Here is a 72,089-nt window from a genome sequence, read left to right on the forward strand (position 1 = left end):
CTCTACTTCCCTTTCCTTGTTCTCTGGAGACAGGGACAGTCTGGCCCCTGCCCACATCAAATGCTGTCTGGGGCTGGGAACAAGCCTCAAAACACACTTGATTTAAAGTGTGTTTTCTCTCCATCTTCTTTCTCTCCATCTTTCCCAAGTGTGCCCACCATACACAACCTTGACCTGTACACCAGTTCAAGGATCAACAATCAACAGCAATCAACTGTGAGTGACAGTGACCTTCCTGAAGGTAGTTGACTCCTCTACGGGCCAAGGCATCACACTAGTGTCTGATTAGACTGTGCTACCCCGTGGAAGCACATGGTGCATGAAAGCAGCTTTCTCCTGTGCTCTTATAGGTACACTTCCTGGAACTGTTATTGCAGGGCTAGACTTTGCTCCTGCTGATCTCCTGCCTGGAGTATTTTCCGCTCCCTCTTTACCACTGACTCAGTGTAAATCTTGTCTTACAGGGGAGACTGACAACCAGGGAGGTGGGGTCATCTGGGCTTTATTTCCTTGAAGAGCCTAACTTAAAAGGCTGTCTTCTTTGTCAACTACTTGGGCTGCCAGAACAAAATACCACACAGTGGATGGCTTAAACCACAGACATCTATTTTCTCAGAGTTCCAAGGGTGCCAATGATACTGGCTTCTTCTGTGGGCTCTCTCTTTGGCTATCAGATGCCACCTTCTTGCTGTGTCTTCACAGAGCATTTTCTGGGGTTGGGGAGGGAGAGACAGGAAGAGTGAGAGAGGGAGGAGGAGGAAGAGAGAGGGAGAGAGTTTCCTTTCTCTTAAGTCTGCAAATCCTGTTGGGTTAGGGTCTACTTTACCGCCTCACTTAACCTTAATTACCTCTTTAAAGGTGTCATCTCTAACTACAGTTACATCAGGGGTTAGAACTTCTGCATATAGATCTTGAAAAAAGTAAAAGTTAGTTGCTCAGTCATATTCAACTCTACGATCCCATGGGCTGTAGCCAGCCAGGCTCCTCTGTCCGTGGAATTCTCCAGGCAAGAATACTGGAGTGGGTTGTCATTCCCTTCTCCAGGGGATCTTCCCCACCCAGGGGTTGACCCTAGGTCTCCCACAATGCAGGCAGATGCTTTATCTTCTGAGCCACCAAGTAAAGGTATGTAAACCTTGGGGGAACACAATCCAGTTCATAACATTCTCTCTTTAACACATTCTATTTTTCTGCATTTTCTCCAGTGCTTGGGTATTGCATTAGTTTCCTAGGACTGCTTTAACAAATTACTACAAACTTGGTGGCTTAAACCAACACTAGTTTATTCTCTAACAGATCAAGAGGTCAGAAGTCCAAAATCAGTATCACTGAGTCGAAATCAAGCTGTCAGCGGGGCCTCACTCCCTGTGGAAGTTCAAAGGGGGACTCTGTTCCTTGTCTCTTCCAGTTTTTGGTGCTTAATAGCATTCCTTGAATTGAGGCCACATCATACCAGTCTCTGCCCCTGCAGTGCTCACTTTCTTTCCTCCTCTTCTGTGTATCAAATTTTCCTTTACTACTCTCTCATGAGGACAATTGAGATTGCATTTAGGGACCCCCTGAATAAACCAAGAAAACAACCTATCTCAAGATCCTTAACTTACCCATATCTGTAAAGATCTGTATTCCAAATGTTACATTTTCAGGTTCCAGGGACTTGGACCTGCTACTTTTGGTGGGGGCCTTTATTCGGTGTACTATAGGTATATAATTCACATACTATTATTTGGGGGTTTTCCTGGTGGTGCAGAGGTAAAGAATCCTCCTTCCAATGCAGGAGAAGTGGGTTCAATCCCTGGGTTGGGAAGACCCCCTGGAGGAGGAGGAAATGGCAACCCACTCCAGTATTCTTGCCAGGAAACTTTCATGGACTGGAGGAGCCTGGTGGGCTACAGTCCATGGGGTTGCAGAGTTGGACACGACTGAACACACACACGCACTATCGTTTAGTGTTTTAGTAATGCAGTCAACCTATGAAAGACTTAAAGATGTCTTTCTTGGGTATGTGCAGGCAGGATCACACCCCTCCAAACCATCCTGCTGGACAGGTTTGTCCATCCAAAGGACAGCTGGCCCTGTGCTTCGCTGTGGTCTACTCCTAAGACCTGAAGGGTGGTCTGGAGGCTGGAAAGCTGAGAAGTCTCTGGAGAGGGAAAGTCTCTGGAGAAGTCTCTGGAGGGGGAATGCTTGGATGATCAAGGATGAGAAGAAAGGAGAGCATCTTCCATGGATTCCTATTTCACGGCTGATTAGAGGGGTGGGTATATCACTCCTATAAGCCATTTCACTTGCAGTAATTTTACTTCTACTTAGAGCAATCTCCAGGCTGAGTCTCGGGCAGTAAGGCTCTGCTTTCCCCCTCTTACATAACAGAGTCTGTCCCTAATCTGTGTTCTGTGTCATGATGCTTTTTTTCCCCTTTCTGGATTACTTAAAGCACCTGATCAATTTTCAATTCACTTATGAAGTCCAAGGGCTTCCCTGATAGCTCAGTTGGTAAAATATCTGCCTGCAATGCAGGAGACCCTGGTTCAATTCCTGGGTCAGGAAGATCCTCTGGAGAAGGGATAGGCTACCGACTCCAGTATTCTTGGGCTTCCCTTGTGGCTCAGCTGGTAAAGAATTTGCCTGCAAAGGAGACCTAGGTTCAATCCCTGGGTTGGGAAGATACCCTGGAGAAGGGAAAGGCTACCCACTCTAGTATCCTGGCCTGGAGAATTCCATGGACTGTATGTATAGTCTCTGGGGTCATATGAAGTCCAAAGAGGCAACTGTGTTGAAAATTAGCAATTTTAATCAATGGTGAAAGCACCTCTTTTTTTTGTTGTTTTAACAAAGAGGGTTACTGCAGAATGAATCTTCACAAACAGTGCTTTATTTGGTCACAGGATCCATGATCCACTATGAGGATGGGAGAACTTTATTGGATGCTAATCTAACATCTAAAATTATATTTGTCTGCTCTTCTTTCTTGCCATTTATGGTGAAAAATCTGAAGCCAGAGCACCGTAAATGTTTTGCTTCTCATTTCTAGTCCCATCCCAATTTCATTTTCTTGCAATGAGAGGAAGGGTTGGAAGATAATTAGCAATGTCCTTCTCCCACATTTAACATCTCTACTTACTGTGCTGTATGTTACCACTTACTCTGAAAAATTCAGTATGTAGCTTGAATGTTGTTTTAGGCTTTTCTAAGTTTTGTGTGTTTCTGGGGCATTACTAATGGTTTACCTTAAAATGCAGAAAAACTATTATGAAGGAGACTTTAGGATAAAAGCATAATCCCCTCTAGGAAACAAACCACTTCACTAAAATGCCGTTGTTAAGGGATGGGGTGGAATAAGCAGAAGGAAGGTTAGACAGTGACTTAGAAATAAATATCAACATTTGATGTCAAGGCATTAATCCCTTTATACCTGGTGATCTGTAGGGTGAATGGAACCATGTTAATCACTGGGAGCTTTATATTAATGTTCTCTTGTACTATCTAATTTGCATCAGTTTAGTGCGTACATGCGTGCTTAGTCACTTCAGTTGTGTCTGACTCTCTGCAACCCCATGGACAATGGCCCACCAGGTTCCTTCGTCCATGGGATTCTCCAGGCAAGAATATTGGAGTTTCCATTTCCTTCTCCAGTGATAAAGTATGAAGCCAGTGAAGTGAGTGAAATGAAGACGCTCAGTCGTGTCCGACTCTTTGTGACCCCATGGATTGCAGCCCACCAGGCTCCTCCGTCCATGGGATTTTCCAAGCAAGAGTACTGGAGTGGAGTGCCATCTCCTTCGCCACATCAATTCAGTATTAGATTTAATTGCATTGTTTGCATCTATTCCTCTGACACCAGGGACATGAGTCAACTATAACCTTTATTATCTCTTCTGGTGAAGTTAGCCCCATTGGTAATGGGTAAATCTTTCGGAAAAGACTGTCTCCCACTCCCTCTTTTTTGGGGTGCCAGGCAAAATATTGCATTACATGAACTCACTCTTCATGTTCTTCCTGTTCTTACTTATTCTCTGTGTTTCCCTTGACCCAGTCCAGTTGCTAGAGGCTTATACCCCTAGAATAGACACCTGATTAGTGAGTTCACATCCTGCTGTTGGTGGCTTTGCTGCTGCTGCTGCTGCTGCTAAGTCACTTTAGTGATGTCCGATTCTGTGCGACCCCAGAGACGGCAGCCCACCAGGCTCCCCCGTCCCTGGGATTCTCCAGGCAAGAACACTGGAGTGGGTTGCCATTTCCTTCTCCAATGCATGAAAGTGAAAAGTGAAAGTGAAGTTGCTCAGTCGTGTCCAACTCGTAGCGACCCCATGGACTGCAGCCTACCAGGCTCCTCCGTCCCTGGGGTTTTCCAGGCAAGAGTACTGGGGTGGGGTGCCGTTACCTTCTCTTGTTGGTGGCTTTAAGATGCCTATATTCCTGGGAGTGTTTTAAGGAGACTCCATGCTTGGCATAACACCTTATCTAAAGGAAGCAATCTCCAATGGTAGATTTTCTGGCCCTAGGGCAGTTACTCAGAGGAGAAAATTTTTGAGCAGTTTTGTCTTTATAGGGTCCCTCAAGTTCTGCAAATTTCACTTACAAATAAGACTGCTCATGGATATGGGGACAACATCCTTTGGGGATTTTAATACATACTTCTTGTGACTCCTATTAAAGATGGAATTTTCCATGGAAGCAGTACCTCAAGGGTCTCTTTGTTTAAGACCCAAATGTAATGAAAGGATCTTTCCACTTCTCACTGTGGATATTTGTGGTGTAAATGTCGGGGACTTCCTGCTGTGCTGAGATGACCCTTTTCCTGATGTATCTCCTGGGTAAGGGCTCATGCTAGGAGAGAATCTGGACTTTGCTGAGGGGTGCACGGCTCGCAGGTCATCCCTGGGAAGATGCAGGTCCTGAGGCAGGAAACCAGAGTCTGCAAGCCTGGCCTTTGGTCTCTCTGGGCCTCAGTTCTGTGAGCCTGGGCTTGAAGGAGCTGGAGAGCACCTCAGGCAGGGGCTGTTTGCCTCTTCTCCATTTAGTTGGTTTTTGTACTCAGCTTAGATTCTGCTGATATTTAGACTTTCCTTCCTGTTTTCTGAGGCGCTTTCTTCTTTAACCCTGGGCTGCTCAATCAGAAGTTGCAACTAAGACCTGGGAAAATGAGCTGAAAAGGGGGCTAGAGGAAACTCCGGTGCTGCTGGTGGGACAGCTGCCCGTGAGTGTTCCGTCCAGGTGCCAGGACGTGGACTTGTCTCACATGGTGCTGTTTCAGGAGAAACGCAGCCCCTCTCACTGCTTTCATCACGAGTGACTTTCCTTGACACCCGGTAGTCTGTCTGCCTCCAGGTTACAGCACAGGCCGACTGGCAGGAATTTGCACAAGAGGGTGGCTTATTATACACAGATTCCTAAGCCTGGGAACCACCTGTTCAGCACTCTCAGATTCCAGAGTCTTTTCTTAGTCCACAGGGGAAGACTTCCCAGGCTTGGACCCAATCCTTTCGGGCCTGGAACTCAACATTTTTTAATTTTTAAAAATATGTATATTTTTGACTGTGCCGCACAGCATGTGGGATCTTAGTTTCTTGATCAAGAATTGAACCCTCACCCCTTGCATTGAAAGTGCCGTTTTTAACCACTGGCCTGCCAGAAAAGTCCCTGGAACTGAGCATTTTCTACATCAATCCCTTTTCTGATCCATTTTGAGTAGAAACTCTGCTAGGATATAGTGGATCCTTTTATTTGCTCAAAATCTTCCTCCTTGAGTATGTCCCTCCCCCTAAAAAAAAAAAATCTTACCAGTCCCTTGAGGCCCCATTTGGCTTCCATGGAGCCATCCCAGGTCTTTCCCTCCCCAGAACTCAAAGCGCTGTTTTCCCAATGATTTGGCAACGAATCACACACATGCCCGATGACTTTCTCCAATAATCGCTTAATGGTGAGCATGATACCCATTTTACACTTTCAGCATCACTAATTTTGATGTACAGCTAACATCTCTGTCTTCGTGATGAGTCTCTGAAATATTAACTCTATTCTGCATAGTGGTCTTGATTTGGGCAGATTTTTAAAACCTATCACTCGCTTCAATCTGCTTCGCACAAAGGAAATTTGGCTAACCTTCAAAGGATGAAAATTATTGACCTCCCTTAAAAGCCAATGGAAGTAAATTCTCTATCAGAGTATCTGAAGTAAAGATGGAAGATAATTAAATGCAGCACATTAGCTGTAAAACAGATCTCACTGTGTTGTACATCACTTCATAAAATAAGCATACTTCTCATTCTGCCACACAATTTCCTTTACAGCACTTTACCACAGAATAATGCCTCCTGACAAGTAAGAAATGCTTAGGCCTCCTTTTTGATAAGCACTTGCTCTAAGAATAAGATGAAAATTAAACATTCTCAGGAAGGGAAGGCTAGCTGGCTAAGATGGTATGCCATCAGAATAAAGCATGTGACATTCCAGGTATTGTCAGATGAAACAGACGTGTCTTAAAAACCGACAAGGGAAACCCTCTTCTTTGGAGAATAAATATGTTGCTTTCTCAGAACCAACACGCTGAAAATGTACAAGTATAGTTTTGAGTTGCATGATGTTATTGAGTCCCATACAGTCAAATGAACCAGAAGGCTACCCATCTGGGTCAGTAGTAGCTTTTCACTTGGTATCTGCAAACAAAAAACTTTATTTTGCTGAATCTGATGCAAAAATACGGGTGGAGACACAGGGCAACACCCAGTAACCCCATTTATATGACTGACTGACTTGTGTAAGAAAAAACAAGTTCAGTCACTGATATTTATCTGATAGACTCATTCTAAAGTCTGAGAATCCTCTTTATTAAGACCTGCTAAATTTTGGACTAGGTTGGGAATGTACTTTCCAAGGGAGAAGCTCTTATTGGAGAGAAACCATCATGTTAACTTGTTCTGCTGTATTGATATATTTTGCAGTAAAATTGAGTCTCAAGTGCCACATTAAGAGGATCAGAACCATCATCTAAAGTACAATTGTCTTTTCTGTTTCAAAATATTTATCAAGTTAACTCAGGGACTCATGAAATTCCTCCTTGCCAGGATTTCAAGTGTTTTCATGGGGAGACTTGAGAAAAAATGATAACTTTCAGTGACATAAAAAATGAATAGACCATGACTCTGAAAACCCTTTTTTATGTTCAACCAGTTTAGTCTTTTGTTTGTGACTCTGACTCACTGAAATGTGATACTTAATGACATTACATTTGTGAAGACCTAAGTACCTTGATATTTTATCTTTTTCAGCAGGTAATTTTAGGTACAAACAATCTCTCTTGTTCTTTGTTAGACCTACTCAAAGGGAAGAACCTTGACTGCTACAACACCAAGGGTCTCTAACCTGTACAAATTGCATGGTATTTTTTTCTGGTTGTTGGGTCACCGGGGGCTCACAGTCTGGATCTTCAAATAAAGTGTATCTTGGTAAATTAGGGTAAAAGTGGCAGAATGGTCACTGGCTGAGAACATCAATTCAGCTCTCAGCAGGTGCATGTAGCAAGAGCCTTTTTGCAGGAGAAAACTTCCACCAGCCCTGCACCTGCTCCCTAGAGATGGAACCGAGTATTAGAAGGGCTGCCACAGAGGCGAAATGACTCAACAATATGGTTCAAAAGCCGGATGTGGCTGTTTCCTTTGTTACAGGGGTATGTTTGTTGCCATCTCAATGGTATCTAACCTCATGGGAGGGACCATATGTGAAAGGGCTCAGAGAAAGTCTAGCGGGTGCATTATTGCTTAGATTCTGTACAGAAACCCAACTCCGGCAGAGTTGTCCTCTCCACCTGAAACAGAGGGAGCAGAGGAAATGCAAAGACATTCCTTGCCATTTCACCTAACAGTTTAATCTGCAGATGAAGAGTAAAATGAGAATATGATCAGTAAAAAAATTAAGATGTGTTGAGTCTGCTTAAAAATGATGAGATATATTGGACTCTTGCTCATGCATAAGATTTAGAAGAGGCTGGGAAGTCTCTGTGTGGAACTTGAACCATGAGTGCGTGTGGTCTAGCAGAAAAAGAACACTGGAAAATTGTGAGGTAGAAACACAGCAGGGAAATTAAGGCAAGAACTCAGTGCACTGGGGGGGCTTGTTGCCTCTTCTACTGTGTTTCAGCTCTAACTCAAAGATTATTTCAGCTAACCAGATGACAGAATTGCAACAATTTCAGACGTGGTGAGAGAATCGCTGAAGGGTTTGGAAGCAGTAGTTATTTCAGGGATACATTTCAAGGAGAAATGAAAGTTTTTGTGTGTGAGCATTTGTCTTGGAGGGGGAACGGGTGGTTGACAAGGACAGGAATCGATGTGTACATTTCCTGTTCCTGTTTCCTTAATCAACATTCTCAGAGCATCTCTGTCTCTTTCGGGGCCAAGTGCTTTCTACTGCCCTCTTTTTGGCCTCCTTAATCTTGTCTGTATGGCACCCACAGAAAGGAGACATCCATCTGATAGGGACAGGGTTAGGCCTGCATGAGTTTACTGTGTTAAATTTAGGTTGGAGATTCATGGAAATGAGCTTTTTGAGAGGTTGGCGTCAGTGTTGTCTTAAAAAAAAAAAAAATCATCTCACATGTTCAGTTTTCCTAAAATTGAAGAGCATTGTTTCTGGATAATAATCAAAATAATCAAAATTACTGAGTGAGTGGAATACACCTCTTACCTCATTTAAAGCCTTGTGTACACTTTACAGAAGCAATTTTTTCTAGCCCTGGATGTCAAGAAAATATAACTCTTGTCTTATGTTTTTGTTTAGTACTATAACCAAGCAAGCTGATTTTAACATTTACTCTTTATTGTGTTGTATGAAGTACCTATGTAATGCAAGTATGTACTGCACTAAAATACCCATATTTCCAAAGAACATTAGGTGGTATAGCCCACAGTCTCTGCAGAAGCATTGTGAGTAACCTGTGCCTTTACACTTTACAATCCACTGTTGGCTGCTGTGAAAAGTATAATAGATGAAGAAAAAATAATAATAAAGCTAAGTATGAGTACACTTTTCCAAACATACACATACACAGCTTACAATGGAACCCAGTGGAAAAAGTCAAATGACCACATTTGATGTATTATCTATAAAATGTAGACTTTGCAATAAAAAGCCAAAGGCACATAAAAATATATTTTAACTTTAAAAATAACTTAGTTACAGTAATACTTCGCTTGTGTCTTACCAACATGTAGCTGACAGTCAAGATTTCGCAATATAGATATAACATATAGGGATATATAAGAGCTACAAGCAAATCCCCAAAACCCATAATGTTGTTCAAATGTGGAAATGAGAAAAGTTTTAACACTTAAGAATTTGTTTGCTATGGTGAGCCCAAACCATGTAATATAGAAAAGAGTCTAGAAAAAAAAGGCGTGGGTGTTAAATAAATTTGACTTCCTTTTGCTCAGAAAATGCCAGAGTTCTGTAAAGGTCCTTAATGTGACTGGCACAGCCCTTCATAGCTAAGTAATGCCAGTCCTGGCCAAGCCAGATTTCTCACGTGTCTGGAAACAAAAAATGTGAGCTATACATCAGCATGGCCCACTGAAAATGGGTTCTGACTCACTTCCTCTCTTTTGCCAGGACAAGTTTTTTTTTTTTTCCCCCTTTATATTGTTTTTGCAAACAGGGTATACCAGGTAAAAAAATATTTTGTAGGAAGGTTATTTTAGAAAACGCATCACATGACAGCAAGTATAGCCAGTGAGGCTCTCCTCTTTGTGGTTCGTTTTCTTCCATTCTGTCTGTTGGTATCTTTTACACCAAAGGAAAAGGGCCTGGCCGTGTCCTGTTACTTATTTTTATCCATGACATTCAGCACCTCATCCAGAAAGGAGGGCCCGAGATCAAGCTGCAGGGACAGGAGGGAACCCGTGAGGTCAGAGAGGGACTCCTCTGATTTAGTCTTTTCCTTGACGAGCTCGCAAGGGGCGGGATGGTCAAACATGTCCTCCGCGGCCCAGTCGGGGTACTGTTCGGACAGGCTGGAGGAGTGGCTGTCCCGCCCCTGGCTGGACTGCGATGCAGACCCGCTCGACCCCCATGAGACGTCCGCCTGGTGGACCGTCCCGTTCTCCAACACACTGCTTTTCTCTGGAACCTTCTCCTCCACGACCGGCTCACAGCTAAGCCGGGGCAGCTTTCCCGGCCCAAAGGACTCCTGCTTGGAACTGAATGTCACCGGGGACAACAAGGGCAACATGAGGGCTTGGGACCCTCCGATGGTCGGGAGAGAGATGGCGTTTTTGAGCACCGGCGAGGGCGTTTCTGTGAACATGGAGTCGGAGGTGCTGTTGGCCCGGAAGAACTCATTATGCCCAGGGAACTGGCCCATGTGTGCTTTCTCCTGGTTTCCGGGTAGAAGCTCATAGTTGCCTTGGAGAAAGGAAATGTCTCCGAAGACGTCGTGCTGGCCCTCCTTGCCGATGTGAATGGTGTGGCGGAAGTCTCCGAGGGGCGGACTTATCATATCGGGAGACAAGATGTCCCTCAGTTTAAATTTCTTTCCTTTCTTGTTATTGGCAGCTTTCAGGTAAATCGGGGTTTTGGCTGGCATTTTGGAGTTTGAGAATGTCGATTTTGCAAAAGGGAAAGAGGGCCACTTTCTTCACCGATGTTACAAGTTTCCCAATATCCTTTTGGATAGGTACTGTCACATTATTTTTCTCAAATAGCTCCAGAAGTGGCTCTGAAACAAGAAAGCTAAGAGGCCTTCCTGGACGCAAGCAGGCCTTTCTGGAGAGCCACTCACATCCTCAACCTCTTCCACAGCAGGGAGAAACCTGGAAGAGAAACCAAAGCAGGTTAAAACTGGCTGCCCCTTCAGGGGTCCCTTGGGCTTCCCTGGTGGCTCAGATAGTAAAGAATCTGCCAGCAATGCAGGAGACCTAGGTCTGATCCCTGGGTTGGGAAGATCCTCTGGAGAAGGGACAGCTACCAACTCCAGTATTGTTGCCTCAAGAATTCCATGGACAGAGGAGCCTGGTGGGCTACAGTCCATGGAGATCACAGAGTTGGATACAACTTAGTGACTAACGGGTCACATGGGCCTGACTTTTTCACAAGAGCCTGTAAATAATGGAGGACTTCAGTTCCCATTTGAAGTCAAGCGTTATTGTTCAAGTAGGATTAAAAACTTTAATCCTAACAAGGGTCTACTCATCTTAGTCTTACTTCAGGGCAAGAGAAAGAGATTAAAAAACCCAAACATATGAAATTAGCACTTTTTAAACATGGTAATGGACACAAATTTTCTGGATTTTTTTAAGCTTTAGGTCCTTTTCCTCTAAGCTGTCAGCACATGACCAGAGTGACTGCAGCTCCTTAGACACAACTGAATTTAAGATATATTTTCTCTTGTGCTTTGATGTTCATACCAGCAAGGCTATTTTGTTGTTGATTGACTTTTACATATAAATAAAATTAATGCAATGCAATGAAGTCCATAAGGAGCTGGAACTATCATTTACTAAGTGACAGTGATGCTAGTGTCCAAAAAAATCTCAGTGAAAATGCACTCTTACAGATGAGAAAACTGAGATTGGGAGTCAAAACAAAACAAAACAAAACAGGCTTGCTCAGTAACATACAGTCATTATGGAAGTTGGAGCTGGAATCAACTTGGGGTAGAGAGAATAGGGCTAGCAAAAATTTTAGGATTTGGAGGCATTCTGAAACAGAAGGAAAAGAACAAAACTGCTTCTTTTCAAAGAAAAAAGTGGGATCCTATATCACTCACAAGTGGTCTTCATTTGTGAGTACTTTTGAAACATTTGCTGATAAGCTTGTATCCTTTCCCTATATTAGGCCAGGTTCCAAGTAACCGCAGTGAGTTGCTGCCTCGTGTTGATGCCTTTGTATTAATAGGTGGTACCTGTGACTTGATTCCAAGCAAGGTAATGAGATATCAAAACCCTGATTAGGTTACATTATAAAAGATACCATCTTAGCACACTGGAGGGAGACTCCCTTACTGGTTTTGAAAAAATAGGCCACTATACTGAGATGGCATATGGAAGTGAATTCTGCCATTAACCCGAGGGAACCTGGAAATGGATCTTTCCCCAGCTGAGCCTTGGATTAGACCACAACTCCAGCCCTTAGTTTATAGCCTGATGCGACTGTGCATCTAAGCTCTGTCTGCACTCCTGATCCGCAGACACTGGGAGATGATACGTGGGTAGGGCTGTAAGCCACCACGTCTATAATCTACCACCTCATATGGAGAAAACTAACACACCCTCCCTGCCCATGCTGTATGATACAGTTAGAAGTGATGGGCTGCAAGAAGGTTTGGGGGCTCTCATCTTACAGATGAGAACCTCGTCATCTCTTGAAAAGAATCCTTCAAATCTTCAGTCACATCAGCTGACCTGGAGAAGTTAAAACCCTCCCCACTGTGGGAATTCCTGAAATGGCTCTGCTGTGACTTCTTCCACTGGGCTCTCCCCTTATCCACAGAGCAAATAAATAATCCTCCAAGGGTTGGGTCAGATGGTGGCTTGAGGGGAGCTACATTTGCTTTGTAGCAGCTGGAGGCCGTCTGCATCTGTTCCATACCCCATATTTCTTTCCTTTCAGCACAAGTTTTAAATTCATCTGCCTGTGGCAGGTGGTGAGAACTGTGCTCCAGTACCCACTGGCAAGGTAACAACTGACTCTGGGAAGTGGCAGGCACACAGGCCTGAGAAGGCAGGGAAGGATGAGCTGGAGAGACCACCCCCGCCCCCCCCCGCCCCAGCCCTGGCTTTGGGAGTGGGGAGGAGGCCGAGGTGGTATGAGGGTTTGCACCAGAGCAGGCTATCCTGGAAGCTGCCAGAAAAGACCATGCACTCTCTGGAGGAGCCTGGCGGGTCTGCCTTCCCACTTCAGACTCAGAAGGCATGGAGATACTATGTTATGAAAAGAGATGCTTGATACCAAGCAAGTAAATGGGGAACCCCAGCACAGGAAGACATGCTTATGGGTCTGTCATTCTCATAGTTTCAACTCTAATTTGGGTCTTGTAAGTAGTAACTAAAGGGGAAGCCCTGGGTCTTTTTGCTAAAACATCAGAACACCCTTCCCCTCTAAGTGCACAACAGCCCAGAGCCCCTGCCATCCTGGGAGGCTGGCACTGCCTCCCTGCCCCTCTGGGCACAATGCAGTGACCACCTGCAGAAGCAGCAGGGGCACTGGGGCCGCAGAAGGTAGAGGGCAGCCCTGAACAACAGCTGCCCACCGGAGCTGTGTCCTCAGCAACATGGCCAGGAGAGCAGCTGCCATGGAAAGATACAGTGTGTCCAAAACTCCGGGGCAAGCGAGGGCGAGGGCTGGATGCGTGTGGTCAGCTGGTGGAGCCAGGATTATGCAAGGCCAGAACAGGCATGGCATTCATTCCAGATTCTTTAGAAAAATAAAAATATCACGAAGATGCAGTCAGCCTGCTTCTTGGTCACTCTGACTGGATCACTCACACTCACCCTTTACCTGTACAGCGACTGGGGATGTCGGGAGCAAACGTGAGAAAAAGTAAAGCGTACTCCTGCTATACCTGCAAGGCTCAGGGAGGAACGCCCAGTCCTCAGTCCCTGCTTGGCTATGGCCATGGCCCTTCAGCAGAGGCTTGCCTGGTCTGGTAGAAGCTGGATTTTATGTTAGTGGACTGCATGCAAAGATGGGAGAAAAGAACCAAAAAAAGAGAGAAAAAAGTAAGAGAAGAGTTGGTGAGTAGAGGCTAGATAAGCTGCAGGCAGTAGATTCTCCAGAGTGGGAAGAGAGGAGATACCTTAAAAGGCGCTTTTCTTTCTTTCTGCAAATATTTACAGTTTTACTGCATGACAAGGCTGGAGGCTTGTAGGACTTTGCGAAGAATAATTGGTATTGAATTTCTACTGTGTGCCAGGGTGAGGAGCTCCCCAGTTCACTGAAAGTTTGGGTAAAAAAAAGAAAGAAATTTGGTGCAAAAATGTCAGTTTTATAACTTTAGATGAGTTTATGTTTGTGATATGATGCTGGGGAAATATCTGAGCACTCAGACCCATCTGCCTGTTGTATCTGCTTTCTTTCCTCTTCCAGCGCAGGGGCAACCATGCTTGATCCCAGGAGAGACCATCCAATATCATGACTCTGTCCTGACTGCTTGCTCCCCTCCTTTCTCAATGTTTCTGTGCCCCTTGGCTTATCAGTCAATGGACAGCCATGCCTCAGGCCAACTGCTCAGCATCTTCTCTGCACTCACTAAAGCAGGAAACGACAAGGCAGTTTCTTCATAGGGAACAAAGTATCTGGTCCTGGAGCCGGTATGTGTGTGTCTCCTGGGAACCACCAACACTTCCTATGACAGGAAATGTTTGAGAGTGTCTCACTGTGCCAGGCACTGCTCCAGCCTTTGATGTGTTCTAGGTCACTGACAGGAACCCATGTTAACATCCCCATTTTACTGACAAAGTACTGAGGCACAGGTTGTGCCAGGTGGCATGGCTCCCAGGCACTAAGCCAAGTGGCTAGGCTTATTCCACTTAACTCCAGACACAGAGGTCTTGACATTTAAGAAGCACGCTCCCCGGGAATTCAGTCAGTGATTGATTGCCAAATGATAAAGGGGGTGCCTTCCAAAACCTGTTTAAGATATAATATGTGATAACACGCTGGGCTAATAAGAGTAGGAAGCACATACTGGTCCAACCCCAGCGGAAGATGGTTATCTATGAAAACTACGCAGCACATGCCTTTGACCCCAGAATTCCACTTACATAGGTTTATCCAATTTATGTATATGGGAAATAAGGAAATAATATTATACAAAACTGTCACTCCAGCATAGTTTATAGCAGCCAAGAGTTATAAACAACTGTGAATTTCCTGATGGTCCAGTGGTTGGGGCACAGAGCTTTCCCTGACAAAGGCCTGGGTTCAGTTGCTGGTTGGGAAATGAAGACCCCACCAGCCACACTGTATAGACAAAATTAAAAAAAAAAAAGGAAAAAAAGAGTTGGAAACAACTTGTTGTCCACCTTTAGCGGATTGATTCTACAAGTTAAGTTACATCCATACAAATGAGTATTACATGGTCTACAAAAGGACAAAGCAGTTCCTGATATGTTGATATAGAAAGAGCTTCAAAGATGTGTGTCTTCAAAGTAAAAAAAGATTGGTGCCAAAGTGCACAAATAACATCTGTCCCGGCTTGTATGTCAATAAACCTCTTCTGGAAGCAAACACAGGAAATAATGGTGAGTGCCCACAGGGAGAGAAAGTAGGTGGAGGGGGATAAGGGTAGAAGAGAAACTTTTCACTGTATATCCTTTCATGATTTTGGAGTTTTGAACCACACAAGTGAATGAGCTATTTAAAACAACAACAGCAAAAAATAAGTAGAGGGTTGTTTCAGGCTCAGACTGCACTTTCCTGCAGGGACAATTTTATACACAGGTCCTGAAAAGTCTACCCAACCTATAAGTTATTGATCGTAATGCAAACATGACTATGGGAAAGTGGGCTCAAAAGCCAAAGTCTGCAGGGGAAGTGCATGGATCTACAAAGACCTCACCAGAGGGTGAGCCTCACCTTGTCAATGGGACAGAGCACTCCTTTCTGCGTTAATTAGAGCTTCACTGAGGGGTACCCGCGGCCCACGTTTGCAGAATGGAAGAGGTCTTAGAAGAGAAGGGTTTTCATCAGAAGGAAACGAGAATAGGAAAGAGACCCAGGACACTGGGGTAAGGGTGGGTGCAGGGTATCTACGTGGAAGGCAGCACGGGAAGGTGGAGGTGCTGGGGCTCAGGGGTATAGCTCCTTGTCTTGAGAGGTGGTGGCCACACAGATGGACAGCTTCTTATGGTAGAATAACACAAAATCCTGTCCCTCCTCTCCATTTCTGAAAAGGAGACTTGGGCTCCAGGAGGATGCAGGTTGACCCATGTGGCAGCAGACAGAGCAAGGGATGAATCAGAAGGAGAGCCTCTGAGTCAGGGGGACACCCAAGAGAAGAAAGTGTGAGAAGAGGAGAGGAGAGGAAGAACTGAACCAGAAGGGCTCATAGGCCTGACTAGAGCTGGAAAGGGAGGCCTCCTGGGTGCTCCACGAGCCAAATGAAAAGCATCAGAACAATACCACCATCACTAACTCTCCACACTCGGGGCTCTCCTGCTGGCCAGCTTTTCTGCATTGCTATCATTCCTCCACTCCCACTGTCTTTGAAAGAGAGAAAGGAAGGGAGGAAGGGATGAAGGACTAGAGGGAGAAAGGAAGGAAAGAGAATGAGAGAGAAACCAACCATCCTATGTATAGCCCTTTCTCAAAACGCTCCCCTTGACCCTGAAATCTGAACCCTCCAGGACTGCTAATCGCTTTCTCTGGGAGTTTTTGGATCACTGTTTGCTCCTCTACCCTCTGTCCCAAGATGACACTCGACATAATATTCATCTGGGAAATTAGATTCCTCTGAAATCAAAGGTTCAAGCTCCGGGGCACTGGAGAGGATAGATAGGCCAACAAAAGGTTTCAACTCTTCAGTCAGTCGCCTGTCACCCTCTGTCAAGGTTAGAGAGGGTGTCTGGCAGATGGGTGGGGATGGGTGGGCGTGGAGTCCAGCTGCAAGGGCACAGGTCCTCACTCTCAGGAATTTGTGAGAAGCTTAAGGGTTCCAAGACAAAAGGACTCAAGAAGAATTTGAAGACACGGTTTTGATAGGAAAAGCAGAGTGTCAGGTGGTCATTCCAATACCAGGCTAGACAATTCGTTTCTCACATGTGACTGACTTAAGCATAGGTGACAGTGTTAATAAGAGAAATCATAGCAGTAATAATTCTATGAAGAAAGAAAACTGAAGTGGCCCCCTTTTGCTTCATGTCCTTATCATCTTTTTGGTAAAGAGAATGATGCTAAGAAGACTAAAACAGGAGGTGGGAGAAAAGCAAAGGGTTATGAAGAAGTTACACCCTGAAAAATCACTCCGTAGATGACCAGAGCTGGCAGTACTGGCAAGTCACAGGGCTCTGAAAAGAACAAAGGGGTTGAGATTTTTAAAAATTCCATTTATGTTAAGAATGGAATGTGTGGCTTGTCTGCTAATTGTTTTTAGATTAATTCTTAGGGGAGAGAGAGGGTAAAAAAAATCTTGCATCCTGAACAATAGGTTGTTAATCTAAAACACAAATGCATGAACCGGGGCAGGTGGGGGTGAGGGGTGTGTATGTGTGTCTCTCCTGAGGGACCTGTGGGCCTTTTCCTTTCTTCGACTTGCGGGAAGTGAGTCTGTGCTGGATTTCCCCTTTCTTGCTTGTTGTCACATCCGTGAACATCCAGCTTCTGCTCACTTTTCGCTTTGTCTCAGTGTAGAATCAGCAGGCCCTTCCTCCCAGCTCCTAGATGCTGCACCGCTGCAACATCTGGGCCCCAAACAAAAATGCCCAGTTATTATTCATTCGTGCCTGAATCCACAGTCCCAGGGAAGGATGTTAACTCAGCCAAGAACCCGCTACCCCTTCCCCACCCACCACTGTCTTTGGGGTATTTCTCTCCGCTGCCAACACAGGGAAACACAAGGGAGACAATGCCCTGGAAAAGTGTATTTCACCCTGGGCTCCACACTTGAAAGGGATAAAGGTGACTTGGAACATGTTCCCACATGTTCCCAGGAGTCCAATTGGGAGACGACAGGACTCAGGACACGTGAGAAGGTAAGAGCGGAGCAGCTTGAAGAAAACTCAAATACAGAGGGAAAAGGAATCCTTAGGGATCTGAAGGATTCATTTAACTGTAATGGAAAAGGGATTAACTTGTTAAGAGAGGCCCTAGGGATACAAAGGCAGAAGCTAAAGAGAAACAGATTTTGGATCCTCTAAGGGAGAACCCAGGGTTCTGGAAAAGATGGAATGGGTTGCCATGGTGGGAGGGGCGGTGTACTGAGCATGTGCCGAGGCTGTCACAGCAGCAGCCTTGACTTGGAGCCTCCGATGTGCCCAGCGGGTGGGGTCTCGTCCCTGTTCATTTTGAGTCTCCTACAAGGGAAAACCATCGCTGCTCACTTCCTTATGGCCCCACTTCACACTAACCTATAAAAAAAAGCACTCACAGACTTCCTGGAAGGCTTTCCATTTGAAGACGGCAATATAGGGATGACAATCTTCCGTATCAGAAACACTAAAGTATCACTACAATGAGGGCCTCTGTAGGCGCACTTCCCTGGACCAAAGAATTTTAAAATTGGAGGAGAAAAAAAAGGATACTATTAGAGATTCAACATTGAACTTACATGAAAACCTAAGACTGAAGTAAATGTAACCGGAGAATACCCTGGTAAATGGCATCCTGGAGGGATGCTTTCCATATTTTTTAGTCTGTTTTACTCCACCCACAAGAAGATAAGAAGATGCCTTTTTTATTTTTAGATTCTTTTCCTCTCCCCATATTATCTGAACCTGAGGACATGGCTATATGCTGCAAGGCTATAAGATGCCATTAGCTCAGTTCCCAGCTGCCTGGCTGTCATGCAAATGAACTTATAGCCAGACTGAGCAGACAGCATTTTATAGACCCACTCAGAAAGTCTATGCTACATCTCAACCCTCAATTATTTATAAATGGACTTCTCCTTTATGATTCAGCTACAGCTTGTATTTATTTTTCTTTTACAACTCCGATTATACAGAGACCCACAAATACCATATGGGAGACTCATCACTAATGTGCGTACACTCCTCACGTTTATAGGATCTAATTGTACTATTTGAAAGGGTTTTTAGAAGCAAAATTGGAAGACAGAACATCCACCTAAAAGTACTGACCCTGCACTTTAGAAGAGAGGCCATTACGCCCTTTCTCCCTATTAAAATGAGTTATTGGGGAGGACTTGAGGCAGACCTGGATCCCTGGCAGTTATGAGAGAGGGGAAGGGTCTGGCTCATTTATCATGACTAGTTTTACAGGGGACTCAGCCTCAGGGCTGGTCACAAGGACCAAGGCAGACGTTCTAGCTGGTGGATATGAACCAAATCCTTCCATGATACTAGAACAAATGGATCTGAGTTGGTTTGTGAAACTGCAAGGACAAAAATCAATACAGGTTGAGAACCTCACCCTTAAGTTGTCAGCAATGTTCATCCAGGAACTGGCTCGAATCTGTAGACTCAGCTCAAGTTAAGTAACTGGTAAAGCTGCTCACCAAAAAACAAACAAAACAAAACAAAACCCCAAACCACTAATATTAAAGTTACTTTATGAAATTCATAGAGCAATGACTCTATGAAAACTCCAGAAATAGGAATATCAAATGTTCCAAACAGTTTGACAAGTGTCCAGAAATTCAGACTGATCATTTCACTCATACTACATAAGTCATGGTCCTCTTCATGTGCTGTGTGTCTTCATAGCACATCCTCTAAGTTAGGTCCCTTGACTACCTTGACTATTTCCCTAATGGGGTGAGGGGACAGATAGGGATTTCCATGCTACCCTCCCATCCTGCTAGGGCCCTTGACAATCGTCCACAGTCACTAGATGGACTGAAACTTGGCTTCTCTGCATCACACCAGCAGTGGGTATATTTGGAGCCTGGCAGTGGCCAGTGCATGCTCTACCAACTTCCACTGCAAACTCCTCTGTTATTTGTACATAAATATCTGTACACAAATATTTGTTGAATGCATGAATGAATATCCCTTTTGAGTAGGCTGAGAGCTTTTCTGTGAGCGTGAGCTGGGTCTTAATTCATTTCTTTTTCTCTCCCACAACATGTGGCACACAAGTAAAATAATTAAGAAGTGTTATTTAAATCCCTAAGCCCTGCTAGGCCTTCCAAGATGAGAGATAGTTGCTTTGTGCTTAGGAACCATTCCCCCATCCAAGTCTGCAAGAAAGTATAACATGGGAAATGCTGAGTCCTCTGAAGATTGTACACATGTGAACAGCAATGGCTCAAGTGCATGCTGTGGGCCAGGCAGGTGAGTATCTGAACACACTTCTTAGGAACCAGGGTTAGATCAGACCTGTGTCTTAGGCCCATCACTCAAAATGCGGAGGAGCTAGGATTTCAGCCATGGTTGAACACTGCAGTCTGTGCTTCTAACCGCCGCTGACTCGAAAACTAATGTGAGGACCTCCAAGGAAATGGGTTGAGAATGGTAATGCTGTTCCAGCCCATCTGTCCTGCAGTCCAGCAGCACTAGGGGAAATGATACACTATGATCTCAACATCAAGAGTCCGAGATAAAAATCTGACCTAGTCATTAACTAAGAATGAGTAAAATGGTCCCAGACACCAGCCTCCCCAACTCACTAGGAATCTTCACTCTTTTTGTCCTTGTCAAAGAGAATCTCAAATGGGATTTGACTTCATGTGAAAGAAACACCAAAATATTAAAATTTTGAGGTAATAAAAGCCCCCTGAGTCTTGAGGAGAAAAACAAATATCCTGTTCTGAGAAAAAAACATTAAGTGCCATTAATTTTTTTTCCCAGAGGAAACACGTGCATCGTGGCTGTGCACCGGGGGGCCCTGTACACCCACAGGCTTTCATGGGGACAATGGCTCCCTTCCCTTGCTATTGACACTTCACTTCCCTCTTGACTTTCTGAAACCAAGAACCCTGTGTTTCTTACATGAATTGTCCTCCCACCTCCTTACCATCAACCACTATTCATAACATCCTCCAAGACCCGCTTCAGTCACTTCCTTCCTGCAGGAATTCTCGAACTCACCTCACGCAATCTAGGCTCATTACTGCCTTACTTGGAGGTTTTCTCAGGGCTCTTAGAGAGCTGATATTTGCTTTCTTTCCTGTTCCCGGATTTTACGCTTTTGTATCTGGTATCTCCTGGTAGGTAGTAAGCGCCATAATAAGGTAGGCAAAAGTGGTGTAAAAAAAGAAGTGCTGCTATGATAACAATCTCCTCTTTATGCTGGATCACTTACAGAGCCTCCTCCTGGGCTGTGAACACAGGAGGCCCTTATAACTTATTGAATAAGCACTTTTAGTTTTCCCTATGGCCAGCCCTTGGATCAAGGGTCTGCAAATTATGACAGGTGAGTCAAATCCAGCCCTGTACCTGTTCTTGTAAATAGAGCTTTATTGGAACACACCAGTGCTCCTTCTTTTATGTATTATCTTCACTTCAATCGAAGGTGATTCTGTGCCCCCCACCCCTGGACATTTGGCAGTATCTAGACGTATTTGTAGAGGTGGTGGTGCTACTGGCATTTTTGTGGACAGAAGTCAGAAACACTGTACAATGCACAGGACAGCCCCCCATAACAAAACATTATCTGCCCCCAATTCTCTGTAGTGCTGAGGTTTGGAAACCCTGGTAGAGCTGCTTTCCAATGACAAGGTCAGAGGTGAGTAGTGTGACAGACTCCATGTGCCTGATGCTTTATGGGAAAAGCTGGAACCCATGCCTTAGACGCTGGCGTTTTCAACATCTTAGGGTTGGACAGTGGTTGTCCATCCCCCAACTCTCAACAGTCCTCTTGCAATCACACCCCTGTCCTCGGCTTCAACCACCACCTCTAATGCTAACTTCCAAATTGGAGTCTTCAGCCCACACATACATTAGTCTAGCCCAGTGAAACTCAAAGTGGGTCTGTGCCCCAGGGTCAGTCCATGATGAGATATGGACAGAAATGGAAAGACAGCTTGTAGAAACTTTCTCACATAATCAAGCATGCAGATCAGTGGATTTTTCTCATTGGTCAGACTCTTGGCATGTTTGAGAGGGTGTATCATCAGGTTTGCACGGAAGCTGGGTATGGTCCAAGCAGCTACTCGACATGGCTGCTATCAGTAATACAATGGACTGGAAATTGAAATAAACAAAACACTAAACATCACTGGTCCTTCACAGAAAGCAGCACTGGACTTTTCTCCTGTAATCTTTCAGACTTGACTTTGCTTCCCTCAGGTACTTCCTATTTAACTTATCCCTGACGGAATATGCCATCTCTCCTCCTCTTGTTGGCCCTCAGCTTTCACGTCCTGTACTTTTCCCTTTTGGTAAGTGGCAGGAAGTCACCAAGATCCAAAACCCAGTTGCCACCCAGGATTCCTCTCCATGCCTCATTCTCATCAAGTCCTATTCTCTCACTTTGTCCATCCTCTTTACTTCTAGCCCTTGAGATCTCTCTCCTCAACAAGGGCACTGGCCTCCCTACCTGTCTCACTGTCATCAACCTCATCTCCTCCCACTTTATCTTTCAATATCTATCAGAATGAGGCATCTTGAATGCTCCCTTAACCTTGGGTGGCAAGCCTGCCCTTGAAGCCTAGAGATAAGATAGCTGGAGAGGCCCACTTTTGCAAACAGGGTCTCGCCCAACCCTGCAGCTACAAGTCCAGCCAGATCCCATGGTCCACACTACCTTGTTTATACCTCAACCCACCAGCTGTCATTGGACTTCCCTCATAGCTCAGTTGGTAAAGAATCTGCCTGCAATGCAGAACCCCCAGGTTCTATTCCTGGGTTGGGAACATCCCCTGGAGAAAGGAAATGGCAACCCACTTCAGTATTCTTGCCTGGAGAATTCCATAGGCAGAGGAGCCTGACAGGCTACAGTCCATGGCCTCACAAGAGTCAGACGTGACTTAGCGACTCAACCACCCCACCAGCTCTCATACTATCCTGCAGTTAGTACTGTCTGCTCCACAAGGCTGCCTTCTCCTGGGGGGAGAACTATAATTCATAGCTGGTACTGAACAAATGTTTGTTGAATGAACAAATGAGAAAGCTTGAGATTGCCCTGACTTCTTTCCTCATTAACCCTACCTGTCTTACTGAAAATACAAGCTGAGTCTTTCTGTGACTCCTACAAGAGAGAAAACCATGAAGCAAGGAGCTGTCATCTATTTTCTTATGGCAAAGAGTTTCTTTCATTTCTGCTTTCTCTATCCATGCAGGGTAAGAATTTAACAGCTTATCAATGCAAGCCACAGTTAATTCTACAGGCTCATACAAGATCTTGGGATTAAGGCAAAGAATATTTGTTGACATGATGTTTCAAAAGGAAATGACTTCCATCCACCACTACCATGTGCAAACAGAGACAGGCAAGCCTCTAGAAAAATTTGACAATACATTTCCCGGGAATGCAGGCTGACTAGTTATATTTCAGTCAATCTTACAGAATGAGGCCCAGGAGAAACAATGGGCTTGCATGCTGACCTCTCCTTTCAAAACGAAATGGATTAAAGGGGGACTTGAAGTTTTTAAAAGACCCTTGCTCCTTGGAAGAAAAGTTATGACCAACCTAGACAGCATATTAAAAAGCAGAGATATTACTTTGCCAACAAAGGTCCATCTAATCAAAGCTATGGTTTTTCCAGTAGTCATGATGGATGTGAGAGTTGGACCATAAAGAAAGCTGAGCGCTGAAGAATTGATACTTTTGAACTGCGGTGTTGGAGAAGACTCTTGAGAGTCCCTTGGATTGCAAGGAGATCCAACCAGTCCACACTAAAGGAGATCAACCCTGAATATTCACTGGAAAGACTGATGCTGCAACTCCAATACTTGGCTACCTGATGCGAGGAACTGACTCATTGGAAAAGACCCTGATGCTCGAAAAGATTGAAGGTGGGAGGAGAAGGGGATGACAGAGGATGAGATGGTTAGATGGCATCACTGACTCCATGGACATGTGTTTGAGTAGACTCCAGGAGTTGGTGATGGGCAGGGAGGCCTGGCGTGCTGCCATCCATGGGGTCGCAGAGTTGGACACGATTAAGTGACTGAACTGAACTGGATTTTTTAGCCCAAGATATGTAGGGAAACCTGCAAGAAACTCTAATGGATATTCTATAGAAAAGGATTGTTTTGAATATTAAGGTGTCACTAGCACAGATCACGTACTTAAAAAAAATGTATTAAATGAATGAACACACCAGCAAGCAAAACGGTAGAAAGACCTCTTGCTGCTATTCTAGGCCTTAGAAGAGGAAAGAAACTTTGAGCGAAAGCTATAGGATTCTTATAAAATGCCAGACCATACAGGTGCCAGTTACCTCCTGTGTAAATGGGGATAGTCACCCCAAACCCATCTATCTCTCATGATTATAAGAGCTGAGTATGAGAATCTTTTTAAGTGGCAATCTTCATAGAGTGTTATGCAAGCACAAAGCATCATCTCAAATGAAAAACCAGAACATCTATTGAAATGCAATATGACGGAGGGGAACCATTCTAATTGCCCACATAATGAGTCCATTTTCTCCTTAAATGTTGTCTGTGGCAGTCACCGATGTATGATTGCAGATGGGGCTAAAATGGTGTGTGTCTGCCCTGTGCACAAGCTCCACAATTGGAAAAGATTCTTATTTCAAGCTTTGTTAATGTTGTTCAGTTGCTAAGGCGTGTCCAACTCTTTGCGACCCCATGGACTGCAGCACGCCAGGCTTCCCTGTCCTTCACCATCTCCTGGGGTTTGCTCAAACTCATGTCCACTGAGTCAGTGATGCCGTCCAACCATCACATCCTCTGTCGTCCCCTTCTCCTCTTGCCCTCAATCTTCCCCAGCATCAGGATATTTTCCAGTGTGTCCCATGAGGCGGCCACAGTATTGGAGCTTCAGCTTTAGCATCAGTCTTTCTCATGAATATTCAGGGTTGATTTCCTTTAGGATTGACTGGTTGGATCTCCTTGCAGTCCAAGTGACTCTCAAGAGTCTTCTTCAGCACCACAATTTGAAAGCATCAATTCTTCAGCGCTCAGCCTCAAGGTCCAACTCTCACATCCTTTCATGACTACTGGAAAAACCATAGCTTTGACTATATGGACCTTTGTGGGCAAAGTGATATCTCTGCTTTTCAATACACTGCCTAGGTTTGTCATTGCTTTTCTTCCAAGGAACAAGTGTCTTTTAATTTCCAGCTTAATTAGAGAATAATTCTTTCTGTCAACAGGACAGGGAGCTAACTTCTATACATACACATGTATCCTTTATCTCCGTGTGCAATTCTTCCAGCCTTGAGAACAAGTGGGACTCCTTTGAGTCAGGAAAATTACTGCCATTTATTGGTCAGATAAGGAAAAATTTAAGGCCATACAGTTATTTTCTTTAAATATTTGGTGAGCTATCAGGTGAGAGGAAACCAGTACCATCCCTTGAAAAGAATTAGGTGTGTGATTAGGGTTCAAGGAGAGGGCAGGTGGGGCTGGATAGGAGGAAGAAGTCTAACCAACTTGAGTTAATCAGCTTGAAGAATGGGAGAGGCCCATCAGGGGAAGTTTTCCAGCTGAGTCTGAGACTGGTAGCAATTCCAGAGGGGAGGGAGAAGGAGAGCATTCCTGCACTGGGAGAGGAGTTAGCGGAGATACCTGCGAGTCTCAGTTCAAGCAGCAGCCCCTGGTATGTGTGTGTAGACTTCATATATATACAGATAGGTGTTAGAATCATAGATCTGTGTTTGAAGTTTATTTATACTTAATAAAGAAAATGAATCTTAGAGTTCTGTGATTCTGTATGTTTGCAGAAACATCTAGCTTCTAGGGAATTATAAGAAAAAACATGTTTTTTTAATGAAGTTAAGACTACCCTTAGAATTAAAATATTTTTTACTAGCTTGTAGCATTTTCATTATCTTTTCTCATCTTTCCTCACATTAAGTTAAGGGTACAATGCAATGCCAATGACTTTCTCTGCAAGCCTCAGCTTGTGTATCTGTGGAGTGGAGCTAGTGAGAGACAACACATATAAAATGCTTGACAAAGTCCTGTGAGGCAATGAACTTACAATCAATGGAGATATAGTTATTGTTATCAATTATCCCAAAACCTAGAACTGCATAAGGAACAAGACAAGCTGAAAGTTCACCATCAGAATTTTTTCCCAACTTTACTCGGGACCTGTCTACCCAAAATAATTGTTTTAAATAATATGAAACCCGAAATGGTCTGGTTTCAAATATAGTCATCCCCCAGTATCTGTCCAGTGTTAGTTTTAGTTTAGTTTTGGTATCCCACGGATACCAAAATGCACAGATGTTCAAACCTCTTATGTAAAATGGCATAGTATTTGCATCTAACCTATGCACAACCTCCTCATACTCTTTAAGTCATCTCTAGATACTTATCATGCCCAATACAATGTCAGTAGTTGCTAGCACATAGCAAATTCAGGTTTGCTTTTGGAACTTTTATTTCCCCCCAAAAGTTTTTGATCTGTGGTTGGTTGAGTCCACAGATGCAAAACCCACAGATACAGAGAGCCAACTGTCTTAATTCCTCGTTCTGAGAAAAAAACTGGAATCGGGAAGACATCACTGCTCTACACTTCCCTTGCGCCTCAGCTGGTAAAGAATCCGCCTGCAATGCAGGAGGCCTGGGTTTGATCCCTGGGTTGGGATGATCCCCTGGAGAAGGGAAAGGCTACCCACTCCAATATTCTGGCCTGGAGAATTCCATGGACTGTATAGTCCATGGGGTCGCAAAGAGTCGGACATGACTGAGCAACTTTCACTTTGACTGCTCCATTCCCCAAGCTGCCCCTGAGACAGAGAGCTCAGTGGGCTGGCAGGGGAGCACTACCTGCCCTCTCAGTTGAGCCCACAGCTTAAGGGCTTCTTTAAGAGGAATACAGAACAAAATCCACTCATGAATGGAGGGCAGGAAAAGAGTTTCCGGTTTGGTGCTATGCCATGCACAGCAGGGCATGTGGCTTGAGCTGATTCATTCAGCAAGCAGCAGGCCTTGGAGAGAGCCTTCCACTTGCCTTCATCCAGTCCCTGGCTAGTGACTCACCTTCTGAAACATTCATCAACAACAAACATCTACTGAGGACCTACTGAGTGCCAGGCAGAATCCCAGAAACTGAGGCTACAGCAACGATGTGCTCACAGAGCCGACATCCCAGTGTGGAGATGGCTGATAGGTAAGCATACCAATGATGAATGGCTGATGTTGGCATGGCTGAGCAGTCTAGGTGGGCACTAGGAAACAACCCTCATCCTTCCACCCCTGGGGCTGCCCGGCCTGTGCTCTGAGTGGACACATGGTACTGAGCTACCGCAATTACACCCGGGCAGGAGAAAGCTTCCATGCAGGTTGCAACGGCCTGGCCAAGAAGGCTTTGAGGAAGTTCTGCTGGTGGCCTGAATTTCAAAGTACCCTGGATGGGCTAGAGGTGCTCCTTTGGAATTTGAACATTTGGTAGCCTAGGAAGAAATTATTTTACCATGGTCAGACTTAAGGTAACTGAAAAAGATTTCTGGCTTGGCAACCTCTAAGAGAAAATAACATGAGTAGGACCAGATTGTTCCTTTTTTCATTAACTCTTAGTATTAAAAAGATGAGTGCCAAGCTAAACTAGGTTCAGTCCCTACTTTTATGAAGCCAATATTCTAGGTGGTCACAAGGGTCAATAAATGAAAATTTAAACATATTAAGTATTAAAATAGGAAAAGCTATAAGACACTATGGAAAATGCCTAAGATACAAGCGGGGTGGAGAGCGGGGGACGGCGGGGCGGACAGTATTAGGATCAAAGCTGTTTAGAGCCAGGAGAGCGCTTGGAGAATTTCAATGGCTTCCTCTACATCCTTCCCCTTCCACATCTTCACCCAGAGATGGGCAAGGATCTGCCTTGCAACACAGCTGGCCAGTCAAGGGCTTAGAACCTCATCTGCTGTGCTAAAGATCAATGGTACGTGTCTTTTTAAAAAGTTAAAAAAATAAGTATATAAAAAAGGGAAAGAATTCACATATATTCTGAAATGGCAAAGCCACATTTCACCAAAAAATGTCTTTGCTTGTTTAAAAAGTTCTGCGTAACCTAAATGATTATAATGGTTTTTAACAGAAAAGGTCTTTTTCAACTAAACACACAGTCATCTATCACTGGCATGATGTGTCTACAAATATGACCTTCAGGTTGTCATCTGAATGTGACGGATTCCCAAATGTGTAAGCTGTCTAAATAGAGGCCTGACTTTGAAGTTCTCTGCCTTCCACGCTGGCTCAGGCTGCTCTGCACTGGGTCTGTTTTTCAACAGAGGGTTTTACATGATGAGTTTAATAGTAAGATTGCTATGCTCATAGATGTCACTAATCCTGGCTCACTGGATTTTAGAAGCTAGAGATGATATGAAATGCTCCAGCACCAAATGTCTCATCTTAGAGCTGAGAATAAGACCCTGAAAGGTCACAGTTCCACAACTTGGGTCAGAGGTACGATCAGAATCTATGCTCTCTGATCTCCAATACCTCTGTGACTGTCTCCATTTAATTCTGCACGAGTTTTATCAAATAGCAGAATGGCACCTTCCAGTGTGTTCCGGTGGCTCTGTTCCTGTACCCCTGAACAGGCTGGAGGGCAGGCTGCAGCGTGTGGCTTCTGCCTCTGGCTTCATGGTTCCCAGAATGTTTCCTGTCAGACTAGCTCTGCCAGCTGCTCTCTGGGCAAGATGATTGGATAGATACCTCCTCCTTGTGCAGATTCACCGCACACAGTGACATTAAATGCTCTGAAAAGTCCTGCACAGGGGGACCTCTATCAGACTGGTTTCCCAAAGAACCATTTTTGGATCCTATTCATGTCTCAGAGTTCACATGATGTAGGGTTGTATAGTAACCCACTCCAGCATTCTTGCCTGGAGAATTCCATGGACTGAGGAGCCTGGCAGGTTACAGTCCATGGGGTCGCAGAGTCAGATACCACTGAGCGACCAACACTTTCACTTTTTCTTTTTTCAGTGCTGAATGAGCTAACTGCAGGTGTGTGATCTCTGTGATAGCTTAGCAAACAATCAAAGGCTATAAAGTTACTGATGACTTTCTCAAATGTACAAATAAAACCCAAATCACTGAAAATCCAGGTTTTAAAAAATTTAAAATTTGAGATTCTAGGATTCTATTCATTCATGACTTGATCAAGCAAATACTAATTTGAACTCACCAGCCCTTAAACTCACTCATCTGTTCTCTTGGTTATTCAGAAATAGCAAACTTTTTAATATCAATGATTTGTATTATAACACTATATGCTTTAATTTAAAAAAAACTGCTCTTCCACCAGAGGTACTGTCAAACTCCGTCCTTCATCATGAGACTGGTGAAACTTGGCACTCAAGAAGTGCATCAAGGCCAGAGAAGGCATTTTTTTTTCCCTAAAGGAAAGAACATTTGCTTGCCCGCTGCTGTAGAGGCATCAGTATTTGGCTACTGATATTATTTATTCTGGTCTGTGGGATCCATTTTGATTTGTAACCCTGAGAGAATGGGGCAAAAGATGGGAAGAAAATGGAGGCAGACAGCCCTAAGGCTACTGCCCTTGGTTTTGAGACAACCTGGATTATTTCAGGAGAAGGCAATGGCAACCCACTCCAGTACTTTTGCCTGGAAAATCCCATGGACAGCCAAGACATCCTTTCCAGAACCCCTACTTCAGTCTGAGCAGCCTCCCACAGCTAATCACAAACCCACAGTATCAGAGGCAGTGGAGGCCAGGCCGTCTCCTTGGGTTATCCGGGGCACCTCTCTATGTCTCAAAGGCCTCCTTGCTCTATCTTTCACACCAGAAGCTTATCTGGCAGAGTCTGGGTCATATGCAGAACTTAGAACTGGAATGAGGCCCGACTTCCTCCAAGAACAGAGCCTTCCTACCCACCTTACTGGTGGCTCCTGCCTTTTGCTTTAGCTCCCCTTGGAGCAACATCATTATGAAATGTGTATTAAATGCCCATTGAGTGCCAGGGACTGAGGGGTCAGGCACCACGGCTGTGGTCACTAGTCTCAAGGAGGTGACCGTCCAGCTTATTTACTGGACCCTGCAATCCCTGACCCTCCAGAACTTTAAAACAAGGATGTTTGCCGCACACTAAACTCCAGTTCATGTTTGGGTCCTGAAATTCCTAGTAAAACTCTTTATAAACTAAACCGCTCAGGTAACTGCTACTAGTAGTTTGAAGCTCGATCCTCTGCAGGTGACTACTGACTATACAATGAGATTCAACCATCTCCAATAAATAAAGCAATTCAGGGACTTCCTGGGTGGCCCAGTGGCTCAGGCTTCTAATGCACGGGGCCTGAGTTTGATCCCCGGTCAGGTAACTAGATCCTACATGCAGAAAGGATGATCACACGTGCCACAACTAAGATCCAGTGCAGCCAATTAAATAAATAAAAATATTTTAAAAAATAATAAAAATATGATTCATATGGTGTTCCCAAAGGCTGGCAATCCCTGTCATCTTCCTTAGGGCAGTGGTACTATGTGATACAGTGTGCTGCAAAGTGAGTTCTCTGCCAGAGGCTAAAAAACCCTTATAACAGTCAGATTTAACAGCTTCTCTGGCCTTTTTCTGGTGGTGAGGGTGAGGTATTCATTTAGGGCAAGGTCAAACAGGTCTGAGTTCAAACCTGATTCTGCTACTTACTCAGTGGTGTGACCTTGGACAAGTTACCAACCCTTTCTGAATCTGTGTTTTCATCTGGAAAATAACAATACTATCCACCTCAAAGAGCAGTTGTGAATATTAAACGAGACCAGTATTAAGCACCTAGGGAAACAACAAAGGCAGTAATGAAAGCATCAACTTTGTATTGTGTCTACTCTGCACCTGGCATGCTCCGAGTGCTATTTAACTTATGTAATCCTCAGAGCAGTACTATCTGCATTTTGCAATCGATAAACTGAGGTATACCAGCTAAGTAATTTGCTTCAAATCACACATGTATTGAGTGCCAGGGCCAAGATATGAACCCAGACAGCCTGCCTCAGAGGCTCTTAACCTCAAAGTTTTTTCTCCCATCTCCTTAAGCAGGACGCTGATCTTTGTGGAAAATTAGCCATTCATTTATGCACATATTGGGTCGCTAAGTTGCATAAACCTGTTTAGGTATGTTCCTTATTGTGTAATTTGGGCTTTCCTTTGTGTCTCAACTGGTAAAGAATCTGCCTGCAATGCGAGAGACCTGGGTTTGATCCCTGGGTTGGGAAGCTACCCTGGAGAAGCGAATGGCTACCCACTCCAGTATTCTGGCCTAGAGAATTCCATGGACTGTACAGTCCATGGGGTCGGAAAGAGTCTGACACGACTGAATGACTTTCACACTTTCACTCATTATGTAATTTCGGGCAAGTTTTAGAAGACATCTGTCCTCAGTTGCCACAGCTGTAAAATGAGGGTATCAACAGTTCTTTCCTCATAGGTTATTAGAAATAAATGAGTTAATCAAGGTATAAGGATAAGAACAGGGCTTGGCACTACTGGCAGGCTCCATGTAGTGAGTAGCTTTAACATATAAATTCACTGAACAGTGTGATATATTAGAATTCTTTGGCTTTGGTGCTTGGTAAAGATTTTGTGGCTGGCTCCATCCAGTAGTTTCAAATGACTATACTGCCCTTGCTCTCTGGCAAACGTAGTGGATTTAAAAAACAAGTTTAAGTTCTTAATCCATCAATGAATAAACAGGTCAGCAGGATTCTGTTTAGAAAGAAATTAGGCCAGGCCTAAATAAAATCAGACTGAAAGCAAAAATTGTAATAATAAAAAAAAAAATCAGAGCAGTCTTTTGGAGTTTTTTCAGGTTATGAACTGAAGTCCACCCATTGGATAAATGTTATGGCTACTGGGCAAGAGCTCGTGAAAAATTTATGGCCTGGTAAAAAAAAATCTCTGGGTGATGTAGGTTAAAACAACTTTATTCCCAATGCTGTTGAATACCATGAATTTTAGAAAGAAAAAAGGGCAGCTTTTGTGAACATGTTGGACATAAAACACCACTTTAAAGGAAAAGCTGGAGAGCAGATAGGGCAAAGCAGCTCATATGAATAGTTCTGCAATGATTTTTATGGCTTTGCATTTACTCATCTTGCACCACGTTTAAATTTACAATAAAAGCAAAAAAAAGTGCAACACTCATTACTCTAGCTGTCTTTACATGTTCCGTTGAGATACAAAACAGGATTTCACTACTCAGGTTTTAAGGGAATGGGGAACTCATCTCATTTCATGTCTGTAGCTGCTGCTGCCACAGCACCATGTTCCAATCATGAAATTTATAACGTAAATCTCTTGCAGATGATAACCACTGGAAAAGAGAAACGGCCATGGATCCAGAAAGGCTTCCAAATTTCCCCCCCAAAGTTCTCATCTGTGGGCCCAGAGGCTGGTGCTGAGTGTTTTACTCAATGAGTGAGGCCTGTTGGGAAACCTACATGCTTTAGGAGACTTAATGAAGAAATCTGAACCGTTCCTTGGTTCTCTTCTAGTCTTTATTACTTATTTCACATTTGACAATACCAAACACTTCACAACTGCCCTAATTTATCTCAGAGCGTTTACATCTAATCTGAAAACATACCTGTGTAGCTTATTCTTAATTGTCAACAAGAGCTCTTACAAATTTCAGTGGGTATCAAAAAGAGGATCTCTGGAACTGTCCAGAAAAGAAGTTGCATTTCCTGCTCCTTAGATGAAAAGATCTTTTCGAGATTAGAAGACCACAGGAGCCTTTTAAATTGACTTTAGGAATACCCCTGGGGCACCGACAGGCCTTCACGGTGAGCCTTTGTCTCCCAGTGCTTTCCAAGGAAGTCCCCAAGAAAGGCTTTGCTATTCAAATTGGGACATCTGCTGCTCTCCAGATTTGTGTTCTTTTTTTGAAAGGCAGCACCCCCAAGAAACTCTAGGATATTATGAAGCCTAAGAGTGGGGGGTTGGGGAGGAAATCTTTGTCTCCCTAACATTCATCAGTTCCCTCCTCCTAAGCAGCACCTCCCTCGCCACCGCCCCCCACATCCTCAGCAGGCCACAGCAGCGACTCCCCCAAATACACCAGCTCTGGAAAAGATTCAGGCTGCAATACCCTTGTGACATTCCTATTCCCGCCCTCATTTTAATTCCCTCACTTTTTTTTTTTTTTAAACGAAATGTAATTACTTGACTGTCAGCCTGGGCTGCACTCTGGGGCTTTTACTCCTTTCAACACAGCTGTGCTCCCGGCTTTGATGCTGCGGTCCACGCAGCTTGTCCCAGCCACAGCCTGGCTCTCGGTAATGTAACATTCAAGTGCATATTTATTTTTAAACTGACCTCGCGGGCTGTACAGTATAAAGGTCCTGCCAAAAAATATGCTACTTTCTATTTATAAGATGAAACACATGCCTCCCGAAGTCGAGAGGGGGATGGAGCATAATAATTCATAACGAAAAAATGATTGGCCAGATCCATTTGTCCTCACGTGTCTGATACTTGTCTGTGTCAAGACAGTTTCAAGGAGAAAAGGGGAAAAAAATCTTGAAAACACTTCAGTTGTTCAGAAACCACCGTAAAAAAAAAAAAAAAAAAAAAAAAACCTGCCAGATCTGCAGGTTGGCGCCTCAGCCACAATGCCCCTCAAGTGTAGAGAGGGCACCAAACGGGTATTGCCACAGCAGATCTGAGCCGTGCGCCCTTGTGTAGCCCTGATGCCAATCCACGGTGGGAGGTGAGCGGCAGCCATGTGCGGCTTGTTCTCGGATGGAAAAATGCAATACGCGCCCCGAATGGCTGTCAATAGCTCGGAGGGTGCAGTGTAGCCGCGCAGCCTCACCCTGAAAAGTGGTAGGCACAAAAGGTGAAGCTCTGAGTCCCGGTCGTGCCGCGTGTACCACCCCCCCATCCCCACCCCCCAGCTTGCTTTGTGCCCCCTACGGTCCTTTGAACACCAGCTGAAAGGTGATGCCCTAGGTAATCCCCGCTCCCTGTGCTTTACCAAACCTAGCAGCCACGAACGCCGGAAGCCGCCACGGCCGCCGGTGAGACAGACTCACAGACGCACAGAGAAGAAGCCGTGGGCAGGCAGCAACTCACCAGCGGCGCCAAGGATCCCAGCCGCTGACCCTGGGACCGGGCGCCCGGCACCGACACCTCCCGAGGGCGCACGCAGTCCCTGCCCGCCACGCGCAGATCCAACCGGGTCGGCCGGCTCGGCGCCCGCTCACAGTATTATCCGCTCCGAGACGGCGTGAAGGCGCCGAAGGCCGGGGTCTCTAGGCTCGCCCCCACTTCGGGCCCCACGGCTGCGCTCCCCGCTCTGTCGGGCAACAGCCGGAGAGAAGGTGCGAGCTAGACTGAGCGTGCAGCCGCTGGACTCCCGGACTGAACCTGCGGAGGGCGGGGAGGCGCGGGGCGGGGCCGGCAGCGCGCGGGGCGGGCCAGGGCGGGCCGGCGGGCGCGCCGCAGGGCGCGGGCTGCCGGCCGACCCACCCAGCCAGGGTACCTGCGCCCCGGCCCGGAGCGGGCGGACTGGGTTCACCCTCTGCGGGGCCTGCGGCCCCCGCAGGACAATGGGCGTTCATTGTTACGGCCCCGGCGCCACCCCCAGGGATGTGGCTTCCCTGCGAGAGGCTGCGTTCAGCTCCCTCCACACAAAGAAAGGACTCTGGACGCTCGGTTCAAAGAGGGACCTGGAGTGCAAGTTCCAGGTGCCCCTAAACAAAGGGACTCATCCCGCACCCCAGACACCTGTACTAAACCTCGTGCGCCCACCTCTTTCCGTCCCAACGACCCGATCTAACCCGGCAAGGCTCCGGCGCGGCGGGCGGGGACTCTGGCGGAGGAGATACCACTTGACCGCGCCGCCCCCGTCGGGCCGTGGGCCCCCGGGCCACTCGACGCCCGGGTTTGGGAGGAGGGTCGTGTTCTGTCAGTTTCCAGCCTGATCCTCTTGGAGCTGCCGCCAAAACCCGGAGAGTGGATTTGGCAATTGGAGACGCCAGGGGCTGCTGGCTGAGCAGGGGCACACGAACTGCCGACGCTGCAGGTTTTTCCAGTCCAGGGGGAGGCGTTTCCTCTCCCGCGGGGACCCTAAAAGAGATTTGCCCAAAGCTGGGGCAAGCGGGTGGCGGCTGCCGGGGACGAGGGACTGGGCGCTAGCGGCGTGGCGGCGGCCCAGGAGCGTAAAATTCCGCCCTGGGCGGCACCTGCGCCCTCCAGTCATTCCGGCCACAGCCGCTGCGCGCCCCGCCCCTCCGCCCGGAGGCCGAAAGTGGACCGGGTTAATTAATTTTCTTAATCCGTCTCCTTCTCTTCCTACTCCAGCAGTCAGCCTGGGGAATGAGTAGGCGACAGGAAAGGGCGGTGTTTTCCGGTTGTAAGGCCCCAGCCCGCACGTTCTGCCTGGGGAGGGGACTGGAACCCAGGAGAGCCTGGCACTCTGGGCCTGGCCCCGGCCCCCGGGGCTCTCAAATTGAATGGAAATCCTGGCACAGAGAGCGATCCTCCAGGGGACCTTGACTTTCCGGTGTGGTATCAGCTTCAGGTCATCACCGCAAGGTCCCTGGGTCTGTCTGAAACCTTAAGAGGATGCACATTAAGCTTTACTTTGTAAACCTCGGCTGAAGTTAAGGTGAAGTGAAAAGGAAACAGACACAACTATTCTGGAAAGCAAAATACTTGGGTGGAGTGTTAAAAGCCTCAAAGAAAATAATAGTTGGCAGGTCAAATGGCCATGAAGTTGGAAGTCAAATACAAAACTCAGCTGAAGAGATGTTAGAAATCTGACAAGCCAAATAGTCCACAAAGATAAGAGACACAACATCGTTTCCTTTCTTCAAATGACAACTACTTCGAAGTTTCCTTTGGCAGATACCTGAATTTTGCTCCAGATTCTTGAGAGTTTTTACTGGGCATTCATATTTCAAAATATATGTTCCCTTTGGCACTAACGTATGTATTTTATGTATGAATTTATTGAAGAATATTAAATGTTACTGGCCTACTTAGATATAGGTATTTTATAAATATTTATGCATAGCTCTCATTGCACATGGTATTTTTATAAGTACAAATAATATGTATATATTAAATACCACATGAAAATTTCCTTTTGCACACACATTCTTTACACGTGTCTTGTGTGTAAACATTTTTTTTTTCATTTTGCTCTGTTGTTAGATGCTGTTAATAACAATTTATTTCCACATGACTAAGTAACTTTTTTTATATCTTGTGCAAATACAGAGTGGCAGTTTTTTGAGGTAGCAATTTTATTCCCAAGCCCCATTTTCCCTTTACTACACTGTTCTTCAACTCCTAAAGACTTTCCCTCTCTACCCTTTCTTCATGAGACTTCACTTCTGGGCTCTAAACCATTAATCCCAAACCTACCCCTTCAGGGGCCTAGTGGTGCTGATTTAATTTATCCTGGCTTCTTTGCCATTCCACATTATTTATTTGCGTTGAACATCTTGGTACTGAACATCTCCAGTGAGGGAGAATGCCCTTGTATAGTGGATTATCCTTCCAAGCTAGGCATTTCCTGTACTATGATGGTTTTTAGGTTTGATGGATTTTTATTTCAATATGGAAGAGAGGGGAAAACTGCTTTAGGAAGATTTTAAAGATTTGGAGATTCTGCTTTGGGTTACAAAAAAGTTTAGCGCCTTGAAAAATAGGTGGTTACCTTAGAAAACTAACTGAGACTAAGCAAGTGGACATAGAGAAGATATTTTGATCAGGTTCAATTAATGCACTTGTATCTGTAGAGCAAGCCTCTGGCAGGCCAACAGTGAGCTATTTTTCTATTAGTCCCTGCCATGGGAGAAGAACTGAGAAGTGTCAGCGGAACCCTCCCATCTATTTAGGGGGCAGAGAGCAACAAGCCAGTGTATGCAAACAAGTGCAGACTCAAATATTCTAGCCTGTTGCCATTAAGTATAATCCTGGGCCCAGCAGCACCAAGCCTCACTCTGGAGCTACTGAGTTGGAATCTTCATTTTAATGAAATGTAGATATTTTGTGTGCACATTTGGTGTGTGAGAAGCACGGGTCAAAGGGTGTGGATCTCAGTCTTTTAAATCACAGACTCATTTTAAAATCTCCTGTGACTTATGAACACTCTTATGAAAACGTGAAGGGAGAATTACACAAACACTTTTGCATTCAATTTTAGGGTTCCCCCAAATGCTAATCTGTTAATAATGAGGAAGTCCTAAGTAAAACCTCCAGTCATAGTGCCAGAGGGGCTGCTGAGTGTCAGCCAGAAGAGTTAGGGGAGGATTCTTTCAGGAGGCAGAGCTTAAGTAAGTTTTGAAACATAACAGAGACTGAACAGGGAGAGGAGTCAAGAAGGACATTTCAGGTGGGAGAAATGCCTGGGTAAATCGGTCCAGAAGAGAAAACAACAGACATGTATTTCTACACAGAGTAAGGGGAAGGTCAATGAGGAGACTGCAGTTTGATAGCAGGGTTTCCTTGCAATTCATTTTCACTGTCTGGACCTCTAAGAAAATGAGACTGGACTGTGGGTTCAGTGCCTCTTCCACTTGTGGAGGCGGGGGGTGGGGGGCACCAGGAACCTTCTGATATGTGGTTCTGTTAACAGGTAACACCTCATTTCCAGTGCTCAGTTCTTCCTCTCGGTGGACCTTGGCCACGTGGCCCCCAGGCTTTTCCAGGAACTCCAGCACCCCTGGGGCACTCCATCTGCCTGGGTGCTTCTTCCTCAGGTAACAGAAAGGGTCTTTTAAAGTCATTATTCAAATGAGACGTCAGAGAGACTCTGTCCCTCTAGAATAGCAGCCTCACCCACCTTCCTTTTTCTTGCTCAAAGCAGGAAGAATTTCATTACTTGACATTACATTATATTTACTTATAGATTCATTTATGGCCTTTTTTTCTCTAATGTATTCTCTTTGTTTGCTATTGTAGCTTCAGTTCAGTTCAGTACAGTTCAGTCGCTCAGTCGTGTCTGACTCTTTGCGACCCCATGAATCGCAGCACGCCAGGCCTCCCTGTCCATCACCAACTCCCAGAGTTCACTCAGACTCACGTCCATTGAGTCAGTGATGCCATCCAGCCATCTCATCCTCTGTCATCCCCTTCTCCTCCTGCCCCCAATCCCTCCCAGCATCACAGTCTTTTCCAATGAGTCAACTCTTCACATGAGGTGGCCAAAGTACTGGAGTTTCAGCTTCAGCATCATTCCTTCCAAAGAAATCCCAGGGCTGATCTCCTTCAGAATGGACTGGTTGGATCTCCTTGCAGTCCAAGGGACTCTCAAGAGTCTTCTCCAACACCACAGTTCAAAAGCATCAATTCTTCAGCGCTCAGCTTCTTGACAGTCCAAATCTCACATCCATACATGACCACAGGAAAAACCATAGCTTTGACTAGACGAGCCTTTGTTGGCAAAGTAATGTCTCTGCTTTTGAATATGCTATCTAGGTTGGTCATAACTTTCCTTCTAAGGAGTAAGCGTCTTTTAATTTCACGGCTGCAGTCACCATCTGCACTGATTTTGGAGTCCAGAAAAATAAAGTCTGACACTGTTTCCACTGTTTCCCCATCTATTTCCCATGAAGTGATGGGACCAGATGCCATGATCTTCGTTTTCTGAATGGTGAGATTTAAGCCAACTTTCATCAAGAAGCTTTTTAGTTCCTCTTCACTTTCTGCCATAAGGGTAGTGTCATCTGCATATCTGAGGTTATTGATATTTCTCCCGGCTTGTGCTTGATTCCAGCTTGTGCTTCTTCCAGCCTAGCGTTTCTCATGATGTACTCTGCATATAAGTTAAATAAGCAGGGTGATAATATACAGCCTTGACGTACTCCTTTTCCTATTTGGAACCAGTCTGTTGTCCCATGTCCAGTTCTAACTGTTGCTTCCTGACCTGCATACAGATTTCTCAAGAGGCAGATCAGGTGGTCTGGTATTCCCATCTCTTTCAGGATTTTCCACAGTTTATTGTGATCCACACAGTCAAAGGCTTTGGCATAGTCAATGAAGCAGAAATAGATGTTTTTCTGGAACTCTCTTGCTTTTTCCATGATCCAGCAGATGTTGGCAATTTGATCTCTGGTTCCTCTGCCTTTTCTAAAACCAGCTTGAACATCAGGAAGTTCACGGTTCACATATTGCTGAAGCTTGGCTTGGAGAATTTTGAGCACTACTTTACTAGCATGTGAGATGAGTGCAATTGTGTGGTAGTTTGAGCATTCTTTGGCATTGCCTTTCTTTGGGATTGGAATGAAAACTGACCTTTTCCAGTCCTGTGGCCACTGCTGAGTTTTCCAAATTTGCTGGCATATTGAGTGCAGCACTTTCACAGCATCATCTTTCAGGATTTGGAATAGCTCAACTGGAATTCCATCACCTCCACTAACTTTGTTCGTAGTGATGCTTTCTAAGGCCCACTTGACTTCACATTCTAGGATGTCTGGCTCTAGGTCAGTGATCACACCATCGTGATTATCTGGGTCGTGAAGACCTTTTTTGTACAGTTCTTCTGTGTATTCTTGCCACCTCTTCTTAATATCTTCTGCTTCTGTTAGGTCCATACCATTTCTACATACCTAAAATGGGGCCTGGCACATAGTTAGTTCAGTTCAGTCGCTCAGTTGTGTCTGATTCTTTGCGACCCCATGAATCCCAGCATGCCAGGCCTCCCTGTCCATCACCAACTCCTGGAGTTCACTCAGACTCACGTCCATCGAGTCAGTGATGCCATCCAGCCATCTCATCCTCTGTTGTCCCCTTCTCCTCCTGCCCCCAATCCCTCCCAGCATCAGAGTCTTTTCCAATGAATCAACTCTTCCCATGAGGTGGCCAAAGTACTGGAGTTTCAGCTTTAGCATCATTCCTTCCAAAGAAATCCCAGGGCTGATCTCCTTCAGAATAGACTGGTTGGATCTCCTTGCAGTCCAAGGGATTCTCAAGAGTCTTCTCCAACACCACAGTTCAAAAGCATCAATTCTTCGGCACTCAACTTTCTTCACAGTCCAACTTTCACATCCATACATGACCACTGGAAAAACCATAGCCTTGACTAGAGAAACCTTTCTTGACAAAGTAATGTCTCTGCTTTTGAATATGGTATCTAGGTTGGTCATAACTTTCCTTCCAGGGAGTAAGCGTCTTTTAATTTCATGGCTGCAGTCACCATCTGCAGTGATTTTGGAGCCCCCAGAAATAAAGTCTGACACTGTTTCCACTGTTTCCCCATCTATTTCCCATGAAATGATGAGACCGGGTGCCATGATCTTCATTTTCTGAATGTTGAGCTTTAAGCCAACTTTTTCACTCTCCTCTTTCACTTTCATCAAGTTTTTAGTTCCTCTTCACTTTCTGCCATAAGGGTGGTGTCATCTGCATATCTGAGGTTATTGATATTTCTCCTGGCAATCTTGATTCCAGCTTGTGTTTCTTCCAGTCCAGCGTTTCTCATGATGTACTCCGCATATGAGTTAAATAAGCAGGGTGACAATATATAGCCTTGATGTACTCCTTTTCCTATTTGGAACCAGTCTGTTGTTCCATGTCCAGTTCTAACTGTTGCTTCCTGACCTGCATATAGGTTTCTCAAGAGGCAGATCAGGTGGTCTGGTATTCCCATCTCTTTCAGAATTTTCCACAGTTTATTGTGATCCACACAGTCAAAGGCTTTGGCATAGTCAATAAAGCAGAAATAGATGTTTTTCTGGAACTCTCTTGCTTTTTCCATGATCCAATGGATGTTGGCAATTTGATCTCAGGGTACTCAATAAATATATACTGAATAAGTGACCCCTTGACTACAACCAGTGAAGAATGTAAAAGCCATGTTCACAAACTCCATAACTCCACAAATAGTAATGTATGAAACATTCCTGAAATATACCACACATATGCTGAGACTGTTTTCAACCACTTTTCTTTAGTCTAGATGAACAAGAAATACTAAACACATGGAACATTTTAAGTCCTGAAATTCAAACATTTAAAAGCAAGGCTTACAAAAAATGTCTTTATAGTCCATGTATAATGCATAACTATTTCTCTTGTAGCAAAGCTGAAACATGCTGGTGTGTACTCAGCTGGGGTTTTCCTCCAAAATGCCACATTCCGACTGAATTCATATGTACTGTATCTTCTCGATTATCCCAAGTTTGATTTAAGGAAAAATGTAAGAGAAACTGAAAGTTTAGAACATTTTGAACAAGAATGTCCTTATACCTGGAGGATTCCTCTCCTTGCTACCCAAATAGAATTGCACCAGTCCTGGAAATAAAGTTAATCTGTGCTAATGAATTTGACTGAACAGCTGCCAAAAATTAAGGAATTTTCTAACCAGTGATTTCCCTGTAAATAAAGAACGTCAGGTCACATCTTGGTTAGGAGATTTCAGTTTCACCTAATCAAATGCAGCAGGAAATGGTATATATGAGACAGTGTGAGCATGCAGACTACAGTCCTAGCATACAGCTCTGAGCAGGTTAGACAGTGAACCACCAAATCCTAGGACTCTTGGTATTTGAAATTGCTTTTGAACTCAGGCAGCACCGATTTTATTTGTGGATAAGACCTTCAAATATAGATGCATACTCAGTTTTGATTGTTGATTGGAAACCAGTGACTAATAAATAGCATTACCTAACACTGCACAGAAGAACTGTACAAAAAAGATCTTCACAACCCAGATAATCACGATGGTGTGATCACTTATCTAGAGCCAGACATCCTGGAATGTGAAGTCAAGTGGGCCTTAGAAAGCATCACTACGAACAAAGTTAGTGGAGGTGATAGAATTCCAGTTGAGCTATTCCAAATCCTGAAAGATGATGCTGTGAAAGTGCTGCACTCAATATGCCAGCAAATTTGGAAAACTCAGCAGTGGCCACAGGACTGGAAGAGGTCAGTTTTCATTCCAATCCCAAAGAAAGGCAATGCCAAAGAATGCTCAAACTACCACACAATTGCACTCATCTCACATGCTAGTAAAGTAGTGCTCAAAATTCTCCAAGCCAGGCTTCAGCAATATGTGAACCGTGAACTTCCTGATGTTCAAGCTGGTTTTAGAAAAGGCAGAGGAACCAGAGATCAAATTGCCAACATCTGCTGGATCATGGAAAAAGCAGGAGAGTTCCAGAAAAACATCTATTTCTGCTTTATTGACTATGCCAAAGCCTTTGACTGTGTGGATCACAATAAACTGTGGAAAATCCTGAAAGAGATGGGAATACCAGACCACCTGATCTGCCTCTTGAGAAATCTGTATGCAGGTCAGGAAGCAACAGTTAGAACTGGACATGGGACAACAGACTGGTTCCAAATAGGAAAAGGAGTACGTCAAGGCTGTATATTGTCACCCTGTTTTTTTAACTTCTATGCAGAGTACATCATGAGAAATGCTGGACTGGAAGAAACACAAGCTGGAATCAAGATTGCCGGGAGAAATATCAATAACCTCAGATATGCAGATGACACCACCCTTATGGCAGAAAGTGAAGAGGAACTCAAAAGCCTCTTGATGAAAGTGAAAGTGGAGAGTGAAAAAGTTGGCTTAAAGCTCAACATTCAGAAAACGAAGATCATGGCATCTGGTCCCATCACTTCATGGAAAATAGACGGGGAAACAGTGGAAACAGTGGCAGACTTTATTTCTGGGGGCTCCAAAATCACTGCAGATGGTGACTGCAGCCATGAAATTAAAAGACGCTTACTCCTTGGAAGGAAAGTTATGACCAACCTAGATAGCATATTCAAAAGCAGAGACATTACTTTGCCAACAAAGGTTTGTCTAGTCAAGGCTATGGTTTTTCCAGTGGTTATGTATGGATGTGAGAGTTGGACTGTGAAGAAGGCTTGGTGCCAAAGAATTGATCCTTTTGAATTGTGGTGTTGGAGAAGGCTCTTGAGAGTCCCTTGGACTGCAAGGAGATCCAACCAGTCCATTCTGAAGGAGATCAGCCCCGGGATTTCTTTGGAAGGAATGATGCTGAAGCTGAAACTCCAGTACTTTGGCCACCTCATGGGAAGAGTTGACTCATTGGAAAAGACTGTGTTGCTGGGAGGGATTGGGGGCAGGAGGAGAAGGGGATGACAGAGGATGAGATGGCTGGATGGCATCACTGACTCAATGGACGTGAGTCTGAGTGAACTCTGGGAGTTGGTGATGGACAGGGAGGCCTGGCGTGCTGTGATTCATGGGGTTGCAAAGAGTCGGACACAACTGAGCAACTGATCTGATCTGAACACTGCAGATGGTGATTGCATGAAATTAAAAGACGCTTACTCGTTCGAAGGAAAGGTATGACTAACCTAGATAGCATATTAAAAAGCATAGATATTACTTTGCCAACAAAAGTCCGTCTAGTCAAGGCTATGGTTTTTCCAGTGATCATGTATGGATGTGAGAGTTGGACTGTGAGGAAAGCTGAGTGCCAAAGAATTGATGCTTTTGAACTGTGGTGTTGGAGAAGACTCTTGAGAGTCCCTTGGACTGCAAGGAAATCCAACCAGTCAATCCTAAAGGAAATCAATACTGAATATTCATTGGAAGGACTGATGCTGAAGCTGAACCTCTAATGCTTTGGCTACCTCATGTGAAGACTTGACTCATTGGGAAAGACCCTGATGCTGGGAGGGATTGGGAACAGGAAGAGAAAGGGACAACAGAGGATAAGATGGCTGGATGGCATCACCGACTCGACGCACATGAGTCTGAGTGAACTCCAGGAGTTGGTGATGGACAGCGAGGCCTGGCGTGCTGCGATTCATGGGGTTGCAGACAATCAGACACGACTGAGCAACTCAACTGAACTGAACCGAACTGCATACTTAAATGGTCTTCCAGGCTTAAAAAAAGAAAAAGAAAAACACTTTGACATTCATCTCTTTTCTTTCTTATCTTAGGTTATTTGTCCATGTTGGGTAGGTGAGGCCCTTAGGACTGGTTTACGCTTTGTCTCTTTCCAGAAGGGATTCAAGGCAACTTAAAAGACTTTGTGTGTAATGAGGAGTCATTCCTATTATGTTCTTTGTGATAGGTTCTTTCTCTGAATAGCTGTATGTCTCCCTCCTTAGATTCTTTCAAGCCTTTGCTTAAATCTTAGCTCCCCAGAGGCCTTCAACATGTCCTATATATATATATCGGCCTTCCATCTCCAAACATTCTGCATCTGCAGATTCAACCAACTATGGATTGAAAATATTCTGCTTCCCTGCATGCATGTGTGCTAAGTCGCTTCAGTCATGTCCGACTCTTTGCGACCCTAAGGACTGGTAACCCATCAGGCTCCTCTGTCCATGGGATTCTCTAAGCAAGAATACTGGAGTGGGTTGCCATGCTCTCCTCTAGGGGCCCTTCCTGACTCAAGGAACAAACCTGTGTCTCCTGAATTGCAGGGGGATTCTTTACCACTGAGCCGCTGGGGAAGTCCATTCTGCTGTCCTAGAGAGTTCCAATAAGTAAAACTTTAATTTTCCATACACTGACAACTATTTACATAGCGTTTATGTTTTCTTAGATATTACAATTAATCTATAGATGATTTAAAGTATACAGGAGGATGTGTATTGGTTATATACAAATACTATGCCATTTTATATAAAGAACTCAAGCATCCTGTGATTTTGGGATTTTTAGGGAGAACTGAAACTAATACCTAGGATTGACTGTATAAAATATCACTAATGGCCCTTTCTATCTCTTTACCCCTCTTGACTCATAGCACTTACCATTCAACATATTGTATATTTCTTGATTATCTCCTCTACCCAACCTCACTAGAATATAAGCTCCATGAGGGTGAAAGCTTTGCTTGTTTTATTCACTGCTGCATCCCAACAATTTGATCAGTGTTTGGCACATAGTAGAGACTTAATGAATATTTGTTGAGTGAGTAAATGCATACCTTCTCAAAACTTAGTACAAATACCTGGCACATGATAAGTATTTGTTGAATAAGACAATGCTTTATTGAATGAATTAGAGAAAGGTGTGTGATTCATTCAAGGTCATGCAGACAGTGATAACTTGGCTTGTATAGATTTCAGGGTGGCCTGGTGTGCTACAGACCATGGGATTGCAGAGTTGGATACGACTTAGCAACTGAACAACATCGATTTCAATCCCTGCTAGTGTTTTCTCTGGTGTCTCTTCATTTATATACTGGGTAGCAAATCCAAACTGTTATATTGTCAAAGTTTCTTTTCTCATCCAATTTGGTACCTGCCAAAATGAACACTGTACGGCTATGACAGTGATTATAAAGTGAGAAGAAAGTAAAATTTTGTCTGTTAATGTTCCTGGCTAGTAAGAAAATGAAAAAAGAGAGAGGAAGAGAGAGGTCGTCAATGATGCCTCCATTTCTCCTGCTTCCCTACATGCAGTCAGGAACTTATGTGGAGGGACAGGTACGCATATACCTCTCCCCAGCACAGGCACTAAATATATTCCTGCCCTCCAGGGACTTGATGTCCTCACCGTCCCTCTCTCTATCACCTTTCTTATTTTACACAGTGTCACAAGTCCTGTGCATAAAGGCAGAGCAACTCCTAGAGGTTTATTACAGGTCACTGAATTTGGACTCCCACGCAGAAAACCAGGAAATCTGCCATGGGGGGCACCCCGGACTCTCCTTGCATTTACTTCACAGACAACATTCCATCAGGATGTTTGAAAACCACAGCTGACAATAATCTCTTTTAGGACCCCGAGGTCACTTAGGCTCAAGCTCAGGGCCATCTGCCACACCTCACTCTGCTGATGGACTGGACTCGTCAGCACATCTCTCCCACCTGCCGTTGTGGACGTTCGGAAGCCCACTCATTAGAATTTGTCCTCAACCCTCTAGAAGCAATCGTTCCTTGGAGAGGATAATAATAGATAGATGCAGCCTTGAGCTGCCTGACTGCCGACTGAACTGGAGCAGGTGGAAAGGGGAGCCCTTTCACACATTCAACACGAGTTTACTGGGGGCCCAACCTGTGCCAAGGAACTGGGCCAGTAACATTGGCACTGCTCTCAGGCTGACTTATTTTTCCTTCATCTTTCCAAACCTGCCTGAGTGAATGTGAAAACTGTTCTAAAGGTCTTCACCTTAACCTTCCTGGGACATCTAGATGCCCTTGACTGGGGTCCAGTCGTTTGTCTGGCAGAAGTACATGTTATGCAAGTTAGGCACCCACACAAGAGTTAACACGTGGTGCCCCTAAGCTTTGCACCTAATCCCAGAAATGCTGGGAGACTTACACAGCGAGCACTGGATGCTGAGCTTTCTCAAAGGTAGCCATCTCCTTTGTGGTGATGGTTGAGTCACTAAGTCATGTCCAACTCTCGCAGGCCCACGGACTTAGCCTGCCAGGCTCCTCTGTCCAGGGGATTTCCCAGGCAAGAAGACTGGAGCGGGTGCCATTTCTTTCTCCAGGGGATCTGCCCTATCCAGGGATTGAACCTGGGTCTCCTGCATTGGCAGGCAGATTCTTTACCACTGAGCCACCAGGGAAGCCCAATCTCTGTTCCTAGAGTGGTCCAAGACTTCCTTTTTGGTTTGTAAAGTCCTATTTTAAATTGTTTCTAATTGTGAATCTGTCTAGAAACAAAGATGAGAGTTGTGAGCATTGTTTCATTATGTTGTAACTCTCAGGACCTGCTGCATAAGTCTGATTGTTAGGGAATATGACCCTACATTCTTATTGTTATGCAACTTGTTCATGTTGAACACAGGAGTGTAAGTCTCCATGACAGGTACAAAAAAGAATATGCCCTCTACACTCGTTACCCTCCAGGGTTCTTGGCTTCCTTAATCAGTAGAAATTGATCAGAGGCCACACAAGAAATTCAGGCAAGGCTTTCTTGGGGTGAGAACAAACAATGGGTTCCCTTGCTTGCTTCTCTTGGGGAGGGGTGGGGAGTGGCAAGCTGTTCCTATGTTGGAGGAGGGCAGTAGCTGGTTCAGGAGTCCTGCTAAAAGGTGGCCTAGGTGGTTTTCCCACCTTTTAGGTGGTGGTGTGTGTACGGGGCATGTGCTTTTGGGTTCTTCAGAACTGGCAGTTGGGTGTTTTGGTCTCTTTGTATCTTTTGTCCAAAATTTGCTCCAACTGGGTGGTTATTTTTGGTCCCATACAGTTTCTTTGTATTTTGTTGCTTCGGGTGCTGCAGGTATATTTTGCCTTTGGTGCAAAGCATTGCAGCACTGCAGCAAAGGGTCCTCTGCCCCAGGCCTGGCTCACAATTTAGTTTAAAATTTTGTAGAGGTGATAAAGCAAGTACACAAGTAACTATAATACAAGACAATATATGATAAATGTCATCAACTCTATGACATTTTCCAATGCCAAATAGGGTTGTGGAAAATTCTGAAAGAGATGGGAATACCAGACCACCCGACCTGCCTCTTGAGAAACCTATATGCAGGTCAGGAAGCAACAGTTAGAACTGGACATGGAACAACAGACTGCTTCCAAATAGGAAAAGGAGTACTTCAAAGCTGTATATTGTCACCCTGCTTATTTAACTTATATGCAGAGTACATCCAGAGAAGGCGATGGCACCCCACTCCAGTACTCTTGCCTGGAAAATCCCATGGACAGAGGAGCCTGGTAGGTTGCAGTCCATGGGATTGCTAAGAGTCAGACATGACTGAGCGACTTCACTTTCACTTTTCACTTGCATGCATTGGAGAAGGAAATGGCAACCCACTCCAGTGTTCTTGCCTGGAGAATCCTGGGGATGGCGAAGCCTGGTGGGCTGCCATCTATGGGGACACACAGAGTCGGACACGACTGAAGCTGCTTAGCAGCTTAGCAGCAGAGTACATCATGAGAAACACTGGGCTGGAAGAAGCACAAGCTGGAATCAAGATTGCCGGGAGAAATATCAATAACCTCAGATATGCAGATGACACCACCCTTATGGCAGAAAGTGAAGAGGAACTAAAAAGCCTCTTGATGAAAGTGAAAGACGAGAGTGAAAAAGTTGGCTTAAAGCTCAACATTGAGAAAACTAGGATCATGGCATCTGGTCCCATCACTTCATGGGAAATAGATGGGAAAGCAGTGGAAACAGTGTCAGATTTTATTTTTTTGGGCTCCAAAATCACTGCAGATGGTGACTGCAGCCATGAAATTAAAAGACGCTTACTCCTTGGAAGGAAAGTTATGACCAACCTAGATAGCATATTCAAAAGCAGAGACATTACTTTGCCAACAAAGGTCCATCTAGTTAAGGCTATGGTTTTTCCAGTGGTCATGTATGGATGTGAGAGTTGGACTGTAAAGAAAGCTGAGCACCAAAGAATTGATCCTTTTGAACTGTGGTGTTGGAGAAGACTCTTGAGAGTCCCTTGGACTGCAAGGAGATCCAACCAGTCCATTCTGAAGGAGACCAGTCCTGGGTGTTCATTGGAAGGACTGATGCTAAAGCTGAAACTCCAATACTCTGGCCACTTCATGGGAAGCGTTGACTCATTGGAAAAGACTCTGATGCTGGGAGGGATTGGGGGCAGGAGGAGAAGGGGATGACAGAGGATGAGATGGCTGGATGGCATCACCGACTAGATGCACATGAGTTTGGGTGAACTCTTGGAGTTGGTGATGGACAGGGAGGCCTGGCGTGCTGTGATTCATGGGGTCACAAAGAGTCGGACACGACTTAGCAACTGAACTTAACTGAACTGATTTTGCTATGTTATCCAACAATGGAATAATATGTATTTAAACTGAGATCATCTGGATTATCTGGGTGAACAGTCAGTAATACTGACATTTCACTCTACGTTAGTGGTTTTAAAGTTCTTTCCTTTTTAAATAGAATTGTAAGAAGGACCTTGGCATATGTCATAGGCAAAAGTGTAGTTGTTTTGGCTGAGCTACAGTGAGGAGTCCCTCCCTTCTCAGTCCTCTACCGTTTCACTAAAGAGTTACTTGAAACTCCCTCCTGACTCTTATGGGCTCCAAGAAACACAGTGGAACTATGGAGAGATGATGAGTAAGTGGAGAGATTGCTTCTGGTTGGACTGATCAGGTGGCCTGCTGGCAGAGGCAGCATTTAAAGTCGGTCTCCGTACAAAGTGATCATTGGACTTTGCATTGTATAGTACTGGGTCATGTGGTCTGGGTGTACCTACCCTGGGCATACATCTTCATGACTTGTGAAACGGGCTTCATAGACAGTTTGAGGGGAGATCCCACACTTGATCCCCTCATGGTCATGTGCACTCTGCCCCTCCAAAAAATTACTGAGTTTCATGGTGATGAAGGATCCGAAGTTCATTTCTGGCCTCCTCTGACCCTTCCCTTGCTCTTCCTCCTTTTCCTCTAAGGAAACTTTATGCTGTTCCTTTGTCAGCTCAGGGGCCCAGCTTATCTGGATATTTGTCCTTTGCCAGCAGCAACACTACAATGGAATCTAATATTTATTTCTTTAGCATTGGACCCCAGAAGCAAATATGCAGTTCAAGGCAATAATGATGAAACTACCACCCTCAGGGGAGAAGGCAATGGCACCCCACTCCAGTACTCTTGCCTGGAAAATCCCATGGACGGAGGAGCCTGGTAGGCTGCAGTCCATGGGGTCGCTAAGAGTCGGACACGACTGAGCGACTTCACTTTCACTTTTCACTTTCATGCATTGGAGAAGGAAATGGCAACCCACTCTTGTATTCCCTGGAGAATCCCAGAGACAGGGGAGCCTGTTGGGCTGCCGTCTATGGGGTAGCACAGAGTCGGACATGACTGAAGCGACTTAGCAGCAGCAGCAGCACTACCCTCAGGAAATGCTGTGCTTTCTTTCAAGGAGGGCAGGCTTGGGAGGAAGGACCCACTCAGGAGCGACCCACTGGATCACTCTAGAACCAGTGATCCAGAACCCTAGTCCTTTTGCATAGCTAATTATGACTAATTGAAGTTTTATTGCATCTTGGAGTATAGTTGGACTTCCCTGGTAGCTGCTCAGCAGTAAAAAATCTGCCAGTGATACAAGAGACATAGGAGACTCAGGTTCAATCCCTGGGTCAGGAAGATCCCATGGAGGAGGGCATGCAACCCACTCCAGTATTCTTGCTTGGAGAATCCCATGGACAGCAGAGCTTGGCGGGCTACAGTCTGTAGCTTCGCAAAGAGTCAGACACGACTGAAGTGATACAGCATGCACGCACACACACACACACACACATGGAGTAGAGTTAATATTGCTTGGGAAGTGGGTTGCCTACTCCAAACTTTAAGCTGTCTTGCAACGTCCAAATGTTAGGATTTGGGGGAATGACCAAATCTCACACACCATTCTCTTCCTTAATTGCTTTGTTATCTCTTGTCAGGCTAAAGCCGTGGTTAGTTTTTAGACAGGCCTGGGACCTGGGAACCTTTGCTGCAGGGCTGCCCTGATTGTACCTTGACATATCTCTCCTTGAGGAACAAAATACAAAGAAGCTGTAGGGGACTAAAAATAACTGTGTGCAGGTGCAGATGGGGCAAATTCTGGACCCAAAAGATACAAAGAGACCAAGAAACCCAACTGCCACTTTTGAGGAGCCTGGAGAAAAATAGAGCAAAAGCAGGTACTGAGCATGCCCTCTGCTCAACACCATACCAGGAGGTGGGCAACACACCTAAGCTGCCCTTCTGCCCAATCCCTGGACACATCCCTGTCTTCCTCTCTTAAAAGGAATAAGCTTGCCCCCCTCTGGGAGTGAGCAAGCAAGGGAACCTGTTGTCTGTTTTCATTGCCCCCTACTGCAGCAGTTCAGTTCAGTTCAGTTCAGTCTCTCAGTCGTGGCCGACTCTTCTTGACCCCATGAATCCCAGCACGCCAGGCCTCCCTGTCCATCACCAACTCCCGGAGTTCACTCAGACTCACGTCCATTGAGTCAGTGATGCCATCCAGCCATCTCATCCTCTGTCATCCCCTTCTCCTCCTGCCCCCAATCCCTCCCAGCATCAGAGTCTTTTCCAATGAGTCAACTTTTCCTATGAGGTGGCCGAAGTACTAGAGTTTCAGCTTTAGCATCATTCCCTCCAAAGAAATCCCAGGGCTGATCTTCAGAATGGATTGGTTGGATCTCCTTGCAGTCTAAGGGACTCTCAAGAGTCTTCTCCAACACCACAGTTCAAAAGCATCAATTCTTCGGCGCTCAGTCTTCTTCACAGTCCAACTCTCACATCCATACATGACCACTGGAAAAACCATAGCCTTGACTAGATGGACCTTTGTTGGCAAAGTAATGTCTCTGCTTTTGAATATGCTATCTGGGCTGGTCATAACTTTCCTTCCAAGGAGTAAGCATCTTTTAATTTCATGGCTGCAGTCACCATCTGCAGTGATTTTGGAGCCCCCAAAAATAAAGTCTGACACTGTTTCCACTGTTTCCCCATCTATTTCCCATGAAGTGATGGGACCAGATGCCATGATCTTCATTTTCTGAATGTTGAGCTTTAAGCCAACTTTTTCACTGTCCACTTTCACTTTCATCAAGAGGCTTTTGAGTTCCTCTTCACTTTCTGCCATAAGGGTGGTGTCATCTGTGTATCTGAGATTATTGATATTTCTCCCAGCAATCTTGATTCCAGCTTGTGCTTCCTCCAGCCCAGCGTTTCTCATGATGTACTCTGCATATAAGTTAAATAAGCAGGGTGACAATATACGGCCTTGACGTACTCCTTTTCCTATTTGGAACCAGTCTGTTGTCCCATGTCCAGTTCTAACTGTTGCTTCCTGACCTGCATACAGATTTCTCAAGAGGCAGGTCAGGTGGTCTGGTATTCCCATCTCTTTCAGAATTTTCCACAGTTTATTGTGATCCACACAGTCAAAGGCTTTGGCATAGTCAATAAAGCAGAAATAGATGTTTTTCTGGAACTCTCTTGCTTTTTCCATGATCCAGCAGATGTTGGCAATTTGATCTCTGGTTCCTCTGCCTTTTCTAAAACCAGCTTGAACATCAGGAAGTTCATGGTTCACACATTGCTGAAGCCTGGCTTGGAGAATTTTGAGCATTACTTTACTAGCGTGTGAGATGAGTGCAATTGTGCAGTAGTTTGAGCATTCTTTGGCATTGCCTTTCTTTGGGATTGAATGAAAACTGACCTTTTCCAGTCCTGTGGCCACTGCTGAGTTTTCCAGATTTGCTGGCATTTTGAGTGCAGCACTTTCACAGTATCATCTTTCAGGATTTGAAATAGCTCAACTGGAATTCTATCACCTCCACTAGCTTTGTTCGTAGTGATGCTTTCTAAGGCCCACTTGACTTCACATTCTAGGATGTCTGGCTCTAGGTCAGTGATCACACCATCGTAATTATCTGGGTCGTGAAGACCTTTTTTGTACAGTTCTTCTGTGTATTCTTGCCACCTCTTCTTAATATCTTCTGCTTCTGTTAGGTCCATACCATTTCTGTCCTTTATCGAGCCCATCTTTGCATGAAATGTCCCTTTGGTATCTCTAATTTTCTTGAAGGGATCTCTAGTCTTTCCCATTCTGTTGTTTTCTTCTATTTCTTTGCATTGATCGCTGAGGAAGGCTTTCTTATCTCTCCTTGCTATTCTTTGGAACACTGCATTAAGACGCTTATATCTTTCCTTTTCTCCTTTGCTTTTCGCTTCTCTTCTCTTCACAGCTATTTGTAAGGCCTCCCCAGACAGCCATTTTGCTTTTTTGCATTTCTTTTCCATGGAGATGGTCTTGATCCCTGCAGGGGTCCCCATAAAACCTTGCCTGAATTTTTCTCTGGCCTCTAGTCAATTGCTATGGATTGGGGAAGGCCAAGAACCCTGGCTGGTAGCTATAAAAGGAAGCAGGGTCTCCACAGAAAGATGGAAGTCATATCCAGACTTACAGGTTTGTGAGAACTGTGCAGAAAATTCAATTCAATTAAAAAATATATATCTGTTGAAATTTTTTAAAGCAGTCTTAGGTTCACAGCAAAACTGAGCAGAAAGAATATAGAATTTCCATATACCATCACCCCCCCACACATACAGCCTCCCCCACTGTCAAAGTTCTGCAGCAGAGCAGTATATTTGTTAGAATCAGTGAATCTACATTGACACATCGTTATCAGCAGTCTACAGTGTGCATTAGAGTTCATTCTTGGTGTGTACATTCTGTGGGTATGGACAAGCATGATGACCTGAATCCACTATTAGAGTATCATACACAATAGTTTCACTGCCTTAAAAATTGTCTGTGGTTCACTATCCATCCCTCTCTTCTCCCTTTTTCCTGGCAACCAGTGATCTTTTTACTGTCTCCATAGTTATACCTTTTTTCAGAATGTTCTATAGTTGGAATCCTAGCCTTTTCAGATTGGCTTCTTTCACTTTGTAATGTAAATTTAAGTTTTCTCCATGGCTTGATAGCTCATGTACTTTTAGCACTAAATAATATTGCATTGTCTGGATGTACCACAGTTTATCCATTCTCCTACTGAATATATGTTGAGTTTTTACTCTGATTAAACCATTAAGCTACATTCAGTTAGAGCATATAACATAAGACATACATCATTCTGTTGTTCAACAGCTAGTTTACAGCCAATTCAAATCTTTTGTTAAGGGCTGGACTAGAGCAAAGTTGTTACAAAGAAAGAGAGACTCCAACTGATTAAATTTCAGACTTCTCAAAGAGAAAACACATGAGGAGGGACTAGAAGAATGGGTAGGATTCCAAAGTTGTTATGGACTGAGTTGTGCCCCCTCAAAATCCATATGTTGATGTCCTAACCCCCAAAATCTTAGAATGTGACAGTATTTTGAGATGGGTCCTTCAAAGAGGTCATTAGGTTAAATGAGGTATCATATGGGTGGACCCTAATCCTTAGCTGCTGCTGCTGCTAAGTCTCTTCAGTCGTGTCCGACTCTGTGTGACCCCATAGACAGCAGCCCACCAGGCTCCCCGGTCCCTGGGATTCTCCAGGCAAGAACACTGGAGTGGGCTGCCATTTCCTTTTCCAATGCATGAAAGTGAAAAGTGAAAGTGAAGTCGCTCAGTCGTGTCCGACTCTTAGCGACCCCATGGACTGCAGCCTACCAGGCTCCTCCATCCATGGGATTTTCCAGGCAAGAGTACTGGAGTGGGGTGCCATTGCCTTCTCCATCCAACATGTCTGGTGTCCTTCAAAGAGGAAGAGACAGGGACCACACACAGAGCAAAGGCCCTCTGAAGACACAGTAGGACAGCAGCCATCTGCCGAACAGGGGGAGAGGCCGCGGGAGAAAGCAACCCTGCCTGCATCTTGGTCTTGGACTTTCAGCCTCTAAGATGTAAGAAAACAGCTGCATGTTTTTGAGCCACCCAAGCTGGGGTGTTTTCTTATAGCAGCACCAACAAACTAATACAAACGTGAAGACGGAAAGGAGGTTAATTTGACAGTGAGAATGGCATGAGAGGGGTGCAGAGGGAAACCTGGCCGAGTTCAAGAACATGATGGAGCCAAGGTTGGTTGGCTGTTGGGAGCTATGTTACGAGGCTGTGGTTGACCTTGGGGTAGCCAGCACAGGGCATGAAGGTGCCAAGTTGGGATGGGCCCTGAGACTTCCCTTGCGAGTTCAGCTAGCAGGGCGACAGTGCCTTAGTCATAGCAAGGGTTTGTTTTCCACAAGTGTCTTTAAAATGCATTGGCTTGCTTCTTTTTACCCTTGGTTTCAGCACACAATGGTTTTAATATGCTGAATCTGCAATACTAGAAATCATGTTTTGACAGAGAAACACTAGCTAAGATGATTCTGAGATGTTTCTCGTAGTCGGGTGAGCACCTGGCCTTTCTTGGCATACTTCCTCAATCTCAAAGCAAACAGTTCTCGAAACAGTGCTACAGACATGTCTGATTGATTCACAGAACATCAGAATTTTATGAGACCTTAGAGATCACTAGTTCTGCCCTACTATTTTATAGTAGAGGAAATGGAAGCCTAGAAAAAGTTGGTGATTTTCTCAGAATCATCCACTCGGTGGCAAAGGCTTCTAAGTCCAGAAAAGTTGCTGTTGTTGCTATTATTATTACTTTTTGCTAAATAATTTTTATTTTATCTGGACAAAGAGGCCCATCCTGCAAGGATCGGGATGGGAGAGAGCTATGAATTATGTCTTTGGGGGGACCCATGACATCAAGATGAAAATTGTGTGCTTTGGAGTCAGACACCTGGGTTCAAATACCAGCTCTCCACTGGCTAGACATGTGATTCAGGGGCTACTGCTTAAGTTCTCTAAAACTTAGAGCTTTATCAATAAGAACAGTGGTGGTGAGGGAAAGTTAGCATAGAAGTCATTGTGAGTGTGGGAATCAAGATTAAGTGAAACAATTCTTATGAATGTGACTGACATTATCAAACCTCAAAAAAAAAGTATAAACCTCAAAAAGAAAGAAATCTCAAAATGCTTTTCCTTCCTCCAATGGTAGATAGTCTTGTTTGTCTCTGTGTCACCAGGACTTGGCACCATCCCTGTCACAGACACCATGTGCAACAGAAGTGTGTTGAATGAATGAAGTATCAGCAGTGACCCAGGAGGAACAATAGCCCATACAGCTGGGAAAAGAAAAGCAGAGGATAATAAATGGATAACGAAGATCTGTAAATATTTAGAGTCTCAGGCAAGCAGAAAGATTTGAGAAATGGTGTGTGTGATAGTTGCTAAGTCGTGTCCAACTCTTTGTGACCCCATAGAGTGTATAGCTCACCAGGCTCTTCTGTCCATGGAATTCTCCAGACAAGAATATACTAGAGTGGGTAGCCCTTCCCTTCTCCAGGGAATCTTCCCCACCCAGGGATGAACCTGTGTCTTCTGCATTGGCAGGCAGACTCTTTACCATCTGAGCCACCAGGGAAGCTCCTTTGAGAAATGGTAAGTGGGAGTAAAAGGAAAAGAAGAATCCCTCACCTCCAGGGGGTTCGCATGGGGCCACACAACAGGTGCACTTGATATGATTTGCAAAGCATGAAGTTCAAAACAGGTGCATAGGAGCCATCAAAAGAAGCAGCAGCCTCATCTTACTAGGATTTGAAGGAGAGGTTGCCCCAAGAATCTGGAGAGACTAAGCAGATTCTTAGCTTGCTTAGACCTCAGGAAGGTCAAGGGGGAAGAGACTGAAGACAGTCTTAGGCAACACCAGTGAAAATAGACCCAGCAATAAAGACTTTGCAAGGTGGAGTGAATTAAGCATTTTTTTTATTCTGATGCTTTGACATCTTGGGGCTATGTGGATACTGGAAGGGGTGTCCCTCCCAGGTTAGCTAGCTCCCAGAGACAGCAAACAACTTGCATGGGAACGTGTCTTTTATACACACGCCAACTAATCTGAAGGCCAGCCTCAGCCTCCCCTTTTATATCAGGCTTACCAAGGGCCCTCAGTGTAACCCATCATCCCCTGTCCCAATCACCTGATCAGATATGAAAAGAGACCTGCAACCCTCAACCCAGAGCCCACTGAAATTATTCAAACTAGCTGATCCTAAACCTGCTGACCCTGTCTCATTTTGTCTTTCCCATAGAAACCATGATATAGTCTTTACTCATGTTTTCCCTGGTTCTTCTTCTACTGAGCCCTGGTGCTTCCCCATGGGGTCTGCATGGTGTGCCATAGCTCCTGTTTCTAGGGGTCTGTGTGTATAAAATTATCATGACAGTTTTTTTCCCACATCTGCATGTCTTACCATAGCCAGTTAAAACAAATTTACAGACCCCATGGACTGTAGCCCACCAGGCTTCTCTGTCCATGAAATTCTCCAGGCAAGAATACTGGAGTGGATTGCCATTTCCTTTTCCAGGGGATCTTCCCAACCCAGTGATGGAACCCAGGTCTCCTTCATTGAAGGCAGATTCTTCATCATCTGCGCCACCATGGAAACTCTGGTGAACAGCATGAAGGGTGAACATCAATGCAAATTAAAAAATCATTTAGGAGGTTGTAAGATCCCAGGATGGAATGCAAAGTATGACAAAAGAATCTAACTGTATTATAAATGCATGAACAATTGCACTGAAAGGGGTGTGGGGAAAGTGCTGACGTAAGTACCTTTAGAAATTTGTTGAATGCATAAAGTTAAAGGCAGAATAATTGTACACAAGTGCTTTGGTTTATGTCATTTTCTATGAGGTTATGGGTTAGCAATCATATAAGTACTCTACAGTGCACTGGAATCAAGCAATTACATTGTGGCTCTGAGGCTGTGATCCACGTTTCTTGCTGTATGGGAGAGGATCTAGACAAGCATGGGGAGAAGGCTAGGATGATCCATATTGTACTGGGTTAGAGTTGGAGACAATATGAACCTATATGTAGCTTATTAGATATAAAATATTTATAGGTATATGTGTCTATACATGTGTTACTATACACACACATATATTTTTTGTAAGCTGAGAGGACCTAGCAGTAGCAACACCCCCAGTAACTCCGAGGATACAGAGAGTATGGTCTCTAATACCATGTCCCATAAAAAGAACTATGGCTCCATGAAGAAATCCCTGACTCTAGGGCAGGAAATATACAAGATGAGCCTGGAGCATCTTGCAGTCCCAGAAAGTAAGGAAGAGCTTAAGAGAACCTCACAATGACTGGAGTTTTTTAAGGTATGCAAGAACCAACTGATAGAACTCTGGATGGCCAAAGTGGGAATGATTTGAGCAACAAAATAATGTTGGGTTATAATGCTAAGCATAAAATAAATGTTGGGTTAAAACCCAAAGCATAAAATAAAATAAATCCATGAATCCATACTGATATAAATAAATGATTGAATAAATAAATAAGTAAAGGGCACTAGATAAAACTCCCCTGCAGATGGATTCCAAATAATTTATGTAAATATTTCTCTATCAAAGAGTAGAGTATAATTCCTCAGTCTTTAATTGTGGGTTGCATATAGGGATTTCCTTTAAAAGAATACAATATGAAAAGGTGAGGGAAAAGTAACTTGACAGCGGAGAAATCTGACAAACACAACCTCAATCAGGTGATCAAAGTCAAATCAGCTGTCATAGATCATGCTAATATGCAGTCTTGAAATAATTTGATGAGAATGGCATTTTATCTCTGTGATCTTCCTCTCAAAAACTCATAGCCACAGTCTAATCATGAGAAAAACATCAGACAGTTCCTAATTGAGGGACATTCTACAAAATGCTTGACCACTTCCCCTCAAAACCGTCAAATTCATTAAAACAAAGCCTTAGAAATTCACAATGAAGAAGAGCCTTGAGACATGACAGTTACATGTAATATGCCATACTGAATGGGATCCTGGAACAGAGAAGGAATATTAGGTAAAAAGTGAAGAAATGTAAATGAAATATTTTGTTCAGACTTTAGTTAAAAATAATGTATCAATATTGGCTCACAAACTGTGACAAATGTACCCTATTAATGTAAAATGGTAATAAGAGGGAAATGGTATATGGGGACTCTATCATGGGTGTAATTTTTCTGTAAGTCTACAACTATTTTAAAATAAAAAAAGTTTAGTCTTAAAAAAGTGCTGGGAAGAGGATCTGGGCTTAATTATTTTGTTTGTCTGGCTTTTGTTTCTTTAACTCTTTCCTTTACAGTTTAGAGCTTGGAAATTTAACTTTTTAAATAATAAAATAAATAAATTTTGATTCATCACGAATAAAGAGCTTTCTCGCAGAAAATTAGAAGTAGACAATTAAGCCAGCAAAAGAAAAGGGTACAAAAGTATAGGACACTATCTTTTTTTCTGTATTGATAATAAGGGTTGATGATTGACTATTGATTTGCATTACTGAAATGCAACTATGAAAGTCCCATGACAAACATAAATTTTAAATTTAGTTACATTCTATATTGATATATACATTCAGTATCCAAAATACTGCTGGCTCTGGATAGGGATTGGAAATGGATGACTTGAGAGAAACCTGATGAACTCTTCAGTTCAGTTCAGTTGTTCAGTCATGTCCGACTCTTTTCGACCCCATGAATCCCAGCACGCCAGGCCTCCCTGTCCATCACCAACTCCCGGAGTTCACTCAGACTCACGTCCATCGAGTCAGTGATGCCATCCAGCCATCTCATCCTCTGTCGTCCCCTTCTCCTCCTGCCCCCAATCCTTCCCAGCAAGTATCAGTAAATAAGTGAGTGGATATTTTTAAATTTTGATGAGAAATTCTTTCTCACTTTTGCCCTGCACTGGCAAGTGTATGTCTGGTTGTCTTTGGAATCCTCTGGAAATGATATAGACTCTGTGGCCACCATCCCTGAGAAGACGGGCAGCTCTGAAGTCTTCAGTTCACACTGATTCTCACGGCCACAGCTGTCTTGAGAAAGTGCAGAAGACACAGAAAGTACCTCTCTGCACAGCAAGCTGTTAAAGGACTTTCTCTTGGTTTAGACACTGATCCTGGCACCATCTCTACTTTCTCTCCAGATCCAATCTGTCACTGAGTCAGAAAGACTGGACCACCTTATGTGGTTTCTCATAGTCATCAGAATAAAATATAAAGTGCTCAGCTGGCTAAAAATAACTTCTGCGGTGCCCTGCCTCTTGCCTACTTCTCCAAGCTCATCTTTTAAATCCTCTTCAGTTTCCAAACAAACTGAGTGATTTGTGGTATTCAAAGCCACCACATTCTCTCACCACTCTGTATGTGCAGCGCTGCCTCTTCTTTCTAGAATATCCTTTCCAGCTCCACCTGACTACCACCTCCGGGTCCTTCAAGGCCCCCAGCCTCTGTCAAATGCTCTGGGGTCCTGTTGGCTGGGCTACTGTGCCTCTTCTGTGTTTTTGTAGCTTCTTGCACACAACTCTGCCCCATTTCCTAACTCCTGGAATGTACCCCATACCTCCTTCATATTCTGTTACTCATCCTTCAAGACTCTCCTTTGGTAGAACATCTCCCTTTAGTCAGAGTTCATTTTCCCCTGCTCCGGTGAGTCATTACGACTTTTTCCTCTGTCACAGCACTGAGTTGCATCTGACTTGTGTTAATTGTTGGCGTATTTTGTCTGCTTTTTCACCTCTTTGCCAACCTTCTCAGGGCAGCTTGTCTTCACCTTTTATTTTAGCACGATGCCTGGCATACCTGTTGATTAAGGTAGTTGTCCTTCTGTGGTTACCATGGCCTCTAGGCAACAACTCAAAGCTTCCCCAGTTGGCCCCATTTCTGGACAGGCTACGCCAGTCTGTATATGACTCAATGAGCTTCAAACAACAAGGAAAAGGAACTCACAGCATGTTTACTTCTCCTCTCTAGATACCTGTTCTGCAATCATGACCAAACAGAAGGAATAAAGTCAGACCAGAATCTGAAACTAAAAAGCCCTGTCAATTACACCATTGTTTCCTGCTGGAGCAAGCACAGCGGCCTCGGCTGCACATTCCTGGGACATGAATAATATCAGCTGTGATTACACTTCAGTATCTCATCCATCAGCAGCCTGTGAACATTGAATATAGCCTAATTAGGAAATGTGAAGGTCCCTTTGCTGGGGATGAGAGCCGAAGAAACAGGTCCACATACCTCTCCCCGGGGTGGGAACTCCTGAGGCTCACTCATGGGTTTGCAGGGCTGTAGGTCAGAACTCGGACTTCCCAGGTGGCAAGTGGTAAAGAACCTATCTGCCAATACAGGAGATGTAAGAGACCCAGGTTCGATCTGGGGCGGGAAGATCCCCTGGAGGAGGGCATGGCCACCCATGCCAGTATTCTTGCCTGGAGAATCCCATGGACAGAGGGGCCTGGTGGGCTACAGTGCATGGGGCTGCATAGAGTCGGACACGACTGAAACGACTGAGCACGCAGCATGCACACAGGGCAGAGCTTACCCATCTAGACCGCACTCTTCACACAATCACCAGTAAGCCGAGATCACAACACCTTGGATTGCACCCTGTATTATACTACTCCTTAAATGCATTGCAAGGGAGATATAGCAGGACTGATACACCAGGCACTTCCACATGGATGTTAAAGTATTTACTAAGTGATTAACTCACTTTGCCTAACACATTTTTTGTTTAGTGCTTTTGACTGGCTTCAATCAGGAATGCTGAATTTTGTCGACAAGTGGCTTCTCATCTTTTATTGAATTTTTCTAAGCTTGTCTTTTTCTACACAGCTCTTAAAATGCACTCAGAGGGCTGCATTCTATCTTCCAAGTGAAGAGAGCACAGGACTAAGGATGTCTGCAGGCTTAATTATTAATAAGAGGAATGAGACACTGTCCTTAAAGTTCCTGTGCAGGAGAGAAAAAGTACAGGCTCTTCTTTGTACAAAATGCTCCTATGTCTGAATCCTCGCCTCTTGTTCATGGACTTTAACTTGAAAGTGAAAGTCGCTCAGTCATATTTGACTCTGTGACCCCATGGACTATACAGTCCCCTTCTTTAGGGGATCTTCTCAACCTAGGGATTGAGCCCAGGTCTCCTGCATTGCAGGTGGATTCTTTACCAGCTGAGCCATAAGGAAAGCCCAAGAATACTGGAGTGGGTAGTCTATCCCTTCTCCAGCGGATCTTCCCAACCCAGGAATTGAACCAGGGTCTCCTGCATTGCAGATGGATTCTTTACCAACTGAGCTATGAGGGAAGCCACCTTACCTTGAGGCATTCATTATTCAATACTTTGGCCACCTGATGCAAAGAGCTGACTCACTGGAAAAGACCCTGATGCTGGGAAAGATTGAGGGCAGGAGGAGAAGGAGGTGACAGAGGATGAGATGGATGGATGGCATCATTGACTCAATGGACTTGACTTTGAGCAAACTCTGATAGATAGTGAAGGACATGGAAGCCTGTGCTGCAGTCCATGGGATTGCAAAGAGTCAGACACAACTTAGCAACTAATAAACAACAAATTCATTATTCAGTCCTTGGTCTATGTACTTTTCTGACACTTGTTGAGCATCAGCTGTGGTGCCAATCTGCCTTACCCCCATGGTGCTCTGGCACCCAGCATTTACAGAGTAACTGACAGGAGCAAAGAAGAGGCCTGTGGTCACACGGCCGTGAGAGGAACTCACCTGCTCCAATGCCCCAAAACCAAGCACACCATGTCCCAGCCCACTGAACTAACTGAGCTAAAGTCAAGTTTAATCCTACTGGAAGATGTTTCTCGTCAAACCGCCCTCTGCTCGCTCAGTGTACATTGCTATAGGCTAAGTTACAAATGGTTGCTCAAACTCCTGCCACTGCGGCAGTTTGTTCCAACTGCTACTTGGGGCCCCTGGATCAGAGACCCTCAATATGAGGGTTAGGAGAATATGTTGCCTCACCAATTTAGAGATGACACCCCTTTCCCTAGGCAACGTAATTCTCCTAAAAGAAAAGCAGGGAATGAGAAGAAACAGGTAGGAAGGCTAGGGGTCTCCAAATGGAGGAAATAGCCTGCAAGTATCAGGTATTTTTTCTCTCTCTTAAGAAGCAGGAGGAAATAAACTACAAGTGTCAGATTTTTGGCTTCCCTGATAGCTCAGTTGTTAAAGATTCCCTCTGCAATGCAGGAGACCCTGGTTCGATTCTGGGGTTGGGAAAATCCCCTGGAGAAGGGATAGGTACCCACCCCAGTATTTTTGGGCTTCTCTTATGGCTCAGCTGGTAAAGAATCCGCCTGCAATGTGGGAGACGTGGATTCAGTCCCCAGGTTGGAAAGATCCCCTGGAGAAGGGAAAGGTTACTCACTCCAGTATTCTGGCCTGGAGAATTCCATGGACTGTATAGTCCATGGGGTCACAAAGAGTCGGACATGACTGAGTGACTTGAAATGTTTAAAAAAAAAAAATTTCTGTCCGTGATAATGTGTGACCTTGGTGTCATGCTACAAGATTCTTTTGCTGCTGAGCATGGTATCTCAGGGATGACCACTAGAATCCTTTGAGTTCTTGACCACTAGAATCCTTGAGTTCTGGTGAAGCCACTCTACAGTATCATCATAATTTGCCACCTGTTTCCAAGTGTCTATTGCCCCACTTATTGCATAGAACTGGGCTTCCCTTGGATTCACATTCTGTCTATCTCCCTATAATTTTAAATGCCTGCTTGGTTCTCTTCCCAAGGGAGTGAAACTGGCTTTGATAAAGACCTCAATGGAATCCTAGGATGGTGAATGCCACCCACTCAGTCGTGTTCACCAGATTTTGACCGCAAGTGAGGACATCCTGCTACTTCTGCCTTCTAACCTGGTGTTTGCCTGTCTCATGTTTGAGCATTGCTTCATTCCCTTGGTTGCTATGCCCTACTTGTTTGTTTGAATTTCTGTGGTCACCCGAGCCCCTGCTTGTCCCAGCAGTTCCACCCCTGCTCACAACTAGTCCCGATGCCATGCCTTACTGAAGAGCCATGACATTTGATAGGGTCAATAGTATTGTTACTTCTGTTGCTTTACTCTTAAGGAAACTAGGCTCAGAAGGATTAAGTGACTTGGCCAATTAGGTATCTAATACACAGTAGAGTCAGGCCTTGATCTAGGTTCCTTGTCTCCAAATTGTTGGCTCTTTGCTCAAATCTGTGCTTTTGGCTCTAAAAATCTTAAGGATGGTTTTAAATATTAGATGTGATTAAAAGGTAAAAATATACAGAAATAAATGTTTTACTGTTATTGTCATCAACAAGTGGGCTTCCTCCAGTGTGCAGCAATGCATATCTTCTGAGTCCTTGAAACAGAAAAGCTGCAGCTTCCTGCATTAGACGAAGCTTGCACGTGGATGGCAAACTACAGCAATGTCTACCGATGCCGGGTGTGGAGCATTCGTGCTTCAAAAGTTCATTTGTGGTTGTTTAGAATGGAGGCCTCATTTTCACAAACGAGTAATGTTATAAATGGTGGCTAGATTCTTGAGTTATCTCACAAGGCTGTTTAATTAACAATGTCTTAGAGTACATTTCTAGTTTATCAGGTGGCTGAAGTAATGCATATATTATGCCAGCCACTGCAACATAATCATCAAGTTCTTGATCAATTAAGGAGTGTTTACTTTGAGCCCTGAGAACTGTCTCCTGACAGCAGTACTGAATCTGTCACTATAGGTTCTAGAGTATGTAGGAGTTGTTGGAAAATTTCCCATATTTTAATAGCTGAGAGAGCTGGTTTGTCAGATGAAAAGTGAGAGGGTATTCTCATGAGAGGTCAGGTGGCTTGAAAAAATGTGCAGATGTGGAGTACAAAAAGGGCGGGAAAAGAGAAATCCCAGGAACAAAAAATGATGTGAGTAGAGGGGGTGGAAGAAATCAGTTATCTGAGGATGAGAAGTAAAATCTGACAAGGAAATGGGAACTAATACAGGGATTTAGAGAATGTGGATTTAGAAGGTTAGGGATTTATAATGTGAGAAACAGAAGATGACTTTGGCAGAAGATTTCGAATGGCTTTTGATGGAACCACTTCGATTTTAGAGAAATGTAATAGAGAAAAGCTATGGGCTTCCCTGGTGGCTCAGATGGTAAAGAATCCACCTGCAATGCAGGAGGCCAGGGTTCAATCTCTGGGTGGGGAAGATCCCCTGACTGAGTGACTAACACACACTAAAGAAAAAGTCGTACTGATGAAAGCTTGTGGAAAGTGAAAGTCACTTTGTGACCCCATGGACTGTAGCTGGCCGGATCCTCTGTCCATGGAATTCTCCAGGCAAGAATACTGGAATGGGTTGACATTCACTTATCCAGGGGATTTTCCCGACCCAGGGATCGAACCTGGGTCTCCCACAAGTAACTTCACTCTAACTAGGAGTAACCAGTAGGCTAACAGATTAGCCACAAATTCTCACTGATGAGGGACAAGGTACAACCCAGGGAGGACAGGAGATCTGAGGACTAATGAGAAAGAGCTTTGCAGGGAAGGTAAATTTACTCCATCCTAGTAAAATAAGGCACATCCTAGGAAAATGAGGAAAAAAGCAATCCTGCAGAGAAAAAAATAGGTGGCTTTGTGGAATATCCACCTCCATGTTAGTTTAGTCGTTGCCCTATTTCAGTGCACCTGACTCTCCACATCTGTGAGTTCTTTCTCCACAGAGTCAACTAACCATGGATCAAAAATACTTTAGAAAAAAAATTTCATAAAGCTCCAAAAAGCAAAATTTGTTTGCTGCCCTGGCACCTATTGATATAACATTTACATTGTATTAGGTATCACAAGTAATCTAGAGATGATATAACATATACAGGAAGATGTATGTATCTTATCTGCAAATACTATACGATTTTATATAAAGGACTTCAGCATCTGTGAAGTTTGGTCTCCTCAGGGGGTCCTGGAACCAATCCCTCAAGGAAACCAAGGAACACTGTCCTAGAATGGGAGGGAATCTTGGCTAGGATAGGATTTGATCCAAGGCATCTGGTCCCATCACTTCATGGGAAATAGATGGGGAAACAGTGGAAACAGTGGCAGACTTTATTTTTTGGGGCTCCAAAATCACTGCAGATGGTAACTGCAGCCATGAAATTAAAAGACGCTTACTCCTTGGAAGGAAAGTTATGACCAACCTAGATAGCATATTCAAAAGCAGAGACATTACTTTGCCAACAAAGGTCCGTCTAGTCAAGGCTATGGTTTTTCCTGTGGTCATGTATGGATGTGAGAGTTGGACTGTGAAGAAGGCTGAGCGCCGAAGAATTGATGCTTTTGAACTGTGGTGTTGGAGAAGACTCTTGAGAGTCCCTTGGACTGCAAGGAGATCCAACCAGTCCATTCTGAAGGAGATCAGCCCTGGGATTTCTTTGGAAGGACTGATGCTAAAGCTGAAACTCCAGTACTTCGGCGACCTCATGCGAAGAGTTGACTCATTGGAAAAGACTCTGATGCTGGGAGGGATTGGGGGCAGGAGGAGAAGGGGACAACAGAGGATGAGATGGCTGGATAGCATCACTGACTCGATGGATGTGAGTCCGAGTGAACTCCAGGAGTTGGTGATGGACAGGGAAGCCTGGTGTGCTGCGATTCATGGGGTCGCAAAGAGTCGGACACGACTGAGCAACTGAACTGAACTGTATCGTATAAGGTAGGACTGAAGGAGAGCTATGGGGCTTCCCTGGTGGTGCAATGGTAAGGAATCCGCCTGCCAATGCAGGAGAGTTCAATCCCCGAGTCAGGAAGATCCTCTGGAGAACATAGCAACCTACTCCAGTATTCTTGCCTGGAAAATCTGTGACAGAAGGAACTAGCAAGCTACAGTCCATGAGGTCACAAAGAGTCGGACATGACTTAGCAACAAAACAACAACAAAGAGAGCTACAGAGTAGCAATTAAGTTGATGGCACTATTCTCAAAGGTGCTGTCATGGTCTCCTTGGTTGGTTGATTGGTTGGTTTACAAAGTGAAAAGCCTAGATAAGGTCTGGGAAAAGGAGACTGAGAAAGGGGGATTCATATCTTTGTTAATAGCATGAAAATGCTATCTCCTTAGTGACCTGGGGCAAACTCTGCAGATCTTGTTGCCTTGAGGGAAGTGTTTCTTTTCTTTAAAAGGAGTTTTGATTACACTTGTTCTGGGAAGGATGAGCATGTACATTGTTTGGCTGAAAGTCCAAAGTGTTGTTCCAAATTGAACAACTCAGCCTTTTCGGGGAGATCCACTTGAGCTATGGGTTTCCCTAATTGGAAGTGGAGGATCATATTTTAGAATAAGATTAACCTCCTTAAGTAGAGGGATAAAGTTTCCTAGAGGGAGGGAAAAATTTGCAACATGGTGGATTTAAGAATGTTCTTTTCCTGTTGCTGAGGATGGACAGGGGAGCAAGGCTGGGAACCAGTTGCCCAATGAGAGAATTTATGTGAAGAATTTAACTTGATCTTTACTTTTTTTCATACACTCTGGAAACAGTGATGTTTAGGGTCTTTTAAAAAAATTTTTTTATTGGACTATAGTTGATTTACAATGTAGTGTTAATTTCTGTTCACAGAAAAGTGAATCAGTTGTAGGGTTATTTTTAGTATTAAAATTATTATCATCTCCATCTCCCAACCCTCGGTCAAGTACAAAGCTTGTGTTGTTGATGGAATGGGGTAGATTAAAGACGTGACAGTAGAGGGGCGTGTAAACTTCTGTTGAGGTCAGTGTCCGGCATCCCCTCTAGGACAGGACAGAGCCCCTGGGAATCTAAGTGGAGAACTGGCAGTGAGTAGCCAGAGGTGGATCTGGGAGAGGCAAGCCACAGTGCTGGATCACTTCAAAAGCAGATGAGAACTGGAGTGATGTGTAACAGAAGAAGTGTCCACTGAGGTTACGCAAATCAAAGAAAGGAGGCTTTCTACCTGCCCCTCCATTAAGATGTTGGAAGAGCAGATTTCTCAAGATTGGAGGTAGTTGAGTACATATGTGTATATATGCATGTGTCAGTCACTCAATGGTGTCTTACTCTTTGTGACCCCATGGACTGTAGCCCATCATGCTCCTCTGTTGTCCATGGCATTTCCCAGGCAAGAATACTGAAGTGGGTTGCCATTTCCTTCTCCAGGGGATCTTCCCAACAGAGGGATAGAACCCGGGTATCCTTCCTTGCAGGCAGATTCTTTATCATCTGAGCCATCATGTGTGGCTTTCTCAGAAATGCTATACCTGTATCCTAAAAGGATTGAAGATGAAAGGAGAGGGTGGGAACCAGGAGGAGTCCATCAGAGGAATCGTATAGAAGCCAACGGGAAGCCCATTTGGGAAATCTTTCCACCTCATCAGTTACTATGATGCAGTAGAAAAATATGGATACTACTATTGTGTTTTGCTTTCTATTAATTGTTAAAATAATCTTGTGGTGAGGGTGTTGGCAAGACAAACACCTGTTCTTTATTTCTTTACTAGGCAAGTTAGAGTTATTGGCAGAATGTTCCAGCAAAAGCAGAATTCCATGAAACTAATTATCTAGAGAATGTGTGGATGGACTTGCTGTAGTGGGTGTTACACTTAGATGAGGAATTTTTCAGTAGCTGTCGTGGTCTCAAAGGATCTATTTTTGAGAGGGGATAGCTGCAAAAGTAAGAGTTAACCACTGGGTGTGGGGAGAGGAAGCAGAGGCTGAGATAGTGTTGTCGCTGCAAAATTAGAACAAGTCTTTGGCAATATTTTCAACTGTATCTTATAATTAGGCAGGAGACTTGGTGAGGGGAAAGATGGGGAATTTGGCATCAATTGCATTGCATTTGAAATGTTGTTTTAAATTTCTGTTGCATTTTGCTTCATCTATTCCTCTAACCTTAAAAAATGAGGTAATTTATCTTCACATATGAGTTCAACTCTATCAAAACCTCCTCTTCTTGTTGGGGAGGGGAACTGAACCCTAATCCAGTCCTACACACCCCATATCTAGGATGATGGATGAATCATTGCTTTGGGAGCTTTTCCTCATCTCTAGCACCAACTAATACCACTGTTTAAGTGGCTTTTATCTCATGCCCCTTCTTTAACCCCACATCTCCATTTGTCTGCAGGACAATGTTATTTGAATATCTTTACACATTGTATTTAGCTTATTAAATAAACTCAGATAATTCTCTTCTAGTTGTCACCTTTCAAAGATTTTTTTCATCACTGTCAAGAGAACCGTTTGGATTTTCCTGGTGTCCTGAATAAAAACTTAGGGGCTTTTCTTCTTCAATGTTTGTTTATTTGGCTGCACCCAGTCTTGGTTGCAGAATGTGGGATCCAGTTCCTGACCAGGGGTCAAGCCCAGGCGCCCTGCAGTGGGAGCACAGAGTCTTAGCCACCGGACCACCAGGGAAGTCCCAACTTAGGGCCTTTTCTGCATCCAATCCCTTATTAATTTTGCTGGTTCCTTTTCATGTAAAGTCCTACAGTTTTACTCCTATTCAGGCCTTTGAGACCCCTAATTAGACTTTGACAAAAACCTTGATTGCTTTTATGTTTTCTGTCTCTGCTTTATGTTTTACAGCTTTCAGTAAGCCACTAGCTGAATCTTCTTCAAACATGATTTTCCAATTTTATCTGCATACCTCTGGCTTCAGTTCATGTATTCATTCATTCAGATTCCATGTCCCCCCCACCCCCACCGATATTGTTTACCTACTTGATGCCAGCATAGTTACTTGGAAATAAAGAACATATTTCTGTAACACAAGTTAGCTGATATATGAGTGGTAAGTAGAAGAATGATATCAGAATAACACAGAAGACATGTTGGTTTATGTGACATTAACATTTTGTGCCACTCTCATATTTTGTGCCACTGAATGTTAGTACTGAACACTTCCAGCGCAAAGGCCACAGTAGGAGCTGAATGCAGCGAGCCAGTACGGCGCACAGTGCCCAGTCACTGCGTTTGCTCTTCCCATATTTGGCTGCATGCTCTGACTTGGAAGGGTTTTTCTTGGAAGGATTTAATATTGGAAGAGTTCTTGATCCTTGTGTATTTTTTTAAACAGGCGATTGTATAAATAATAGATGCCTTGTACCATTTTCCTAGTTACCCCCAGTGGTAATAGCCTACAAAAACTGTAACACACTGTCTCAGCTGGAATATTGCTGCTGATAGAATGAATATACAGAGCTTTTCCATCACCACAAGGATCCCTCATGGGGCCCTTCTATAGCCACACCTACTTCATTCCCCCATTCCCTTGATCCCTGTGAACACTAATCTGTTGTTTATTTCTGTAATTTTGTCATTACCAGACTGTTAAGATGAATGCATATAATATGCAGTCTTCAGGAATTAGCTTTTTTCACGCAGCATAATTTCCTGGATATTCATCCAAGTTGTGTGTGTGTGATGCTAGTTCATTCCTTTAATTCCTGAGTAGTATTCCATGGTATGGATATACCACAGTTTGCTTAACCAGTCAGTTGAAAGGCATCTGGGTTGCTTTCAGTTTTTAACTATCATGAATGAAGCTCTATAGACATTTGTGTACAGGATTTTGTGTGAAAATAACTCAATTTCTCTGGGATAAATATCTAGGATTGCAATTACTGGCTTATATGAGAGTTGCATGATTTTTTTTTAACTGTCAAATTGTTTTCTGAAGTGGTTGTCCTATTTTACATTCGCATCAGTGATCTAGTTTTTCTGCATCCTTGCTGCCATTTGGTGTTGTAATATTTTTTGTTTCAGTTATTCTGATAGGTGTCCATTGGTATCTCATTATGGTTTTAATTTTAATTTCCCTAATGTCTAATGCTGGATGAAGCACAAGCTGGAATCAAGATTGCTGGGAGAAATATCAATAACCCCAGATATGGAGAATCCCAGGGATGGGGAGCCTGGTGGTCTGCTGTCTGTGGGGTCGCACAGAGTCAGACATGACTAAAGCAACTTAGCAGCAGCAGCAGATATGCAGATGACACCACCCTTATGGCAGAAAGTGAAGAAGAACTAAAGAGCCTCTTGATGAAAGTGAAAGAGGAGAGTGAAAAAGCTGGCTTAAAACTCAACATTCAAAAAACTAAGATCATAGCATCTGGTCCCATCACTTTATGGCAAATAGATGGGGAAACAGTGGCAAACTTTATTTTTTTGTGCTCCAAAATTACTGTAGATGGTGACTGCATCCAGGAAATTAAAAGGCGCTTACTCCTTGGAAGGAAAGTTATGACCAACCTAGACAGCATATTAAAAAGCAGAGACATTACTTTGCCAACAAAGGTCTGTCTAGTCAAAGCTATGGTTTTTCCAGTAGTCATGCATGGATGTGACGATTGGACTGTGAAGAGAGCTGAGCACCAAAGAATTGATGCTTTTGAACTGTGGTGTTGGAGAAGACTCTTGAGAGTCCCTTGGCCTGCAAGGAGATCCAACCAGTCCATCCTAAAGGAGATCAGTCCTGGGTGTTCATTGGAGGGACTGATGTTGAAGCTGAAGCTCCAATACTTTGGCCACCTGATGCGAAGAACTGACTCACTGGAAAAGCCCCTGATGCTGGGAAAGATTGAGGGCAGGAGGAGAAGGGGATGACAGAGGATGAGATGGTTGGATGGCATCACCAACTCAGTGGACATGAGTTTGGGTAAACTCCGGGAGTTGGTGATGGACAGGGAGGCCTGGCATGCTGCAGTCCATCGGGTTGCAAAGATTTGGACACGACTGAGTGACTGAACTTAACTGAACTGAACTGAATGTCTGATGATATTGAATATCTTTTCATCTGCTTATTTGTCATTTGAATGTCTTCAGTGAAAATATTTTTCACATCTTTTGCCTGTTTTTTAATTTTTTTTTTTTTTCTCCTGATCAGTAGTTTTGTAGTTTTTTCATCTCTCAACAGTGTTTTGTAAAGAGAACATTTTAAATTTTGACAAAGCTCTATTATTCAATTTCTTGTTTGGGGGATTGCATTTTGGAGTCATGTATGATAATTGTTTTCCTGTCCCTAGATCCTGGAGATTTTGTATGTTTTTTTAAATAGAAGTTTTATAGTTTTACATTTGCATTTAGGCCTGTGATCCATCTTGAGTTAATTTTTGTATAAGGTGTGAAGTTTATGTCATAGTTTCATTTTTTGGCCAATATATAGTTTCATTTTTTTGCTAAGTGTTCCAGTACCATTTGTTGAAAAGACTATCCTTTCTTCATTGACTTTTTTTTACACTTTCATAAAAATCAATTGGGCATATTTATGCAAGTCTGTTTCTGAGTTCTCGATTGGGTTCCATTGATCTGTGTGTCTGTTCCTTTAGCAATGCCACAGTCTTGGTTACTGTGTCTATGATTACTTAGCTTACAATTAGACTTATTTCTCCTATTTTTTTTCTTTTTCAAGAATGTTTTAGCTATTCTAGTTGCTTTAACTTTGAATATAAATTTTAAAATAATCTGAAGTATATCTACAAAAAAACTTGCTGGAATTTTGATAGAAATTGTGTTAAACCTGTATATCAGCCTGGAAAGAACTGACATCTGTACTGCATGGAGACTTTCAATTCAAGAACAGAGTATGTCTTTCCATTTATTCAGATCTTGTTTGATTCTTTTCATTTAGTAGTTTAGTAGTTTTCAGCATACAATTGCTATGCATGTTTTGTTTTATTTATATACCAAAGCTTTTCGCTCTTTTGAACAATTGTAAGTAGCATTGCATTTTTAATTTCTCTCTTTTGAGGTTTTTTTCTTTCCCGGTCCTTTGGCTCAGAAGAGTAGGCTTTTGTCTGAGATTTTTTTGTTTGTATGCACTCACTGGCATTTCTGGGACTACTGGCTTCTTCATCTCCATGTCTGGAATATAGGAAGTAAACAGAAAGCCTAGGGAACTCAATTCTATGTCATTCCTTGGGTCACAAGGTCCCTAGCTGTTCCCATAATAAAGTTATGTTTTTATGCATAATTTTGGTAGACCTCGGGTTTTTCAGCTATGTATTTGTTCCATCACAGCAGAAATTACTATATATCAAACCTGAATGCTGCCCTTTAAAAACTTACAGTTTAGTGGATTCTAAATTTCTCCCATATCTTACCTGCTGCTGCTGCTGCTGAGTCGCTTCAGTCATGTCCGACCCTGTGCAACCCCATAGACAGTAGC

General features: G+C 44.1%; 1 protein-coding gene across 3 annotated transcripts; it reads right to left on the reverse strand.

The window, feature by feature from the left end:
• Positions 1-8,796: 8,796 nt before the first annotated feature.
• CDC42EP3 (CDC42 effector protein 3) lies at positions 8,797-34,553 on the reverse strand. Of its 3 annotated transcripts, XM_059891389.1 has the most exons (3): positions 33,788-34,049; positions 13,790-13,927; positions 8,797-10,805 (listed from the first exon to the last, which is right to left on the reverse strand). In XM_059891389.1, the coding sequence occupies exon 3, from the start codon at positions 10,577-10,579 to the stop codon at positions 9,815-9,817; it is 765 nt and encodes a 254-aa protein (XP_059747372.1). In that variant the 5' UTR covers positions 10,580-10,805; positions 13,790-13,927; positions 33,788-34,049; the 3' UTR covers positions 8,797-9,814.
• Positions 34,554-72,089: the final 37,536 nt, after the last annotated feature.

Source organism: Bos taurus, chromosome 11 (genome assembly GCF_002263795.3).
Source record: "Bos taurus isolate L1 Dominette 01449 registration number 42190680 breed Hereford chromosome 11, ARS-UCD2.0, whole genome shotgun sequence".
In the NCBI taxonomy this organism is placed as follows: domain Eukaryota; kingdom Metazoa; phylum Chordata; class Mammalia; order Artiodactyla; family Bovidae; genus Bos; species Bos taurus.

What these genes read in the sequence shown, in the direction of transcription:
- CDC42EP3 (XM_024998987.2), bottom strand. Translation starts at nt 10,579, where the DNA reads ATGCCAGCCAAAACCCCGATTTACCTGAAAGCTGCCAATAACAAGAAA.